The 72,089-nt window shown below is 46.8% G+C and overlaps 2 protein-coding genes across 2 annotated transcripts in view; one reads left to right on the top strand and one right to left on the bottom strand.

Annotated features, from left to right (window-relative positions):
* TMPRSS2 (transmembrane serine protease 2) overlaps nt 1–22,396 on the top strand; it is a 28,058-nt gene extending 5,662 nt beyond the window's left edge. The window contains exons 4-13 of the mRNA XM_075261562.1: nt 450–557; nt 1,980–2,106; nt 5,562–5,669; nt 5,808–5,851; nt 5,983–6,154; nt 6,696–6,862; nt 7,141–7,239; nt 14,487–14,629; nt 16,510–16,662; nt 22,310–22,396. Of these exons, the coding sequence (XP_075117663.1) occupies nt 450–557; nt 1,980–2,106; nt 5,562–5,669; nt 5,808–5,851; nt 5,983–6,154; nt 6,696–6,862; nt 7,141–7,239; nt 14,487–14,629; nt 16,510–16,662; nt 22,310–22,321 (1,133 nt within the window). The 3' untranslated portion in view covers nt 22,322–22,396. The remainder of the gene's footprint in view (nt 1–449; nt 558–1,979; nt 2,107–5,561; nt 5,670–5,807; nt 5,852–5,982; nt 6,155–6,695; nt 6,863–7,140; nt 7,240–14,486; nt 14,630–16,509; nt 16,663–22,309) is intronic.
* An 8,276-nt stretch (nt 22,397–30,672) lies between these two features.
* Nucleotides 30,673–70,976, bottom strand: LOC142187361 (interferon-induced GTP-binding protein Mx2-like). The gene is made up of 13 exons (XM_075261563.1): nt 70,968–70,976; nt 70,463–70,658; nt 61,488–61,625; nt 61,117–61,271; nt 60,170–60,308; nt 58,367–58,565; nt 44,641–44,719; nt 44,392–44,514; nt 44,155–44,296; nt 43,277–43,435; nt 43,069–43,145; nt 31,611–31,844; nt 30,673–30,903 (listed from the first exon to the last, which is right to left on the bottom strand). Exons 1-13 carry the CDS (start codon nt 70,974–70,976, stop codon nt 30,673–30,675), a joined length of 1,881 nt encoding a protein of 626 aa, XP_075117664.1.
* Between the last annotated feature and the right edge of the window lie 1,113 nt (nt 70,977–72,089).

The following is a 72,089-nucleotide window of genomic DNA, read 5'->3' as shown; positions in this document are numbered from 1 at the left end:
TATACAGACAGGTGCAGCAGTCTATACAGACAGGTGCAGCAGTCTATACAGACAGGTGCAGCAGTCTATACAGGCACGTGTAGCGGTCTATACAGACATGTGCATATATATACATACCCAGAATAGAATAGTGTAAGTGTTATGTATCTCACAGCTTTGACCGTCCCCTGCGTTGCGTTTTGCTCTCCGGTTTTCTCATACCTGCTCTAAGTCTTAGCGTTACATAATGATATTCTCAGTACCTGCGGTCACCACTAGAGGGAGCTGAAGAGCCTACAGCCGTATACACCACCTTCTGTGGGCTCCCCCTAGTGGCGGCTGCAGGAAATCTCCATTTTTACTTTTTGATCTTAACAAATATATTTTATGAAATTAAATCAGCGACATTTTGAAATGAGAAGAAAACGTAATACCGTAATAATCATCATCTTATTGTTTGATTAACATAGTGCTAAGGTGTGAAAGGAAATGCGGCACCTCCTCCACTTGTGTCCAAGCCTCTCAGTGGTGTGACGGTACAGCGCAGTGCCCCAATGGAGAAGACGAGGCGTATTGTGGTATGTGACGTGTATACTGCCATCATATACCCATAAATACTACACATATACTGTAGAGTGATGGGGCTGATCCAGATACAGTGAGGCACCTGACTGGCACCTTGTTTACATAAGGAGGGGGTAATAGATAAAACCAAAAACCTGCTCGTCTTCAGTAGCTGATCCCTTATGTAATGGCTGACTAATAATGATGGCAGGTTACGTTTCCAGGCTCTTGGCTTCTTCCTCAGGTGATCTCTGTCGTCATTATGAAAAAGGGATCAACTACTGAAGACTCGCAAGGTTTTATATTTCCTACGCACTGGCTAACACGGAACAAAAACGGACATATTCCTTATACTGAGGAGGAGGTGACACTGTCATATAGGGGACCATTGTGTGTGTTTCTGGGGGGAGGGGCGGGGTCTGTTGCTATATTTCCTCCCACCACTAGAGGGAGTCCTGTACACAAATGTATTATTGAGCGCTATGAAAGCTGTAAAGACCCCTATACAAGGAGCTCCCCCTAGTGGCAGCTGCCGGACGATATTGGGGTGGGGGGGACGGGGGAGAACAGTAACTATACTGACAGGCAGCAGAGGGGGCGAGCGGTCTATTACAATGTATCGTGTGATATTATATTATTATTACAATGTATCGTGTGATATTATTCTATTATTACAATGTATCGTGTGATATTATATTATTATTACAATGTATCGTGTGATATTATATTATTATTACAATGTATCGTGTGATATTATTCTATTATTACAATGTATCGTGTGATATTATATTATTATTACAATGTATCGTGTGATATTATATTATTATTACAATGTATCGTGTGATATATTATTATTACAATGTATCGTGTGATATTATATTATTACAATGTATCGTGTGATATTATATTATTATTACAATGTATCGTGTGATATTATATTATTATTACAATGTATCGTGTGATATTATATTATTATTACAATGTATCGTGTGATATATTATTATTACAATGTATCGTGTGATATTATTCTATTATTACAATGTATCGTGTGATATATTATTATTACAATGTATCGTGTGATATTATTCTATTATTACAATGTATCGTGTGATATTATATTATTACAATGTATCGTGTGATATTATATTATTATTACAATGTATCGTGTGATATTATATTATTATTACAATGTATCGTGTGATATTATATTATTATTACAATGTATCGTGTGATATTATATTATTATTACAATGTATCGTGTGATATTATATTATTATTACAATGTATCGTGTGATATTATATTATTATTACAATGTATCGTGTGATATTATATTATTATTACAATGTATCGTGTGATATTATATTATTATTACAATGTATCGTGTGATATTATATTATTATTACAATGTATCGTGTGATATTTTCTATTATTACAGTGCGGTTGTACGGACAGAACTTTATACTACAATCTTATTACCCCCCAAAGTCGGCCTGGCTCAGCGTTTGCTTTGATGACTGGAACTCGGTCTATGGACCCAAAGTCTGCCAGGCTATGGGATACAAGTAAGTGGAACACACAGCGCCCCCGTAAGGATGGCAACCACAGCTCCCCTGTAACGATGGCAACCACAGCTCCCCTGTAACGATGGCAACCACAGCGCCCAGTAACAATGGCAACCACAGCGCCCCCGTAAGGATGGCAACCACAGCTCCCCTGTAACGATGGCAACCACAGCTCCCAGTAACGATGGCAACCACAGCTCTCATCAGTAACCCCATCCTCTGCCATTACGGTGCCGGCCACAATGGATCAAACTAGTGATTACCACAGGCTCAAAAACTTGTGTTCCCCTTATCAGTACCAATCAGTGACATAAAGCCCCCAATAACTAGCCGGCCCACCTCCCCAGCTCTACTAGCCGCAGTGCCCCCAATAACTAGCCGGCCCACCTCCCCAGCTCTACTAGCCGCAGTGCCCCCAATAACTAGCCGGCCCACCTCCCCAGCTCTACTAGCCGCAGTGCCCCCAATAACTAGCCGGCCCACCTCCCCAGCTCTACCAGCCGCAGTGCCCCCAATAACTAGCCGGCCCACCTCCCCAGCTCTACTAGCCGCAGTGCCCCCAATAACTAGCCGGCCCACCTCCCCAGCTCTACTAGCCGCAGTGCCCCCAATAACTAGCCGGCCCACCTCCCCAGCTCTACCAGCCGCAGTGCCCCCAATAACTAGCCGGCCCACCTCCCCAGCTCTACTAGCCGCAGTGCCCCCAATAACTAGCCGGCCCACCTCCCCAGCTCTACTAGCCGCAGTGCCCCCAATAACTAGCCGGCCCACCTCCCCAGCTCTACCAGCCGCAGTGCCCCCAATAACTAGCCGGCCCACCTCCCCAGCTCTACCAGCCGCAGTGCCCCCAATAACTAGCCGGCCCACCTCCCCAGCTCTACCAGCCGCAGTGCCCCCAATAACTAGCCGGCCCACCTCCCCAGCTCTACCAGCCGCAGTGCCCCCAATAACTAGCCGGCCCACCTCCCCAGCTCTACCAGCCGCAGTGCCCCCAATAACTAGCCGGCCCACCTCCCCAGCTCTACTAGCCGCAGTGCCCCCAATAACTAGCCGGCCCACCTCCCCAGCTCTACTAGCCGCAGTGCCCCCAATAACTAGCCGGCCCACCTCCCCAGCTCTACTAGCCGCAGTGCCCCCAATAACTAGCCGGCCCACCTCCCCAGCTCTACTAGCCGCAGTGCCCCCAATAACTAGCCGGCCCACCTCCCCAGCTCTACTAGCCGCAGTGCCCCCAATAACTAGCCGGCCCCCCTCCCCAGCTCTACTAGCCGCAGTGCCCCCAATAACTAGCCGGCCCACCTCCCCAGCTCTACTAGCCGCAGTGCCCCCAATAACTAGCCGGCCCAGCTCTACTAGCCGCAGTGCCCCCAATAACTAGCCGGCCCACCTCCCCAGCTCTACTAGCCGCAGTGCCCCCAATAACTAGCCGGCCCACCTCCCCAGCTCTACTAGCCGCAGTGCCCCCAATAACTAGCCGGCCCAGCTCTACTAGCCGCAGTGCCCCCAATAACTAGCCGGCCCACCTCCCCAGCTCTACTAGCCGCAGTGCCCCCAATAACTAGCCGGCCCACCTCCCCAGCTCTACTAGCCGCAGTGCCCCCAATAACTAGCCGGCCCACCTCCCCAGCTCTACTAGCCGCAGTGCCCCCAATAACTAGCCGGCCCAGCTCTACTAGCCGCAGTGCCCCCAATAACTAGCCGGCCCAGCTCTACTAGCCGCAGTGCCCCCAATAACTAGCCGGCCCACCTCCCCAGCTCTACTAGCCGCAGTGCCCCCAATAACTAGCCGGCCCACCTCCCCAGCTCTACTAGCCGCAGTGCCCCCAATAACTAGCCGGCCCACCTCCCCAGCTCTACTAGCCGCAGTGCCCCCAATAACTAGCCGGCCCACCTCCCCAGCTCTACTAGCCGCAGTGCCCCCAATAACTAGCCGGCCCACCTCCCCAGCTCTACTAGCCGCAGTGCCCCCAATAACTAGCCGGCCCACCTCCCCAGCTCTACTAGCCGCAGTGCCCCCAATAACTAGCCGGCCCAGCTCTACTAGCCGCAGTGCCCCCAATAACTAGCCGGCCCACCTCTACTAGCCGCAGTGCCCCCAATAACTAGCCGGCCCACCTCCCCAGCTCTACTAGCCGCAGTGCCCCCAATAACTAGCCGGCCCACCTCCCCAGCTCTACTAGCCGCAGTGCCCCCAATAACTAGCCGGCCCACCTCCCCAGCTCTACTAGCCGCAGTGCCCCCAATAACTAGCCGGCCCACTTCCCCAGCTCTACTAGCCGCAGTGCCCCCAATAACTAGCCGGCCCACCTCCCCAGCTCTACTAGCCGCAGTGCCCCCAATAACTAGCCGGCCCAGCTCTACTAGCCGCAGTGCCCCCAATAACTAGCCGGCCCAGCTCTACTAGCCGCAGTGCCCCCAATAACTAGCCGGCCCACCTCCCCAGCTCTACTAGCCGCAGTGCCCCCAATAACTAGCCGGCCCACCTCCCCAGCTCTACTAGCCGCAGTGCCCCCAATAACTAGCCGGCCCACCTCCCCAGCTCTACTAGCCGCAGTGCCCCCAATAACTAGCCGGCCCACCTCCCCAGCTCTACTAGCCGCAGTGCCCCCAATAACTAGCCGGCCCACCTCCCCAGCTCTACTAGCCGCAGTGCCCCCAATAACTAGCCGGCCCACCTCCCCAGCTCTACTAGCCGCAGTGCCCCCAATAACTAGCCGGCCCACCTCCCCAGCTCTACTAGCCGCAGTGCCCCCAATAACTAGCCGGCCCACCTCCCCAGCTCTACTAGCCGCAGTGCCCCCAATAACTAGCCGGCCCACCTCCCCAGCTCTACTAGCCGCAGTGCCCCCAATAACTAGCCGGCCCAGCTCTACTAGCCGCAGTGCCCCCAATAACTAGCCGGCCCACCTCTACTAGCCGCAGTGCCCCCAATAACTAGCCGGCCCACCTCCCCAGCTCTACTAGCCGCAGTGCCCCCAATAACTAGCCGGCCCACCTCCCCAGCTCTACTAGCCGCAGTGCCCCCAATAACTAGCCGGCCCACCTCCCCAGCTCTACTAGCCGCAGTGCCCCCAATAACTAGCCGGCCCACCTCCCCAGCTCTACTAGCCGCAGTGCCCCCAATAACTAGCCGGCCCAGCTCTACTAGCCGCAGTGCCCCCAATAACTAGCCGGCCCAGCTCTACTAGCCGCAGTGCCCCCAATAACTAGCCGGCCCACCTCCCCAGCTCTACTAGCCGCAGTGCCCCCAATAACTAGCCGGCCCAGCTCTACTAGCCGCAGTGCCCCCAATAACTAGCCGGCCCAGCTCTACTAGCCGCAGTGCCCCCAATAACTAGCCGGCCCAGCTCTACTAGCCGCAGTGCCCCCAATAACTAGCCGGCCCACCTCCCCAGCTCTACTAGCCGCAGTGCCCCCATCATACTGCCCCGGCTGAGTTCCTCTTTTTCTTCCAGGTCCACTTATTCTGGTTACTTTTTGGAAGCGGTTGCAGATTTCCAAGGCTTTGTCAGTGTGAACAGCAGCGTGCCCTTTGTCAGGCTTTACACCAGTATTAGGCCCAGGTAAGACCTCGCCGAGCGGTGCGTCTCCATGGTTACCGACGGCCCAGTCCTGTTGCAGAGCTTCTACTTTGCATTGTTTGCGGCCTGTTCACACTTAGTGCTCGGAGAGGTTTTTCCTGACATTTTCTTTTCTTTCAGGGATTCCTGTCCGTCCGGGAAGGTGATCTCCCTCCGGTGCATTGGTACGTTCTGCTATGTATTGGTATCACCAGTCTCCGCCCCATTGACTCCTCGCTCCGCCTCTCCCTCTTGCCGCTTTGGTCGGACACATCGGACTCCGCTATAAATTCATTTCTTGTTTCTGTACTTGCAGATTGCGGTTATTCGTCCAAGCAGGCGCCATCGAGCAGAATAGTTGGTGGAACGGTGGCCAGGACAGGAGATTGGCCGTGGCAAGTGAGTCTGCAGATCAGGCAATCGCATGTGTGTGGCGGGTCCATCATCACCCCGGAGTGGATAGTCACCGCCGCGCATTGTGTGGAGGGGTAAGTCCTTGTATAATGGCGGGGTATTGATATACAGGCTAGTGGACGCTGTATACAGATTGGCGCCCCCACTGCACTATATGGAAGCGCCTGCTACGTCCTGGGCCCCAGTGCTAAGTCTGCGCCGGCCCTCCGACTACCAAGGCCCAATGGCTTCACTTCTGTCTTCTGTGGGAGGGAAGTTTTTGAGCCCTTGTGGCCCGTGATGCCCGGACGCGCCGTCCTCTCTACCCCTGGACTCCCTCTCTGCTTTCTGGGTCCCTGTTTTGCGCATATTTGAGGGCTCATCTTCCTGTTCAGAGCCTGGCGTCCATCTTGAATTGTTGTACAATAGACCTATGAATGGGGGAGAGCTTGTGCTGCAGCCGGCGCCTGACAGGGAGACGATAAGGATGGCAGCTCTCCTGGGACACGGACTGAGATCCCTCAGCAGCACTTGGCTTATGAGATGACATATTTGGCAGTAACAACCGCCCCGATGCCGCCGAGATGTCTCGTACATGTAGCGGTCACTGTAAGACCTTTCCTTCTTCCCTTCCAGATCTAACGCCATGGCCTCGGCGTGGACGGTCTACGCTGGATCCATCCAAAGATCCTCCGGGCAGGTCTTCTTTGTGGACAAAATAATTTCACACCCAAATTACGATACGGAAACAAAGGATTATGACATCGCCCTCATGAAGCTGAAGAGCAGCGTGTCATTTAGTGGTAAGGGGGGGGGCAATTACTTAATACAAGTCTCCATATGGTCGTGACCCTGCTGGGAATAGCCCCGAGGATTATACCCCTATATAACGCCCACAGCAAAGGCGCCTGAGATCAGAATCTCTGTATTATCTTACTAGTCCTATCAATACAGTAAGAAAGTATCTGCCCCCCTGTAGAAGGTTTGTACAAGGAAACCATAATACCCCAAATACCCCAACTCTAGAATATCCCAAATACCCCAAACCTAGAATACCCCAACCCTAATCATTGTCTTACAGGAAATAACATCAAGCCGGTGTGTCTGCCCAATGAGGGGATGTCCTGGACGGAGAGTCAGAGCTGCTGGATATCAGGATGGGGATACACGTACCAGGGAGGTGAGACCGCACAGTAATGTCATGTATGTACACAGCGACCAGCAGAATAGTGAGCGCAGCTCTGGAATATAATACAGGATAAGTAATGTAATGTATGTACACAGTGACTGCACCAGCAGAATAGTGAGCGCAGCTCTGGAGTATAATACAGGATAAGTAATGTAATGTATGTACACAGCGACTGCACCAGCAGAATAGTGAGCGCAGCTCTGGAGTATAATACAGGATAAGTAATGTAATGTATGTACACAGTGACTGTACCAGCAGAATAGTGAGCGCAGCTCTGGAGTATAATACAGGATAAGTAATGTAATGTATGTACACAGTGACTGTACCAGCAGAATAGTGAGCGCAGCTCTGGAGTATAATACAGGATAAGTAATGTAATGTATGTACACAGTCACTGTACCAGCAGAATAGTGAGCGCAGCTCTGGAGTATAATACAGGATAAGTAATGTAATGTATGTACACAGTGACTGCACCAGCAGAATAGTGAGCGCAGCTCTGGAGTATAATACAGGATAAGTAATGTAATGTATGTACACAGTGACTGTACCAGCAGAATAGTGAGCGCAGCTCTGGAGTATAATACAGGATAAGTAATGTAATGTATGTATACAGTGACTGCACCAGCAGAATAGTGAGCGCAGCTCTGGGGTATAATACAGGATAAGTAATGTAATGTATGTACACAGTGACTGTACCAGCAGAATAGTGAGCACAGCTCTGGAGTATAATACAGGATAAGTAATGTAATGTATGTACACAGCGACCAGCAGAATAGTGAGCGCAGCTCTGGAGTATAATACAGGATAAGTAATGTATGTACACAGTGACTGCACCAGCAGAATAGTGAGCGCAGCTCTGGAGTATAATACAGGATAAGTAATGTAATGTATGTACACAGTGACTGCACCAGCAGAATAGTGAGCGCAGCTCTGGAGTATAATACAGGATAAGTAATGTATTGTACACAGTGACTGCACCAGCAGAATAGTGAGCGCAGCTCTGGAGTATAATACAGGATAAGTAATGTATGTACACAGTGACCAGCAGAATAGTGAGCGCAGCTCTGGAGTATAATACAGGATAAGTAATGTCATGTATGTACACAGCGACCAGCAGAATAGTGAGCGCAGCTCTGGAGTATAATACAGGATAAGTAATGTAATGTATGTACACAGCGACCAGCAGAATAGTGAGCGCAGCTCTGGAGTATAATACAGGATAAGTAATGTATGTACACAGTGACCAGCAGAATAGTGAGCGCAGCTCTGGAGTATAATACAGGATAAGTAATGTCATGTATGTACACAGCGACCAGCAGAATAGTGAGCGCAGCTCTGGAGTATAATACAGGATAAGTAATGTAATGTATGTACACAGCGACCAGCAGAATAGTGAGCGCAGCTCTGGAGTATAATACAGGATAAGTAATGTAATGTATGTACACAGTGACTGTACCAGCAGAATAGTGAGCGCAGCTCTGGAGTATAATACAGGATAAGTAATGTAATGTATGTACACAGTGACTGTACCAGCAGAATAGTGAGCACAGCTCTGGAGTATAATACAGGATAAGTAATGTAATGTATGTACACAGTGACTGTACCAGCAGAATAGTGAGCGCAGCTCTGGAGTATAATACAGGATAAGTAATGTAATGTACACAGTGACTGTACCAGCAGAATAGTGAGCGCAGCTCTGGAGTATAATACAGGATAAGTAATGTAATGTATGTACACAGCGACCAGCAGAATAGTGAGCGCAGCTCTGGAGTATAATACAGGATAAGTAATGTAATGTATGTACACAGTGACTGTACCAGCAGAATAGTGAGCGCAGCTCTGGAGTATAATACAGGATAAGTAATGTAATGTATGTACACAGTGACTGTACCAGCAGAATAGTGAGCGCAGCTCTGGAGTATAATACAGGATAAGTAATGTAATGTATGTACACAGTGACTGTACCAGCAGAATAGTGAGCGCAGCTCTGGAGTATAATACAGGATAAGTAATGTAATGTACACAGTGACTGTACCAGCAGAATAGTGAGCGCAGCTCTGGAGTATAATACAGGATAAGTAATGTAATGTATGTACACAGCGACCAGCAGAATAGTGAGCGCAGCCCTGGAGTATAATACAGGATAAGTAATGTAATGTATGTACACAGTGACTGTACCAGCAGAATAGTGAGCGCAGCTCTGGAGTATAATACAGGATAAGTAATGTAATGTATGTACACAGCGACCAGCAGAATAGTGAGCGCAGCTCTGGAGTATAATACAGGATAAGTAATGTAATGTATGTACACAGTGACTGTACCAGCAGAATAGTGAGCGCAGCTCTGGAGTATAATACAGGATAAGTAATGTAATGTATGTACACAGTGACTGTACCAGCAGAATAGTGAGCGCAGCTCTGGAGTATAATACAGGATAAGTAATGTAATGTATGTACACAGTGACTGTACCAGCAGAATAGTGAGCGCAGCTCTGGAGTATAATACAGGATAAGTAATGTAATGTATGTACACAGTGACTGCACCAGCAGAATAGTGAGCGCAGCGCTGGAGTATAATACAGGATAAGTAATGTAATGTATGTACCTAGTGACTGTACCAGCAGAATAGTGAGTGCAGCTCTGGAGTATAATACAGGATAAGTAATGTAATGTATGTACACAGTGACTGTACCAGCAGAATAGTGAGCGCAGCTCTGGAGTATAATACAGGATAAGTAATGTATGTACACAGTGACTGCACCAGCAGAATAGTGAGCGCAGCTCTGGAGTATAATACAGGATAAGTAATGTAATGTATGTACACAGTGACAGCACCAGCAGAATAGTGAGCACAGCTCTGGGGTATAATACAGGATAAGTAATGTAATGTATGTACACAGTGACTGTACCAGCAGAATAGTGAGCGCAGCTCTGGAGTATAATACAGGATAAGTAATGTAATGTATGTACACAGTGACTGTACCAGCAGAATAGTGAGCGCAGCTCTGGAGTATAATACAGGATAAGTAATGTAATGTATGTACACAGTGACTGTACCAGCAGAATAGTGAGCACAGCTCTGGAGTATAATACAGGATAAGTAATGTAATGTATGTACACAGTGACTGCACCAGCAGAATAGTGAGCACAGCTCTGGGGTATAATACAGGATAAGTAATGTAATGTATGTACACAGTGACTGTACCAGCAGAATAGTGAGCGCAGCTCTGGAGTATAATACAGGATAAGTAATGTAATGTATGTACACAGTGACTGTACCAGCAGAATAGTGAGCGCAGCTCTGGAGTATAATACAGGATAAGTAATGTAATGTATGTACACAGTGACTGTACCAGCAGAATAGTGAGCACAGCTCTGGAGTATAATACAGGATAAGTAATGTAATGTATGTACACAGTGACTGCACCAGCAGAATAGTGAGTGCAGCTCTGGAGTATAATACAGGATAAGTAATGTAATGTATGTACACAGTGACTGTACCAGCAGAATAGTGAGCGCAGCTCTGGAGTATAATACAGGATAAGTAATGTAATGTATGTACACAGTGACTGTACCAGCAGAATAGTGAGCGCAGCTCTGGAGTATAATACAGGATAAGTAATGTAATGTATGTACACAGTGACCAGCAGAATAGTGAGCGCAGCTCTGGGGTATAATACAGGATAAGTAATGTATGTACACAGTGACTGCACCAGCAGAATAGTGAGCGCAGCTCTGGAGTATAATACAGGATAAGTAATGTAATGTATGTACACAGTCATTGTACCAGCAGAATAGTGAGCACAGCTCTGGAGTATAATACAGGATAAGTAATGTAATGTATGTACACAGTGACTGTACCAGCAGAATAGTGAGCGCAGCTCTGGAGTATAATACAGGATAAGTAATGTAATATATGTACACAGTGACTGTACCAGCAGAATAGTGAGCGCAGCTCTGGAGTATAATACAGGATAAGTAATGTAATATATATACACAGTGACCAGCAGAATAGTGAGCGCAGCTCTGGGGTAGAATACAGGATAAGTAATGTAATGTATGTACACAGTGACTGCACCAGCAGAATAGTGAGCGCAGCTCTGGAGTATAATACAGGATAAGTAATGTAATGTATGTACACAGTGACCAGCAGAATAGTGAGCGCAGCTCTGGAGTATAATACAGGATAAGTAATGTAATGTATATACACAGTGACCAGCAGAATAGTGAGCGCAGCTCTGGAGTATAATACAGGATAAGTAATGTAATGTATGTACACAGCGACCAGCAGAATAGTGAGCGCAGCTCTGGAGTATAATACAGGATAAGTAATGTAATATATGTACACAGTGACTGTACCAGCAGAATAGTGAGCGCAGCTCTGGAGTATAATACAGGATAAGTAATGTAATATATGTACACAGTGACTGTACCAGCAGAATAGTGAGCGCAGCTCTGGAGTATAATACAGGATAAGTAATGTAATGTATGTACACAGTGACTGTACCAGCAGAATAGTGAGCGCAGCACTGGGGTATAATACAGGATAAGTAATGTAATATATGTACACAGTGACTGTACCAGCAGAATAGTGAGCGCAGCTCTGGAGTATAATACAGGATAAGTAATGTAATATATATACACAGTGACCAGCAGAATAGTGAGCGCAGCTCTGGAGTATAATACAGGATAAGTAATGTAATGTATATACACAGTGACTGTACCAGCAGAATAGTGAGCGCAGCTCTGGAGTATAATACAGGATAAGTAATGTAATATATATACACAGTGACCAGCAGAATAGTGAGCGCAGCTCTGGGGTAGAATACAGGATAAGTAATGTAATGTATGTACACAGTGACTGCACCAGCAGAATAGTGAGCGCAGCTCTGGAGTATAATACAGGATAAGTAATGTAATGTATATACACAGTGACTGTACCAGCAGAATAGTGAGCGCAGCTCTGGAGTATAATACAGGATAAGTAATGTAATGTATGTACACAGTGACCAGCAGAATAGTGAGCGCAGCTCTGCAGTATAATACAGGATAAGTAATGTAATGTATGTACACAGCGACTGTACCAGCAGAATAGTGAGCGCAGCTCTGGAGTATAATACAGGATAAGTAATGTAATGTATGTACACAGTGACTGCACCAGCAGAATAGTGAGCGCAGCTCTGGAGTATAATACAGGAGAAGTAATGTAATGTATGTACACAGTGACTGTACCAGCAGAATAGTGAGCGCAGCTCTGGAGTATAATACAGGATAAGTAATGTAATGTATGTACACAGTGACTGCACCAGCAGAATAGTGAGCGCAGCTCTGGAGTATAATACAGGATAAGTAATGTATGTACACAGTGTCTGTACCAGCAGAATAGTGAGCGCAGCTCTGGAGTATAATACAGGATAAGTAATGTAATGTATGTACACAGTGACTGTACCAGCAGAATAGTGAGCGCAGCTCTGGAGTATAATACAGGATAAGTAATGTAATGTATGTACACAGTGACTGTACCAGCAGAATAGTGAGCGCAGCTCTGGAGTATAATACAGGATAAGTAATGTAATGTATGTACACAGTGACTGTACCAGCAGAATAGTGAGCGCAGCTCTGGAGTATAATACAGGATAAGTAATGTAATGTATGTACACAGTGACTGTACCAGCAGAATAGTGAGCGCAGCTCTGGAGTATAATACAGGATAAGTAATGTAATGTATGTACACAGTGACTGTACCAGCAGAATAGTGAGCGCAGCTCTGGAGTATAACACAGGATAAGTAATGTAATGTATGTACACAGTGACTGTACCAGCAGAATAGTGAGCGCAGCTCTGGAGTATAATACAGGATAAGTAATGTAATGTATGTACACAGTGACTGCACCAGCAGAATAGTGAGCGCAGCTCTGGAGTATAATACAGGATAAGTAATGTATGTACACAGTGTCTGTACCAGCAGAATAGTGAGCGCAGCTCTGGAGTATAATACAGGATAAGTAATGTAATGTATGTACACAGTGACTGTACCAGCAGAATAGTGAGCACAGCTCTGGAGTATAATACAGGATAAGTAATGTAATGTATGTACACAGTGACTGTACCAGCAGAATAGTGAGCGCAGCTCTGGAGTATAATACAGGATAAGTAATGTAATGTATGTACACAGTGACTGCACCAGCAGAATAGTGAGCGCAGCTCTGGAGTATAATACAGGACAAGTAATGTAATGTATGTACACAGTGACTGTACCAGCAGAATAGTGAGCGCAGCTCTGGAGTATAATACAGGATAAGTAATGTAATGTATGTACACAGTGACTGCACCAGCAGAATATGTACACAGTGACTGTACCAGCAGAATAGTGAGCGCAGCTCTGGAGTATAATACAGGATAAGTAATGTAATGTATGTACACAGTGACTGTACCAGCAGAATAGTGAGCGCAGCTCTGGAGTATAATACAGGATAAGTAATGTAATGTATGTACACAGTGACTGTACCAGCAGAATAGTGAGCGCAGCTCTGGAGTATAATACAGGATAAGTAATGTATGTACACAGTGACTGTACCAGCAGAATAGTGAGCGCAGCTCTGGAGTATAATACAGGATAAGTAATGTAATGTATGTACACAGTGACTGTACCAGCAGAATAGTGAGCGCAGCTCTGGAGTATAATACCGGATAAGTAATGTAATGTATGTACACAGTGACTGCACCAGCAGAATAGTGAGCGCAGCTCTGGAGTATAATACAGGATAAGTAATGTAATGTATGTACACAGTGACTGCACCAGCAGAATAGTGAGCGCAGCTCTGGGGTATAATACAGGATAAGTAATGTAATGTATGTACACAGTGACTGTACCAGCAGAATAGTGAGCGCAGCTCTGGGGTATAATACAGGATAAGTAATGTAATGTATGTACACAGTGACTGCACCAGCAGAATAGTGAGCGCAGCTCTGGAGTATAATACAGGATAAGTAATGTATGTACACAGTGACTGTACCAGCAGAATAGTGAGCGCAGCTCTGGAGTATAATACAGGATAAGTAATGTAATGTATGTACACAGTGACTGCACCAGCAGAATAATGAGCGCAGCTCTGGAGTATAATACAGGATATATAATATATCTACACAGTGCCTTAGTCTTCACCATTTTCCCTTACTGTAATGACACTACTGATTATTGTACTGACATGAAGCCGCCATGTTGTATTTCCCCCCCAGGCTCCACCTCCAGTTTTCTGATGGCCGCTAACATCCCTTTAATCAGCTCCACAGTCTGCAATTCCCCTTCTGTTTACAATGGTATCATCACGTCCTCCATGATTTGTGCCGGTTACCTCTCGGGGGGTGTTGATACTTGTCAGGTAAGATTTCATTGCAGATCAGGGGTTGGGGTTCCTCTATATTGTCTTCTCGCCATCTCTGAGCCATTCCTTAATTGTAACCCTTGCTAGTAGATTAGTCCTTGCAGGGCGTGTATACTTCCACAATCTATTGTTTCTATGGTCTCCGGACACTTCCTGTACGGACCTGTTGTCTCCATGCTTACAGACTACAATCCCTTTGTGTAGTCGGATCCTGCCTGGCCTCTTCTTTGATGTCTATGGTGATATGACGACAGACTACACCGGGTTTGTTGGTAGTCTGTAACCATGGAGACACGCAGGTTTTCACAGGACTAGAGATAATAGACAATAGAATGATTGCAGATACAACGTCACAGTCTTCTGCAGAGGAGCTGCGTACACAAAATAAGAGACTTACACCAACACTCATTAGGTTTTTTTATTATTATACACTAGCTTCTGCCCACGACTTTGTCTGTACGCTGTTGGCATCGATGATCCGTCTTCTTAGGTGTTTCGGCAGCTCTCGGGCTGTCCAACCGCTGAACTTGTTCCTCGCACCGTCCCTGTGATTGTTCTCAGCAGCTCGCTGGGACGCCATGTAATGAGCGTGTTGTTGGCATCAATGATCTGCTTGCTCTGGCGTTTCGGCTGCTCTAAGAGCCACTTGATGCCTTACTTGCTCCTTCCCCCTGAGCTCCGCTTGAGGAGAACTCTGTGACTTCTGGCTCCTTCATCGCTCTCTGTGTTTGTGACAAATTAGATTTTCTTTTTCCCGCCATGTTTAATATCAGCAAACTGCCAATGTGGAGTAAAGGTGTTTTCCCCTCCAGTGTGTCAGCACTGCCTGGAGCAGATCAGATAATATGCAGATGCTTGTACACAATGGACTGAGGGTTAGCTGAGTGTTACATAGAGAGATAACAGACCGGGGACCTGAGATAAGCGGCTGCAGGAGCAGTGTAATATAGTATGTGACCATAAATCCAGAACAGTAGTGAAGCCATGTCATTTACCGGGATACAAAGTAGCGGATGTGTTACTCCAGGTTACAGAGTATCTATGGGACATGTAATATAGTATGTGACCATAAATCCAGAACAGTAGTGAAGCCATGTCATTTACCGGGATACAAAGTAGCTGATGTGTTACTCCAGGTTACAGAGTATCTATGGGACATGTAATATAGTATGTGACCATAAATCCAGAACAGTAGTGAAGCCATGTCATTTACCGGGATACAAAGTAGCTGATGTGTTACTCCAGGTTACAGAGTATCTATGGGACATGTAATATAGTATGTGACCATCAATCCAGAACAGTAGTGAAGCCATGTCATTTACCGGGATACAAAGTAGCGGATGTGTTACTCCAGGTTATAGAGTATCTATGGGACATGTAATATAGTATGTGACCATAAATCCAGAACAGTAGTGAAGCCATGTCATTTACCAGGATACAAAGTAGCCGATGTGTTACTCCAGGTTATAGAGTATCTATGGGACAATTCTCATCCAAATCCGCTCAGTGGTTTCTGTGATTGAGGAGCAAACATCCAAACTGTCACATGTATAATATTAGTAGGACTTATTGCTTGTATACAGGCTTTTGTAGGTGTATGCAGATCCCATTAGTCTGATGCCGTCCGTACAGTCGCGTAGTGAGCGCCTCCTAGTGGCGGCTCTGAGTTTCAGAAAAAATAAAATATAATAAATTAATCAGAACAGAACTTGGTATTTAATGGCGGCCGTAACGGTGTAAAGATGTCACATTTATTGGAGCTTTCGTTAGTGTTGGGGTCCCCTCTATGTTTGGCTTGGGTCCTATGACAACTTTGTAGACCTCTGCTGCTGATCATTGCCATTGGATTGTCTGTCATTTCTTTTGTGTCTCCACAGGGTGACAGCGGGGGTCCTCTAGTCACCAAGACAAACAATTTGTGGTGGCTTGTGGGGGACACGAGCTGGGGGAGCGGCTGCGCCCAACGTAATAAGCCTGGAGTCTACGGGAATGTAACGGTGTTCCTGGAGTGGATCTACAATCAGATGCAGGTGGAGTAGCATTTAGTGTCCTGTTTCACTGCAGAGTGGGTTACAGTTCACTCCTGGGGATGAGGGTTTGGTGGGGGCTGTCAGGGGTTGGAGGATGTCAGGGGGGTGGGGGCTGTCAGGGGGGTGGGGGCTGTCAGGGGGGTGGGGGCTGTCAGGGGGGTGGGGGCTGTCAGGGGTTGGAGGATGTCAGGGGTGGGGGCTGTCAGGGGGGTGGGGGCTGTCAGGGGTGGGCTACAAATATTCTGGTATCAGATCCCCATTCCATACCGTACCAGCGCAGGCTCGACGGGAAGTAATGCAGCTCAGGTGACCACTGCGACCAATGATGGTATCTGTGCCCAACGTGTGACCGCTGAGACCAGGCATGAAATGATGGGGTGGGGGCCCGAAGCCCCAAACAGATGTCCAGGATGCCCAGAAAACCCTGTTAAAAGGGGCCACACGGTGGCTCAGTGGTTAGCACTGCAGCCTTGCAGCGCTGGAGTCCTGGTGTTCAAATCCCACCAAGGGCATAAAACCATCTGCAAGGTCGTGATGGACTTAATGTCAAGCGGTACGGCTGCAATGTTAGAACATGGAGGCTTGCTGCTATCATCCCAATCCAGCAGGGGGAGCCAGTTCTCAGCTAGAGACAATAGAGTGACCTGGGAAAGTAGAAGCTGGGGGCACAGGAAGTCTAGGACACACAGGGTTTCCAGGGGAAGAAGACTGCAGTGCTGCAGAGCAGAAGCCGTGTCTGCCAATAGAAAGCAAGAGTGCTGTCATATAGTGACCAGAGCCAAGCAGAACAGCCCAGTGACGCACAGACGAGCTGAAGCAAGCACTGAAGAAGGAGAGCAACACAGAGCAGTGCAAGTAACTGAAGTGCAGAGCACATGTGATAGAAGTGCAGCAAGGACACAGAAGAGCTGAAGCAAGCACTGAAGAAGGAGAGGAACACAGGGCAGTGCAAGTAACTGAAGTGCAGAGCACATGTGATAGAAGTGCAGCAAGGACACAGAAGAGCTGAAGCAAGCACTGAAGAAGGAGAGCAACACAGGGCAGTGCAAGTAACTGAAGTGCAGAGCACATGTGATAGAAGTGCAGCAAGGACACAGGAGTGCTGAAGCAAGCACTGAAGAAGGAGAACAACACAGGGCAGTGCAAGTAACTGAAGTGCAGAGCACATGTGATAGAAGTGCAGCAAGGACACAGGAGTGCTGAAGCAAACACTGAAGAAGGAGAGCAACACAGGGCAGTGCAAGTAACTGAAGTGCAGAGCACATGTGATAGAAGTGCAGCAAGGACACAGGAGTGCTGAAGCAAACACTGAAGAAGGAGAGCAACACAGGGCAGTGCAAGTAACTGAAGTGCAGAGCACATGTGATAGAAGTGCAGCAAGGACACAGGAGTACTGAAGCAAACACTGAAGAAGGAGAGCAACACAGAGCAGTGCAAGTACCTGAAGTGCAGAGCACATGTGATAGAAGTGCAGCAAGGACACAGAAGAGCTGAAGCAAGCACTGAAGAAGGAGAGCAACACAGGGCAGTGCAAGTAACTGCAGTGCAGAGCACATGTGATAGAAGTGCAGCAAGGACACAGGAGTACTGAAGCAAACACTGAAGAAGGAGAGCAACACAGAGCAGTGCAAGTAACTGAAGTGCAGAGCACATGTGATAGAAGTGCAGCAAGGACACAGGAGTGCTGAAGCAAACACTGAAGAAGGAGAGCAACACAGAGCAGTGCAAGTACCTGAAGTGCAGAGCACATGTGATAGAAGTGCAGCAAGGACACAGAAGTACTGAAACAAACACTGAAGAAGGAGAGCAACACAGAGCAGTGCAAGTACCTGAAGTGCAGAGCACATGTGATAGAAGTGCAGCAAGGACACAGGAGTGCTGAAGCAAACACTGAAGAAGGAGAGCAACACAGAGCAGTGCAAGTAACTGAAGTGCAGAGCACATGTGATAGAAGTGCAGCAAGGACACAGAAGTACTGAAACAAACACTGAAGAAGGAGAGCAACACAGGGCAGTGCAAGTAACTGCAGTGCAGAGCACATGTGATAGAAGTGCAGCAAGGACACAGGAGTACTGAAGCAAACACTGAAGAAGGAGAGCAACACAGAGCAGTGCAAGTAACTGAAGTGCAGAGCACATGTGATAGAAGTGCAGCAAGGACACAGGAGTGCTGAAGCAAACACTGAAGAAGGAGAGCAACACAGAGCAGTGCAAGTACCTGAAGTGCAGAGCACATGTGATAGAAGTGCAGCAAGGACACAGAAGTACTGAAACAAACACTGAAGAAGGAGAGCAACACAGAGCAGTGCAAGTAACTGAAGTGCAGAGCACATGTGATAGAAGTGCAGCAAGGACACAGAAGTACTGAAACAAACACTGAAGAAGGAGAGCAACACAGAGCAGTGCAAGTAACTACAGTGCAGAGCACATGTGATGGAAGTGCAGCAAGGACACAGAAGAGCTGAAGCAAGCACTGAAGAAGGAGAGCAACACAGGGCAGTGCAAGTAACTGAAGTGCAGAGCACATGTGATAGAAGTGCAGCAAGGACACAGGAGTGCTGAAGCAAGCACTGAAGAAGGAGAGCAACACAGGGCAGTGCAAGTAACTGAAGTGCAGAGCACATGTGATAGAAGTGCAGCAAGGACACAGGAGTGCTGAAGCAAACACTGAAGAAGGAGAGCAACACAGGGCAGTGCAAGTAACTGAAGTGCAGAGCACATGTGATAGAAGTGCAGCAAGGACACAGGAGTGCTGAAGCAAACACTGAAGAAGGAGAGCAACACAGAGCAGTGCAAGTACCTGAAGTGCAGAGCACATGTGATAGAAGTGCAGCAAGGACACAGGAGTGCTGAAGCAAACACTGAAGAAGGAGAGCAACACAGAGCAGTGCAAGTACCTGAAGTGCAGAGCACATGTGATAGAAGTGCAGCAAGGACACAGGAGTGCTGAAGCAAACACTGAAGAAGGAGAGCAACACAGAGCAGTGCAAGTACCTGAAGTGCAGAGCACATGTGATAGAAGTGCAGCAAGGACACAGAAGTACTGAAACAAACACTGAAGAAGGAGAGCAACACAGAGCAGTGCAAGTACCTGAAGTGCAGAGCACATGTGATAGAAGTGCAGCAAGGACACAGGAGTGCTGAAGCAAACACTGAAGAAGGAGAGCAACACAGAGCAGTGCAAGTAACTGAAGTGCAGAGCACATGTGATAGAAGTGCAGCAAGGACACAGAAGTACTGAAACAAACACTGAAGAAGGAGAGCAACACAGAGCAGTGCAAGTAACTACAGTGCAGAGCACGTGATAGAAGTGCAGCAAGGACACAGGAGTACTGAAACAAACACTGAAGAAGGAGAGCAACACAGGGCTGTGCAAGTAACTGTAGTGCAGAGCACATGTGATAGAAGTGCAGCAAGGACACAGGAGTGTGCAGCCAGCTATCCCACTGCAAACAAGAGGAAGAGACAGAGCATGAGCCCCAGAGGAATCCAGTGCCCTCCAGCAGGATCAGTAAGCAAAGCCCATTAAGAGACTGTAACCAGCCACACAGTGCCACTAAAGCTGTCGCTATACCCCTCCTTTATGCACCCCAGTTCTTATAGAGACTGTCCCTCCTGTATATGATTTACCTGCTGCAATAGTTCAAGAGCCTGTTGCTGTGTTCAAGAATCATAACAAGTAAAGCCGTTCCTGTTTTACTCCGTTGTCTGAATGAGTTTGTTGCCAGTCACCTGCACCTCTTACAGTTGCACCATCCGCCATTATAGGAAGCAGTATTGGCATTGGTCACATTGGCATTGGTCACATTGGCATTGGTCACATGTAAGATGCCACGAGGTGCAGTGTTGTCCAATTTCGAGAAAGGGCTAATTGTGGGGACCACAGAAATGGTTGATCCTTAAGAGACATAGCACGTGAACTGAGTTACCCAAAATGGACAGTGGCCTATGTGATTACCAAGTGGAAGGTGAATAGTGATTGTGGGAATGTGCCCCGATTCAGCAGACCCCCGAAACTGAGAGATAGAGACCGACGAGTGCTGGCCAGAGAAACCGCACCCGACCGATGGCCGACATACACCAGGAGAGTCACCGGGTATCGGAAGTATTGTGCCGATCTATCCCATCCATAAGGAGCGTCTGCTGGGGGCTACTGACTATTGGATAGGAAGACATGGGGTCTTATATTCTACCGCAGGGGTCCGAGTACTTCTTGGTAGTCAGAGGACCTTGTACAACCTGAGAATCGGCTGAGCACGGTTTTTGAGGAAAGCCGCCATGTTTTTCTAATCCTGGAATCCCTTTTAACCCCTTAGACTTTTGTATGGCTCTGCTCAGGGCACAATGAGCCGGACACGTCCAGGGACACCCCGGTGGTCTCTGAGCTGCCGCACTCCATATACTTAGTGGTGACTGTGTTGGGTATTATAGCTATAGTGGGGGGAGAAGAGGGGGATGCAGCTGCAGCTTATAGCTCATGAGAGGAAATGGATTATGTATTTAGTTTAATAAGGGGTGTTTGGATTGGATGCAGGGGTGCACTGTGGAGGAGGGGTCCTATAACCTCTGACCTTAGCCTATACCGGGGGGCGCAGTGCGGAGGAGAGGTCCTATAACCTCTGACTTTAGCCTATGTCAGGGTTGCACTGTGGAGGAGGGGGTCCTATAACCTCTGACCTTAGTCTATGCCGGGGGGGCACACTGTGGGGGAGGGGTCCTATAACCTCTGACCTTAGCCTATGCCGGGGGTTGCACTGTGGAGGAGGGGTCCTATAACCTCTGACCTTAGCCTATGTCAGGGTTGCACTGTGGGGGAGGGGTCCTATAACCTCTGACCTTAGCCTATGCCGGGGGTTGCACTGTGGGGGAGGGGTCCTATAACCTCTGACCTTAGCCTATGCCGGGGGTTGCACTGTGGAGGAGGGGTCCTATAACCTCTGACCTTAGCCTATGTCAGGGTTGCACTGTGGGGGAGGGGTCCTATAACCTCTGACCTTAGCCTATGCTGGGGTTGCACTGTGGGGGAGGGGTCCTATAACCTCTGACCTTAGCCTATGCCGGGGGGCGCACTGTGGAGGAGGGGTCCTATAACCTCTGACCTTAGCCTATGCCGGGGGGCGCACTGTGGAGGAGGGGTCCTATAACCTCTGACCTTAGCCTATGTCAGGGTTGCACTGTGGGGGAGGGGTCCTATAACCTCTGACCTTAGCCTATGCCGGGGGTTGCACTGTGGGGGAGGGGTCCTATAACCTCTGACCTTAGCCTATGCCGGGGGTTGCACTGTGGAGGAGGGGTCCTATAACCTCTGACCTTAGCCTATGGCGGGGGTTGCACTGTGGAGGAGGGGTCCTATAACCTCTGACCTTAGCCTATGCCGGGGGTTGCACTGTGGAGGAGGGGTCCTATAACCTCTGACCTTAGCCTATGCTGGGGTTGCACTGTGGGGGAGGGGTCCTATAACCTCTGACCTTAGCCTATGCTGGGGTTGCACTGTGGGGGAGGGGTCCTATAACCTCTGACCTTAGCCTATGCTGGGGTTGCACTGTGGGGGAGGGGTCCTATAACCTCTGACCTTAGCCTATGCTGGGGTTGCACTGTGGGGGAGGGGTCCTATAACCTCTGACCTATGTCTTCTCTTCTCCTTGCAGGTGTACACATGACGGCGCCGCTATCTCCTACTATGTTGCTGCAGTGTGAGGGGCGCCAGGACTTAGGGGTATTAAGTGTTCTGTGCACAGTGGGATGGCGGAGTGCTGCGCACCCTCTCAGCGCCATCTAGTGGTCAATGTATATATTTCTTTGTTCTGTAACCCCAATGATTTTCCTCGGAGTGCCACTTGTGAGTGACTGTGAATGTGTCGGGAATTCTGACTTGTGTAATATTTGTTATTAAATTGTGATACGGAAGGGTCATGGGTCATAGGTCATATGTGATTGTGGAGTCACAGAGATCGACGCCATCCGTGGGCCGCATCAAATCCTGGTAATGTGGATAGAAATGCCATGACCCCTCCCCCCCCCTCCCTCCCTATTTGTTCCTATTGGTTACAACCTTATTTCTCTTAAAGAGGTGTCACAATAATTTCCAAAAAAAAAACTCCTTAGGTTGTGTTCACATGGTACAGTTGGGAAAAAACGATAATTTTGATGCAGTTTTTAAGTGCAAAGGTGAAAGGCAATGTAAAATAAAAAAAAACGGCATCAAAACTGCTTGTAGAGTTCTCTCCCGCTATTCTGTGCTGGACAATGGGCGGGTTCATGTCATGCCTATACACATCAGTCTCGGGGTCATATACATTGTGCTGTCACATATGGAGCCTCCTCCCTATAGTCACATTGTATACCGGCCGCTCCCTGGACTGGTCCTGTATTATCCTCCAGAGCAGCATTCACATTTCAGCAGTTTGCTATCGAAACAATCAGCAATCCTTCCTGTATATCCAATCTAGAAGATCAGCCCATGGGGGCACCAGAAGTCTCAGCCACTCTACAGGCTTAAGTGCCACGGCCTCTTCATACAGCTGATCGGCAGGGGGCTGGGTGTCCGACCCTTGGTAACCTTTCATTCTAAGGACATGACCTGGAATAACCCTCTGAATGGGATTGTCTTACATTAAAAAAAAGGAGACAGCGCCCTGCCTGGCTATGGGTTGTAGTTGGTATTGCAGCTCATCCTTATTCTAGTTCATACTTGGAATACCAAATAAAGGCCACGGACAAGGGGGGCGCTGTTACTGCAAAAGAACAAAATAGAAAGCAGAACCTCACATTTCTGCAAAGACTGTTTACATGACCATAGATAAAGAGAAGACGTTCCGTCTGTCTGTCCTCTGTTGTTCCTCCGGGAAATAACCCACAAAATCATCTCCAACCATCTATTTATTTGTGTAGTGTGTGAGTGTGTGACGCCTGTCTGCCGCGACACAAATACATTCTATCTGCAATACCATGTCTGACCACACGGTGCGCTGTTACATAGAGCTCTATCACTAATGCTGTTGTGCGCCCCCTACTGGGAGCCACAATCTAGCTATAAAGCAGTATTTGCACCCACACATTCTGCTGACACTACACTTTTTTTTTTAGAATGTTGTATGTTATGTATATGTGTATATTGTATGTTGTGTATGTTGTATATGTGTATGTTGTGTATATGTATATGTTGTGTATGTTGTATATGTGTATATTGTATGTTATGTATATGGTGTATGTTGTGTATGTTTATATTGTATGTTATGTATATGTATATGTTGTGTATATGTTGTATGTTGTGTATGTTGTATATGTATATGTTGTGTATGTCGTATATGTGTATATTGTATGTTATGTATATGTGTATGTTGTATGTTGTATATGTGTATATTGTATGTTGTATATGTGTATGGTGTTTGTTGTGTATGTTGTATGTTGTATATGTGTATATTGTATGTTATGTATATGTGTATGGTGTTTGTTGTGTATGTTGTATATGTGTATGGTGTTTGTTGTGTATGTTGTATGTTGTATATGTGTATGGTGTTTGTTGTGTATGTTGTATGTTGTATATGTGTATATTGTATGTTATGTATATGTGTATGTTGTGTATGTTGTATGTTGTATATGTGTATATTGTATGTTATGTATATGTGTACGTTGTGTATGTTGTATGTTGTATATGTGTATATTGTATGTTATGTATATGTGTATGGTGTTTGTTGTGTATGTTGTGTATGTTGTATATGTGTATATTGTATGTTATGTATATGTGTATGTTGTGTATGTTGTATGTTGTATATGTGTATATTGTATGTTGTATATGTGTATATTGTATGTTATGTATATGTGTATGGTGTTTGTTGTGTATGTTGTATGTTGTATATGTGTATATTGTATGTTATGTATATGTGTATGGTGTTTGTTGTGTATGTTGTATATGTGTATGGTGTTTGTTGTGTATGTTGTATGTTGTATATGTGTATGGTGTTTGTTGTGTATGTTGTATGTTGTATATGTGTATATTGTATGTTATGTATATGTGTATGTTGTGTATGTTGTATGTTGTATATGTGTATATTGTATGTTATGTATATGTGTATGTTGTATGTTGTATATGTGTATATTGTATGTTATGTATATGTGTATGGTGTTTGTTGTGTATGTTGTGTATGTTGTATATGTGTATATTGTATGTTATGTATATGTGTATGTTGTGTATGTTGTATATGTGTATATTGTATGTTGTATATGTGTATATTGTATGTTATGTATATGTGTATGGTGTTTGTTGTGTATGTTGTATGTTGTATATGTGTATATTGTATGTTATGTATATGTGTATGGTGTTTGTTGTGTATGTTGTATATGTGTATGGTGTTTGTTGTGTATGTTGTATGTTGTATATGTGTATGGTGTTTGTTGTGTATGTTGTATGTTGTATATGTGTATATTGTATGTTATGTATATGTGTATGTTGTGTATGTTGTATGTTGTATATGTGTATATTGTATGTTATGTATATGTGTATGTTGTATGTTGTATATGTGTATATTGTATGTTATGTATATGTGTATGGTGTTTGTTGTGTATGTTGTGTATGTTGTATATGTGTATATTGTATGTTATGTATATGTGTATGTTGTGTATGTTGTATATGTGTATATTGTATGTTGTATATGTGTATATTGTATGTTATGTATATGTGTATGTTGTGTATGTTGTATGTTGTATATGTGTATATTGTATGTTGTATATGTGTATATTGTATGTTATGTATATGTGTATGGTGTTTGTTGTGTATGTTGTATGTTGTATATGTGTATGGTGTTTGTTGTGTATGTTGTATGTTGTATATGTGTATATTGTATGTTATGTATATGTGTATGGTGTTTGTTGTGTATGTTGTATGTTGTATATGTGTATATTGTATGTTGTATATGTGTATATTGTATGTTATGTATATGTGTATGGTGTTTGTTGTGTATGTTGTATATGTGTATATTGTATGTTATGTGTATGGTGTTTGTTGTGTATATTGTATGTTGTATATGTGTATGGTGTTTGTTGTGTATGTTGTATATGTGTATATTGTATGTTATGTATATGTGTATGTTGTGTATGTTGTATATGTGTATATTGTATGTTATGTATATGTGTATGGTGTTTGTTGTGTATGTTGTATGTTGTATATGTGTATATTGTATGTTGTATATGTGTATATTGTATGTTATGTATATGTGTATGGTGTTTGTTGTGTATGTTGTATATGTGTATATTGTATGTTATGTATATGTGTATGTTGTGTATGTTGTATATGTGTATATTGTATGTTATGTATATGTGTATGGTGTTTGTTGTGTATGTTGTATGTTGTATATGCTGCGGATAGTTTTTCAGCCTTTGCTCCAATGCATATATATAAATAAATAAATAAATAAATAAATAAAAAAACACAAAATTTAGCAAAAACCTGTAACGCGTTCCTATAGTGATGTACAGTCTGTGTTTCCGTGGTTACAGAGCGAAGTGTGCAGGGTCACAAAGGGTTATTGGTAGTCTGTAACCATGGAGACACATTGTACACAATAGTATCCCGGGTGTGAGGGAACGTTCCGGCTGTAGCTCAATCTTCAGGGGACATTGTATTGTGTGCAGCCAACGGGGGGCAGAACACCGTACTGGGGCATTAGAGGGGCAGAACACCGTACTGGGGCATGGGGGGGGGGGGCAGAACACTGTACTGGGGCATTAGAGGGGCAGAACACTGTACTGGGGCATGGGGGGGGGGGGCAGAACACTGTACAGGGGCATTAGAGGGGCAGAACACCGTACAGGGGCATGGGGGGGGGGGGGGGCAGAACACCGTACTGGGGCATTAGGGAGGCAGAACACTGTACTGGGGCATTAGAGGGGCAGAACACTGTACAGGGGCATGGGGGGGGGCAGAACAGTGTACTGGGGCATTAGGGAGGCAGAACACTGTACTGGGGCATTAGAGGGGCAGAACACTGTACAGGGGCATGGGGGGGGGCAGAACAGTGTACTGGGGCATTAGGGAGGCAGAACACTGTACTGGGGCATGGGGGGGGGGGGCAGAACACTGTACTGGGGCATTAGGGAGGCAGAACACTGTACTGGGGCATTAGAGGGGCAGAACACTACAGAGGCATGGGGGGGGCAGAACACTGTACTGGGGTATTAGGGAGGCAGAACACTGTACTGGGGCATTAGGGAGGCAGAACACTGTACTGGGGCATTAGGGAGGCAGAACACTACAGAGGCATGGGGGGGGGGGGCAGAACACTGTACTGGGGCATTAGGGAGGCAGAACACTGTACTGGGGCATTAGGGGCAGAACACTACAGAGGCATGGGGGGGGGCAGAACACTGTACTGGGGTATTAGGGAGGCAGAACACTGTACTGGGGCATTAGGGAGGCAGAACACTGTACTGGGGCATTAGGGAGGCAGAACACTGTACTGGGGCATTAGGGAGGCAGAACACCGTACAGGGGCATTAGAGGGGCAGAACACTGTACTGGGGCATTAGGGAGGCAGAACACTGTACTGGGGCATTAGGGAGGCAGAACACTACAGAGGCATTAGGGGGGCAGAACACTACAGAGGCATGGGGGGGTAGAACACTGTACTGGGGTATTAGGGAGGCAGAACAGTGTACTGGGGCATTAGAGGGGCAGAACACTGTACTGGGGCATTAGGGAGGCAGAACACTGTACTGGGGTATTAGGGGGGGGCAGAACATCCTACAGGGGCATTAATGGGGCAGAACACCGTACTGGGGCATTGGGGGGCAGAACACTACAGAGGCATTAGGGGGGCAGAACACTACAGAGGCATTAGGGGGGCAGAACACTACAGAGGCATTAGGGGGGCAGAACACTACAGAGGCATTAGGGGGGCAGAACATCCTACAGGGGCATTAGGGGGGCAGAACACTACAGAGGCATTAGGGGGGCAGAACATCCTACAGGGGCATTAGGGGGGCAGAACACCGTACATTTACATCGTACATAAGGGCATGACACCACACAAGAGATGCAGTAGATTTTATGTAACAAATTATTGTCTTGTGGTGATACAAATAGTTGCAGAAGTCTCCCCCCCTCCCCCTCCCCTCCCCTCCCCCCTATAATATGAGCGCATGTCGGTGTGTTATGAAGTATTGGTTCCCGCGTGCGTTGTGATTATGTAAATACGTTTCTACCAGATTTATCTTTTTTATTTCTGCGTTTTGTAAATATCAATAAAAAGCTGAAAATGTAATTTTTTTTTAAATGGAAATAAAAAGAAATCGTTTAAATGCTGAAATTGTGTTTTTATTTGGCGGCTTCACTGGAGAATCTAATCTGTGTCCTAGTTATCGGATGGTCAAAAATTGGGAATACAAGGGGGCGGGACAAAGTTCTATGTGGGCGGAGTTAGCAAGTAGAAAATGATAGTATTATCCTACCTCCCGGGTCGGGTCCCGCAGTCCTGGTCAGCAGGAGGTATGTCCAGTCCGGAGAGGACGCAGATGAGTTGAATACAATGGGGAATCTGGAGGGGAGCGGCCCCCACCTCACCACTGTGCCCCCGCCTGCTTGGTGGGTTTAGATGAGCTGCAGCGGGTACATATGATGTCACGGGAATGGGTGGGGCCTCCCCGAGCAGGGCGGGGTCTCTTCCATAAGAGATCTGGAAGAATAGAAAGCAGTGAGGTGTCTTGTAGGACTGCAGGATGGAAGGGGAGAGAGAGCCTGGGACTGTATAATGGAGGGGGGAGGGGGGGGCAGCGTCAGCGCACGGCATAGTCGGGCAAGTGCCGGGGCCCACAGAGCCTCTGGGGGCCCCCAGCACAGAACGCAGGTGCAGCGTTCTGTGCTGATGCCTGGCTGCCGTGCTCACCCACCCCACTCGCGTACTCACTCTACCCGCAAACTCACTTGGAGTAGGTGAAGCTGCCGCGTAGGTGACGCCGCGCTCCTGTGTGACGTCACGTGCGTCATCCAGCCGCAGCGGCGCGCAGTGTCCTGACTCCAGTCCCGCCTCCTGCAAGCAAGCAAGAAGGACAGGACCGGGCTCCAGGCCGCTGGTGAGTATTCTTCAGGGGGGAGAGGGGGGTATGGAATTTCCAGCTGTTTGTATTAGGGGGTCTCAGTACAGGCTGGGGAGAGCAAGAGCCTGAGACGCCTTAATAGTGTCAGCAAGTGAAAGGGTCTTTATTTCAACCTATAAAGTACAATAAATTAAATAAATAAAGAAGACCGGACGACTTCAGGGAGAAGATTGTGGCTTTTTTTATATAATAAAAGGATTAACGGCTTCAATAAACATTTTTTTAAAGTTGTGTTTTTTTGTTAATACTTATTGTTGGCTTAGTAGTGGAAGCTGTCTAATAGACTAACCCTATCTCTAACACTAACCCCCCACTTATTACCCCGGTACCCACCGCCACCAGGGGTACTGGGAAGAGCCAGATACCGTCAGAAACTGACGATGCAGGACTGGGTGGCAGCAGGCTGGTATCATTAGGCCAAAATAAATGTCCCTTGCCACCCTGATAGTGTCCATAACCAGCCAGATACAAAACCAAGCAGCAGCAGCCTGACACTATCAGGGTGGCAAGGGCCATTTATTTTGGCCTAATGATACCAGCCTGCTGCCACCCAGTCCTGCATGATCAGTTTCTGACAGTCCAGGCCTGACGGTATCTGGCTCTTCCCAGTACCCCTGGTGGCGGTGGGTACCGGGGTAATAAGTGGGGGGTTAGTGTTAGCCATTCTACTGGCTAAGGGGGTGTTCACACTACCGTCAGTGTCGGACAGGTAGTGTCCGCTGTTAATGTCCGTTCAAAATCTTGTGCAGACATTAGCAGTGGACACTTCCTGTGTCCCGGACATTCTGCACTGATATAAATGGACGTCTTTTTACAGTCTTTTACAGTCCATGTCTGCCCATAAAAACCTGGAGCCGGCCCTGGGGGGGTAGTGATGTATTTACATGGGACTGCATGTTGGAGGAGGCTGTGGGGATTGGACTGATGTTTAGGGTGAGAGTCCCTGGGGTACTGTTGACATTGAGGGAGACGGGGTCTTTGTGGTGCTGCTGGCATCTGAAGGAGGGCAGGGGTCCTTAAACTGGGGGCAGCTGGAGGGGGATGTTAATATCCTCCTCCATTTGCCCCAATTTAATGTCCCCCATCAGCTAACCCCACAGTTTAATGTCCCCCTCTATTTGCCCCAGCTGTAGACTGTGGGGTCCATTTGAGGGGAACATTATAATGTGGGGGTGTAATATTCGGGTTATTGTCTGGGATATAACGAGAAATGGCTCGGAGTGGGAGGAGTCCAATTAGAAGTGGGTGGGGCTACATTTGCCAGGTCGCGCTGTGCACGCCACATATTGTGTCCCCCTTTCTATATTATACATGAGCAAACCCGGCTCCTCCCAATGATCAGGTAACATTGGGTTAATTTAACTAACTTTATTAATAAGACTGCACAAATGACAAACCTTCTGTTCCTTTTCTCTTAAACAAACTTTATTGACAGTGATTTCGGGCAGTGCACTTCTGGCCCGGGGAATTTGCCACCCGTCTGGGTCAGTTCTCCATTTGGGAGCCTTCTAGACATTCGGGGAGTGTTGGTAAGTATATGGGATCCTCAGGGAATTAAATGCCTGTGTACAACATAAGACACCCCAATAATAGACAACAAGTGGGGGCCATTACAGATTTAGCATTGGGGCACTGGAGAATTGGCAAGAATGAGCAACCATTGGATTTCTCCCAATGTTCTTCCTGACACCTCTCCCTGCCCCCATGCTTTACACTGCAGCTCTACTTGCTGAATTGATTGTCCACAGAGATGTCCTACGGGGTGAGAACAGATTTATTACAAAATACTCGACTACAAGACTAAACAGCCCCTAGTAATAAATACATCAGCATCCAATGGTCACCAGCGGGTCCTAGAGCGGGTCTCACTGATGGCGCTGCAGGCTAGCCGCACACAAGTAACTTTTAGGGGAAGTGATAACTAGCATGGGAATTTGGCTAATCTCTCTTGGGCCGCCCCCAGACGCTTGATCTGCTCCTGGAGATTCTTGCGCTCTCTGGCCAGGTCGTCCTTCTCACTTAGTAAGATGTTGATGTTCTCTCTGTCCTGGAGCAGGAGCAGCATTTGGGCCTGGAGCCGGTCAGCAAACTCCTGGAGCATGTAGTGCAGAATGATCAGCGGGATCTGGTTGGACAAACGGGCAGTCGCGTTCTAGAGTAAAAAGATACGGAAGGGAGAAGTGATGTCATCAATCCGAGAAACCCTCCTAACCTCTGACCTATAGCTGTTTACGGACGTCCCTTATAGGCTTGTATTCCTTTACGTCCTACAGCAGCGCAATGAGGGGTATTGTGCCCCGGAATCCAGAGAGACCCCGACCCACCCCCTTGTAGTTCTTCTGTCCTAAGTGGAGGTGGAGGGGAGGTCTCTCTGACCTCACTTGTGGTATCTCTTACCTAAGTGGGTTTCCTTTGTTCCCCTATGTGGTTAGGGGGCTCAGGTGTGGCGGGGGAGGGGGGGATAGGTTGACATAGGAGTAGAGATGAGTAAGTGGTATTCGATCAAATACCTCGCTGCCATAGGAATGCGTGGAAGCGGCCGGACACCAAGGGGTTAAGCGCATATCCGATTTACTATTCACCACAATAGACTCTCTAATCCACCCGGACAAGGAGGGTTCAGGGGTTTAGAATTTGTCCCAAAGAAAACAATCTCATATAAGGAGATGGAAAAGTTAAAAAAGATTTGGCTTTTGGAAGATGAACAAATGTAAAAATTTGCTGTGTCCCATAAGGGGTTAATCTTACTGGATGGGGGCGGGGACCTCTCTTACATTTCGCTCTCTTACAGGTTTCGTCAGGTCGCCCGGATTGCGTTCCTGGGGCCGCGCTGAGCACCAGATGGTTCTTTCCACTTACCTTGAAGTAGGCCTGGATGTGATGTGACATCTCCTCCATAGACAGCTGTATCTGCGATGGTGTGGAAGCTTTTCCCAGTATAACAGCAGGGGTGGCAGCCTCTCCCCGGACGTCCTTCAGAGTTGCCCCATAAAGCGAGTCCTGGCAGTAGATGATCTGCTCCATCCTGAACTGTGCCCGGATCACTTCCTCGGCCTTCTTGTGTTGCTCGCTGCAAATATTTTCTAGCTTTCCCTTTGAAAACATGAGAAAAGTCCAGTAAAGCCGTCGCCCCCTAGAGGTCGGGTAACAAGCAGTGGGTTCATAATAATAATCTGCCACTCCTTGCAGCTTCTCTCCGGGTCGCCAGAAATGGTCGTGAATCTCTCACCCAGACACCATTTTTTTTTCTTTAAATGTAGATTGTGAGCCCCTCCCCCCCCCACATAGAGCTCACAATGTACATGTTTCCCTATCAGTATGTCGTTGGAATATGGGATGGAAATCCATGCAGACACGGGGAGAACATACAAACTCCTTGCAGATGGTTTTATGCCCTTGGTGGGATTTGAACACCAGGACCCAGCGCTGCAAGGCTGCAGTGATAACCACTGAGCCACCGTGTGACCTCTCACCCAGACACAATTTTTACACGTTTTTATGTTAAACTTTTTTTTTAAGATTTTGCCTTTTTTATTTTTAATGTGTGATATCATTATTCTGCAGTTTTCACTCTGGCCACAAAGCCTAATAGTATCCTGACATTTGCCACTTCTATCATGATTTTCTTTGCAGCAGTCACCTCATTTACATCACAGGCAGAATTACAATAGAAGATAACACTTGACCCCTCATTACATCACTACTGACAATAGATGATGTCACAGCTTCGCTCCTCCCCTTCCCTGCACTGAGCATGTCTAGAAAACTCTCTCATAGACTTCAATGAGTCGGCTCCAGACTATTACTGTCTATGGCCATGACTGTGCTGTAAAGCAGATCAGTAAGTGTGCTGTTACTAGATCAGAGGAGGAGCTCACTCAAGATGGAGACAAGATGGAAATAAGATGAGGACAAGATGGAGATAAGATGGAGTCAAGATGGAGATAAGATGGAGATAAGATGGAGTCAAGATGGAGATAAGATGGAGTCAAGATGGAGATAAGATGGGGACAAGATGGAGGCAAGATGGAAACAAGATGGAGATAAGATGGGGAAAGATGGAGATAAGATGGAGACAAGATGGAGGCAAGATGGAGACAAGATGGAGATAAGATAAGGACAAGATGGAGGCAAGATGGAGATAAGATGGAGACAAGATGGAGATAAGATGGAGACAAGATGGAGACAAGATGAAGATAAGATGGAGACAAGATGGAGGCAAGATGGAAACAAGATGGAGACAATATGGAAACAAGATGGAGACAATATGGAAACAAGATGAAGATAAGATGGGGACAAGATAGAGGCAAGATGGAGACAAGATGGAGGCAAGATGGAGATAAGATGGAGGTAAGATGGAGGTAAGATGGAGGCAAGATGGGGACAAGATGGAGGCAAGATGGAGATAAGATGGAGGCAAGATGGAGGTAAGATGGAGGTAAGATGGAGGTAAGATGGAGGTAAGATGGAGGCAAGATGGGGACAAGATGGAGGCAAGATGGGGACAAGATGGAGGCAAGATGGAGGCAAGATGGAGATAAGATGGAGGTAAGATGGAGGCAAGATGGGGACAAGATGGAGGCAAGATGGGGACAAGATGGAGGCAAGATGGAGATAAGATGGAGGCAAGATGGAGATAAGATGGAAACAAGATGGAGACAAGATGGAGATAAGATGGGGACAAGATGGAGGCAAGATGGGGACAAGATGGAGGCAAGATGGGGACAAGATGGAGGCAAGATGGGGACAAGATGGAGGCAAGATGGAGGCAAGATGGAGATAAGATGGAGGTAAGATGGAGGCAAGATGGGGACAAGATGGAGGCAAGATGGAGATAAGATGGAGGCAAGATGGAGATAAGATGGAAACAAGATGGAGACAAGATGGAGACAAGATGGGGACAAGATGGAGGCAAGATGGGGACAAGATGGAGACAAGATGGAGATAAGATGGGGACAAGATGGAGGCAAGATGGAGATAAGATGGAGGCAAGATGGAGACAAGATGGAGATAAGATGGGGACAAGATGGAGGCAAGATGGGGACAAGATGGAGGTAAGATGGAGGCAAGATGGAGATAAGATGGAAACAAGATGGAGACAAGATGGAGATAAGATGGGGACAAGATGGAGGCAAGATGGGGACAAGATGGAGGTAAGATGGAGATAAGATGGAGACAAGATGGAGATAAGATGGGGAAAGATGGAGGCAAGATGGCGATAAGATGGAGGCAAGATAGAGACAAGAAGGAGGTAAGATGGAGATAAGATGGAGATAAGATGGAGACAAGATGGAGGCAAGATGGCGATAAGATGGAGGCAAGATAGAGACAAGAAGGAGGTAAGATGGAGATAAGATGGAGGCAAGATGGGACAAGATGGAGGTAAGATGGAGACAAGATGGAGGCAAGATGGCGATAAGATGGAGGCAAGATAGAGACAAGAAGGAGGTAAGATGGAGATAAGATGGAGATAAGATGGAGATAAGATGGGGAAAGATGGAGGTAAGATGGATATAAGATGGAGGCAAGATGGAGATAAGATGGAGGCAAGATAGAGACAAGATGGAGGTAAGATGGAGACAAGATGGAGGCAAGATGGAGATAAGATGGGGACAAGATGGAGATAAGATGGAGATAAGATGGAGACAAGATGGAGGCAAGATGGAGATAAGATGGGGACAAGATGGAGATAAGATGGCTGCCCCCAGAATCATGGACAGAAAATAGGATAAAAAATCTACAATCAGAAAATAAAAACAGATTAGAAAAAAGTGATATTTCACCATCTGGATTACGTTATAGTCGGGCGAACCTTCCAAGGCTAATTTTGGGTTTAGGTGGCTCCGGTCCCTGATTCATTTCAGGCTGAACTAGAGATCATGACAATTGGTGCACCCATGTGATTGGGCCACAGTGGTGACCCCGTATGCATGACATCACCAGGAAGTCACGGATGGTAACGAAGGATGAGTATGAATGCTTCTTACACACACCCCCCTCGGCCTCCTCCTACACTATTATACTGCAACGCGTGTCCAAGCTGCCATTTTAGTGAGAGAAGAATCCAAATTTTGTTAAAACCTGAACGATCTGAGATATTTGGGTCGACCACGGCAGGTGAGGAAGTTGTTCGCCCATCTCTAGTTTTAATAAATAAAAAAATAAAAATGGCTCTACATAGATGAACATCAACCGGCCCTATCATGTGACCTTCTGAGAGCCAATGGTGGGGGAGGTAAGGCCTAAGGTGCCCCATGTGGATCCTTGGAGGCCAATCTGTTATAGCCAGCCCATAAGGCTGCATTCACACAGATATTTGTGGCGCTGTTTTTGCCACAATAACTCAAGTAAAGAATCAGCAGTGAAAAACAGACTCGCATTGACTTCAATGGGTTCCATTTTTCAGAGCTGATTCTTTTTTTTCTTTTAATGTAGATTGTGATCATTGTGAATGAAGCAGAAGAACCTCTTGAAGTACAAAGATGGAAGGTGGACCTGGAGGAAGCAGAGAGTCTCCGGAAGTACAAAGATCTAGAGATCCAACCGAGCAGGAGGTGGAACTAGAGGAAGCAGAGAGTTTCCAGAAGTACAAAGATCTAGAGATCCAACCGAGCAGGAGGTGGAACTGGAGGAAGCAGAGAGTTTCCAGAAGTGCAAAGATCTAGAGATCCACCTGAGCAGGAGGTGGACCTGGAGGAAGCAGAGAGTCTCCGGAAGTACAAAGATCTAGAGATCCAACCGAGCAGGAGGTGGAACTAGAGGAAGCAGAGAGTTTCCAGAAGTACAAAGATCTAGAGATCCAACCGAGCAGGAGGTGGAACTGGAGGAAGCAGAGAGTCTCCAGAAGTGCAAAGATCTAGAGATCCACAAGAGAAGGAGGTGGAACGGGAGGAAGCAGAGAGTCTCCGGAAGTACAAAGATCTAGAGATCCACCTGAGCAGGAGGTGGAACTGGAGGAAGCAAAGAGTCTCCAGAAGTGCAAACATCTAGAGATCCACTTGAGCAGGAGGTGGAACTGGAGGAAGCAAAGAGTCTCCAGAAGTGCAAAGATCTAGAGATCCACAAGAGAAGGAGGTGGAACTGGAGGAAGCAGAGAGTCTCCGGAAGTACAAAGATCTAGAGATCCACCTGAGCAGGAGGTGGAACTGGAGGAAGCAAAGAGTCTCCGGAAGTGCAAAGATCTAGAGATCCACCTGAGCAGGAGGTGGAACTGGAGGAAGCAGAGAGTCTCCGGAAGTACAAAGATCTAGAGATCCACCTGAGCAGGAGGTGGAACGGGAGGAAGCAGAGAGTCTCCGGAAGTACAAAGATCTAGAGATCCACCTGAGCAGGAGGTGGAACGGGAGGAAGCAGAGAGTCTCCGGAAGTACAAAGATCTAGAGATCCACCTGAGCAGGAGGTGGAACTAGAGGAAGCAGAGAGTCTCCGGAAGTGCAAAGATCTAGAGATCCACCTGAGCAGGAGGTGGAACTGGAGGAAGCAGAGAGTCTCCGGAAGTACAAAGATCTAGAGATCCAACCGAGCAGGAGGTGGAACTGGAGGAAGCAGAGAGTCTCCAGAAGTGCAAAGATCTAGAGATCCAACCGAGCAGGAGGTGGAACGGGAGGAAGCAGAGAGTCTCCAGAAGTGCAAAGATCTAGAGATCCACAAGAGAAGAAGGTGGAACGGGAGGAAGCAGAGAGTCTCCGGAAGTACAAAGATCTAGAGATCCACCTGAGCAGGAGGTGGAACTGGAGGAAGCAAAGAGTCTCCAGAAGTGCAAACATCTAGAGATCCACTTGAGCAGGAGGTGGAACTGGAGGAAGCAGAGAGTCTCCGGAAGTGCAAAGATCTAGAGATCCACCTGAGCAGGAGGTGGAACTGGAGGAAGCAGAGAGTCTCCGGAAGTACAAAGATCTAGAGATCCACCTGAGCAGGAGGTGGAACGGGAGGAAGCAGAGAGTCTCCGGAAGTACAAAGATCTAGAGATCCACCTGAGCAGGAGGTGGAACGGGAGGAAGCAGAGAGTCTCCGGAAGTACAAAGATCTAGAGATCCACCTGAGCAGGAGGTGGAACTAGAGGAAGCAGAGAGTCTCCGGAAGTGCAAAGATCTAGAGATCCACCTGAGCAGGAGGTGGAACTGGAGGAAGCAGAGAGTCTCCAGAAGTGCAAAGATCTAGAGATCCACCTGAGCAGGAGGTGGAACTGGAGGAAGCAGAGAGTCTCCGGAAGTGCAAAGATCTAGAGATCCACCTGAGCAGGAGGTAACACTGGAGGAAGCAGAGAGTCTCTGGAAGTACAAAGATCTAGAGATCCACCAGAGCAGGAGGTAACACTGGAGGAAGCAGAGAGTCTCTGGAAGTACAAAGATCTAGAGATCCAACCGAGCAGGAGGTGGAACTAGAGGAAGCAGAGAGTTTCCAGAAGTACAAAGATCTAGAGATCCAACCGAGCAGGAGGTGGAACTGGAGGAAGCAGAGAGTCTCCAGAAGTGCAAAGATCTAGAGATCCACAAGAGAAGGAGGTGGAACGGGAGGAAGCAGAGAGTCTCCGGAAGTACAAAGATCTAGAGATCCACCTGAGCAGGAGGTGGAACGGGAGGAAGCAGAGAGTTTCCGGAAGTACAAAGAACTAGAGATCCACCTGAGCAGGAGGTGGAACTGGAGGAAGCAAAGAGTCTCCAGAAGTGCAAACATGTAGAGATCCACTTGAGCAGGAGGTGGAACTGGAGGAAGCAAAGAGTCTCCAGAAGTGCAAAGATCTAGAGATCCACAAGAGAAGGAGGTGGAACGGGAGGAAGCAGAGAGTCTCCGGAAGTACAAAGATCTAGAGATCCACCTGAGCAGGAGGTGGAACTGGAGGAAGCAAAGAGTCTCCGGAAGTGCAAAGATCTAGAGATCCACCTGAGCAGGAGGTGGAACTGGAGGAAGCAGAGAGTCTCCGGAAGTACAAAGATCTAGAGATCCACCTGAGCAGGAGGTGGAACGGGAGGAAGCAGAGAGTCTCCGGAAGTACAAAGATCTAGAGATCCACCTGAGCAGGAGGTGGAACGGGAGGAAGCAGAGAGTCTCCGGAAGTACAAAGATCTAGAGATCCACCTGAGCAGGAGGTGGAACTAGAGGAAGCAGAGAGTCTCCGGAAGTGCAAAGATCTAGAGATCCACCTGAGCAGGAGGTGGAACTGGAGGAAGCAGAGAGTCTCCAGAAGTACAAAGATCTAGAGATCCAACCGAGCAGGAGGTGGAACTGGAGGAAGCAGAGAGTCTCCAGAAGTGCAAAGATCTAGAGATCCAACCGAGCAGGAGGTGGAACGGGAGGAAGCAGAGAGTCTCCAGAAGTGCAAAGATCTAGAGATCCACAAGAGAAGAAGGTGGAACGGGAGGAAGCAGAGAGTCTCCGGAAGTACAAAGATCTAGAGATCCACCTGAGCAGGAGGTGGAACTGGAGGAAGCAAAGAGTCTCCAGAAGTGCAAACATCTAGAGATCCACTTGAGCAGGAGGTGGAACTGGAGGAAGCAAAGAGTCTCCAGAAGTGCAAAGATCTAGAGATCCAACCGAGCAGGAGGTGGAACTGGAGGAAGCAAAGAGTCTCCGGAAGTGCAAAGATCTAGAGATCCACCTGAGCAGGAGGTGGAACTGGAGGAAGCAGAGAGTCTCCGGAAGTACAAAGATCTAGAGATCCACCTGAGCAGGAGGTGGAACGGGAGGAAGCAGAGAGTCTCCGGAAGTACAAAGATCTAGAGATCCACCTGAGCAGGAGGTGGAACGGGAGGAAGCAGAGAGTCTCCGGAAGAACAAAGATCTAGAGATCCACCTGAGCAGGAGGTGGAACTAGAGGAAGCAGAGAGTCTCCGGAAGTGCAAAGATCTAGAGATCCACCTGAGCAGGAGGTGGAACTGGAGGAAGCAGAGAGTCTCCGGAAGTGCAAAGATCTAGAGATCCACCTGAGCAGGAGGTGGAACTGGAGGAAGCAGAGAGTCTCCGGAAGTGCAAAGATCTAGAGATCCACCTGAGCAGGAGGTGGAACTGGAGGAAGCAGAGAGTCTCCGGAAGTACAAAGATCTAGAGATCCACCTGAGCAGGAGGTGGAACTAGAGGAAGCAGAGAGTCTCCGGAAGTACAAAGATCTAGAGATCCACCTGAGCAGGAGGTGGAACGGGAGGAAGCAGAGAGTCTCTGGAAGTACAAAGATCTAGAGATCCACCTGAGCAGGAGGTGGAACTGGAGAAAGCAGAGAGTCTCCGGAAGTGCAAAGATCTAGAGATCCACCAGAGCAGGAGGTGACACTGGAGGAAGCAGAGAGTCTCCGGAAGTACAAAGATCTAGAGATCCACCTGAGCAGGAGGTGGAACGGGAGGAAGCAGAGAGTCTCCGGAAGTACAAAGATCTAGAGATCCACCTGAGCAGGAGGTGGAACGGGAGGAAGCAGAGAGTCTCCGGAAGTACAAAGATCTAGAGATCCACCTGAGCAGGAGGTGGAACTAGAGGAAGCAGAGAGTCTCCGGAAGTACAAAGATCTAGAGATCCACCTGAGCAGGAGGTGGAACGGGAGGAAGCAGAGAGTCTCCGGAAGTACAAAGATCTAGAGATCCACCTGAGCAGGAGGTGGAACGGGAGGAAGCAGAGAGTCTCCGGAAGTACAAAGATCTAGAGATCCACCTGAGCAGGAGTTGAAACTAGAGGAAGCAGAGAGTCTCCGGAAGTGCAAAGATCTAGAGATCCACCTGAGCAGGAGGTGGAACTGGAGGAAGCAGAGAGTCTCCGGAAGTGCAAAGATCTAGAGATCCACCTGAGCAGGAGGTGGAACTGGAGGAAGCAGAGAGTCTCCAGAAGTGCAAAGATCTAGAGATCCACCTGAGCAGGAGGTGGAACTAGAGGAAGCAGAGAGTCTCCGGAAGTACAAAGATCTAGAGATCCACCTGAGCAGGAGGTGGAACGGGAGGAAGCAGAGAGTCTCCGGATGTACAAAGATCTAGAGATCCACCTGAGCAGGAGGTGGAACTAGAGGAAGCAGAGAGTCTCAGGAAGTACAAAGATCTAGAGATCCACCTGAGCAGGAGGTGGAACGGGAGGAAGCAGAGAGTCTCCGGAAGTACAAAGATCTAGAGATCCACCTGAGCAGGAGGTGGAACGGGAGGAAGCAGAGAGTCTCCGGAAGTACAAAGATCTAGAGATCCACCTGAGCAGGAGGTGGAACTAGAGGAAGCAGAGAGTCTCCGGAAGTGCAAAGATCTAGAGATCCACCTGAGCAGGAGGTGGAACTGGAGGAAGCAGAGAGTCTCCGGAAGTGCAAAGATCTAGAGATCCACCTGAGCAGGAGGTGGAACTGGAGGAAGCAGAGAGTCTCCGGAAGTACAAAGATCTAGAGATCCACCTGAGCAGGAGGTGGAACTAGAGGAAGCAGAGAGTCTCCGGAAGTACAAAGATCTAGAGATCCACCTGAGCAGGAGGTGGAACGGGAGGAAGCAGAGAGTCTCTGGAAGTACAAAGATCTAGAGATCCACCTGAGCAGGAGGTGGAACTGGAGGAAGCAGAGAGTCTCCGGAAGTGCAAAGATCTAGAGATCCACCAGAGCAGGAGGTGACACTGGAGGAAGCAGAGAGTCTCTGGAAGTACAAAGATCTAGAGATCCACCTGAGCAGGAGGTGGAACGGGAGGAAGCAGAGAGTCTCCGGAAGTACAAAGATCTAGAGATCCACCTGAGCAGGAGGTGACACTGGAGGAAGCAGAGAGTCTCTGGAAGTACAAAGATCTAGAGATCCACCTGAGCAGGAGGTGGAACTGGAGGAAGCAGAGAGTCTCCGGAAGTACAAAGATCTAGAGATCCACCTGAGCAGGAGGTGGAACTGGAGGAAGCAGAGAGTCTCCGGAAGTACAAAGATCTAGAGATCCACCTGAGCAGGAGGTGGAACTGGAGGAAGCAGAGAGTCTCCGGAAGTGCAAAGATCTAGAGATCCACCTGAGCAGGAGGTGGAACTGGAGGAAGCAGAGAGTCTCCGGAAGTACAAAGATCTAGAGATCCACCTGAGCAGGAGGTGGAACTGGAGGAAGCAGAGAGTTTCCGGATGTACAAAGATCTAGAGATCCACCTGAGCAGGAGGTGGAACTGGAGGAAGCAGAGAGTCTCCGGAAGTACAAAGATCTAGAGATCCACCTGAGCAGGAGGTGGAACTGGAGGAAGCAGAGAGTCTCCGGAAGTACAAAGATCTAGAGATCCACCTGAGCAGGAGGTGACACTGGAGGAAGCAGAGAGTCTCCGGAAGTACAAAGATCTAGAGATCCACCTGAGCAGGAGGTGGAACTGGAGGAAACAGAGAGTTTCCGGAAGTACAAAGATCTAGAGATCCACCTGAGCAGGAGGTGACACTGGAGGAAGCAGAGAGTCTCTGGAAGTACAAAGATCTAGAGATCCACCTGAGCAGGAGGTGGAACTGGAGGAAGCAGAGAGTTTCCGGAAGTACAAAGAACTAGAGATCCACCTGAGCAGGAGGTGACACTGGAGGAAGCAGAGAGTCTCCGGAAGTACAAAGATCTAGAGATCCACCTGAGCAGGAGGTGGAACTGGAGGAAGCAGAGAGTTTCCGGATGTACAAAGATCTAGAGATCCACCTGAGCAGGAGGTGGAACTGGAGGAAGCAGAGAGTCTCTGGAAGTACAAAGATCTAGAGATCCACCTGAGCAGGAGGTGGAATGGGAGGAAGCAGAGAGTCTCCAGAAGTGCAAAGATCTAGAGATCCACCTGAGCAGGAGGTGGAACTGGAGGAAGCAGAGAGTCTCCAGAAGTGCAAAGATCTAGAGATCCACCTGAGCAGGAGGTGGAACTAGAGGAAGCAGAGAGTCTCCGGAAGTACAAAGATCTAGAGATCCACCTGAGCAGGAGGTGACACTGGAGGAAGCAGAGAGTCTCCGGAAGTACAAAGATCTAGAGATCCACCTGAGCAGGAGGTGGAACTGGAGGAAGCAGAGAGTTTCCGGAAGTACAAAGATCTAGAGATCCACCTGAGCAGGAGGTGACACTGGAGGAAGCAGAGAGTCTCCGGAAGTACAAAGATCTAGAGATCCACCTGAGTAGGAGGTGGAACTGGAGGAAGTAGAGAGTTTCCGGAAGTACAAAGATCTAGAGATCCACCTGAGCAGGAGGTGACACTGGAGGAAGCAGAGAGTCTCTGGAAGTACAAAGATCTAGAGATCCACCTGAGCAGGAGGTGGAACTGGAGGAAGCAGAGAGTTTCCGGAAGTACAAAGAACTAGAGATCCACCTGAGCAGGAGGTGACACTGGAGGAAGCAGAGAGTCTCCGGAAGTACAAAGATCTAGAGATCCACCTGAGCAGGAGGTGGAACTGGAGGAAGCAGAGAGTTTCCGGATGTACAAAGATCTAGAGATCCACCTGAGCAGGAGGTGACACTGGAGGAAGCAGAGAGTCTCTGGAAGTACAAAGATCTAGAGATCCACCTGAGCAGGAGGTGGAACTGGAGGAAGCAGAGAGTTTCCGGATGTACAAAGATCTAGAGATCCACCTGAGCAGGAGGTGAACTGGAGGAAGCAGAGAGTCTCTGGAAGTACAAAGATCTAGAGATCCACCTGAGCAGGAGGTGGAACGGGAGGAAGCAGAGAGTCTCCGGAAGTGCAAAGATCTAGAGATCCACCTGAGCAGGAGGTGGAACGGGAGGAAGCAGAGAGTCTCCGGAAGTGCAAAGATCTAGAGATCCACCTGAGCAGGAGGTGGAACTGGAGGAAGCAGAGAGTCTCCGGATGTACAAAGATCTAGAGATCCACCTGAGCAGGAGGTGGAACTGGAGGAAGCAGAGAGTCTCCGGAAGTACAAAGATCTAGAGATCCACCTGAGCAGGAGGTGGAACTGGAGGAAGCAGAGAGTTTCCGGAAGTGCAAAGATCTAGAGATCCACCTGAGCAGGAGGTGGAACTAGAGGAAGCAGAGAGTTTCCGGAAGTACAAAGATCTAGAGATCCACCTGAGCAGGAGGTGGAACTGGAGGAAGCAGAGAGTCTCCGGAAGTACAAAGATCTAGAGATCCACCTGAGCAGGAGGTGGAACTGGAGGAAGCAGAGAGTCTCCGGAAGTACAAAGATCTAGAGATCCACCTGAGCAGGAGGTGGAACGGGAGGAAGCAGAGAGTCTCCGGAAGTACAAAGATCTAGAGATCCACCTGAGCAGGAGGTGGAACTGGAGGAAGCAGAGAGTTTCCGGAAGTGCAAAGATCTAGAGATCCACCTGAGCAGGAGGTGGAGTGTTGGATTAAGGCCTCAGGTCCCTGGTGGGGTCACGTGCCACCTACATACCGCCATATTCTGAGAATGATAGACATGATGGTCTTACCTTTGCACTTCTGTACAGATTGGGGTAATGGGTAAAGTGTTTCCAGGCCAGATTATTGAAGGTTGACCTGATGACCTCTAAAAAATAAAAACAAATGGACTTTTAGCAGTTTGTACAATTACATGGGGATCACATGGTCACATTTGGTGGCTTTAGGACCACGGACCAGCAGTTATGTCCCTTGTCAGTGACTCGGAGACGTTCCTACCTGTAACTTCGTTCAGCTTGTCAATGGACGGCTGCTCAAAGGTCCGGATTTGATCCCTCGCAATATTTTCGAATGTTTTGTAGTTGACAAATCCCATAAGTTCCCGACCACGATGTTTGTTCTCATAAACGGAGACGTCGGCTTTTATATCTCGCGGGACTGTAACGTAAAGGATCGCTGATGAAATTGCTATGAAAGGAAGAACCAGCCTTTACATACAGTGTGTGCATTAGTTTTAGGCAGGTATGGAATGTTTTTGGAACTAGAAGGGTTAATGCTTTATTTTTGTCAATTAACAATATTAAGTGAATGAAGAAAAGAGAAATGTAAATCCCATCAATATTGGGTGTGACCTTTGCCCTTGGAGGAGGAGCCTGGGAGAGATGATCCGGCCCCCACAGATATCGCCCTGATCTCATCATCATTCAGTCTGTCTGGGATGCCATGAAGACACAGACGGACTGGAGCAAGCAACATCCACAGAAGATCTGGGCTTCGTCCTCCAAGATAGCGGCGGGAACAACCTACAAAAACTGTCTGCAAGGCAAAGGTCACCCCAAACATTGATGGGATTTACATTTACACCTGCCTAAAACATTTGCACGGTGCTGTATATTTGGCTGCTTGTTTCCCATTTTGGTTCACTGAAGCCAGAATAAAGAGTGATTGGCTCATCTGAATGGCCGCCATGCAGGGCTGGAATAAGATTGAGGCAAGTCAATGAGACCCCCCAACCCCCCAACCCAGCCCGACTGCACATGACTCCGGCCAAACTGCAAAGTGACAACTTGAGCGCCTTGAAAAAAAGTACGGTGACCAGCTGTCACATCTCTGACCCCAAGGAATTGGGGTGGGCCCATAGATATGTCTCCACCTACATTTATTAGCCCGACCCTTCAGGACCCATTCCCAGTTGCAGAGTTTGTTTCGGATGTCGGTGAAAAGTTTCTGGTGATTTTCCGGGACTTCTTCTTCTCCTTGTACGACTTCAGTGATTCCTTCTCCAAAATGTCTGACACACTGTCAAGACAATTGAAGACTATGAATGAGAGTGTATTGAGCCTTGGCGGCCATGTTACATTGCACTTTATAAGCCCTGCCCACACAACGCTTACATCTATGAGGAATAAGAGCTTCTCTGACTCCGCCTCCGGGACTCCAGTGCCGATTATCTTCAGTCTGTTCTCTGCCTCGCGAAGTTTGACTTTAATCTGGTTCTCCAGGGTTGGAATAGTCCTCTAAACATAAAGAATCCATAAATGTGATACAACCCCCCTCATATCCACCAGCCATATACTAGAGTAGCCTACCCAGCAGTACCAGGACTGGTAACACTAACCCTCCACCGCTCTTCTAGGACTTACTCTAATATGGTCCACAAGTTCATTAGTAAGCTTTTCGGCTAGTAAGGAGATAGTGGCCCGACCCTCCTGGAGAAGAACCCTGAAAAATATCACAACAGCAGAGAAAAGATAAAGGCTTGTCTATTTGTGTCGCACGAGATCGTTTGTTACTCTGACCCCTTTTTCTTTTTGAAGTGCTCTACAAAGGCATCTAACACTTACAGTGTAGGATCAGCTCCTGGGGTAGGCTATTCCACAGATCTATTGTCCTTACAGTGTAGGATCAGCTCCTGGGGTAGGCTATTCCACAGATCTATTGTCCTTACAGTGTAGGATCAGCTCCTGGGGAGGCTATTCCACAGATTTATAGTCCTTACAGTGTAGGATCAGCTCCTGGGGTAGGCTATTCCACAGATTTATAGTCCTTACAGTGTAGGATCAGCTCCTGGGGTAGGCTATTCCACAGATCTATTGTCCTTACAGTGTAGGATCAGCTCCTGGGGAGGCTATTCCACAGATTTATAGTCCTTACAGTGTAGGATCAGCTCCTGGGGTAGGCTATTCCACAGATTTATAGTCCTTACAGTGTAGGATCAGTTCCTGGAGAGGCTATTACACAGATCTATTGTCCTTACAGTGTAGGATCAGCTCCTGGGGAGGCTATTCCACAGATTTATAGTCCTTACAGTGTAGGATCAGCTCCTGGGGAGGCTATTCCACAGATTTATAGTCCTTACAGTGTAGGATCAGCTCCTGGGGAGGCTATTCCACAGATCTATTGTCCTTACAGTATAGGATCAGCTCCTGGGGTAGGCTATTCCACAGATTTATTGTTCTTACAGTGTAGGATCAGCTCCAGGGGAGGCTATTCCACAGATTTATAGTCCTTACAGTGTAGGATCAGCTCCTGGGGAGGCTATTCCACAGATTTATAGTCCTTACAGTGTAGGATCAGCTCCTGGGGAGGCTATTCCACAGAGTTATAGTCCTTACAGTGTAGGATCAGCTCCTGGGGAGGCTATTCCACAGATTTATAATCCTTACAGTATAGGATCAGCTCCTGGGGTAGGCTATTCCTCAGATTTATAGTCCTTACAGTATAGGATCAGCTCCTGGGGAGGCTATTCCACAGATCTATTGTCCTTACAGTATAGGATCAGCTCCTGGGGAGGCTATTCCACAGATCTATGGTCCTTAGGGGAAGCCCTAAAAAATTATTTTGCGGGCCCTTGGTCTGGAGCCCTAAAAAATTGAGTTGCAACCCCCTGGGGGGGGGGGGGATAATGGAAATATATATTTTTTAAAAAATTTAGAATTAGGGGCTGGGATTGTAGCAGGAGGAGGAGGAGGAAGAGTAAATTGGGTGCTGGCAGCTTCTCTCCAGTACCTGGGCTCTGGAGTGGATACCCAGCTGGTTATCCACGTCCTCGCCCACGTCCCCTGCTGCCGCTGGCAGCCCCTCTCCAGTACCTGGACTGTGGAGTGGATATACAGTTGGGTATCCACGTCCACGTCCTCGCCCACGTCCCCTGCTGCTACGCTGCTGTATGATGTATTGAGCTCTGATAAGATCTGTTATTTCCGGCCTAACCCAAGCTATGAAAGCCCTGACTGTATATAAATGCCCTGACTGTATATAAATGCCCTGACTGTATGTAAATGCCCTGACTGTATGTAAATGCCCTGACTGTATATAAATGCCCTGACTGTATATAAATGCCCTGACTGTATGTAAATGCCCTGACTGTATGTAAATGCCCTGACTGTATATAAATGCCCTGACTGTATGTAAATGCCCTGACTGTATATAAATGCCCTGACTGTATGTAAATGCCCTGACTGTATGTAAATGCCCTGACTGTATATAAATGCCCTGACTATATATAAATGCCCTGACTATATATAAATGCCCTGACTGTATATAAATGCCCTGACTATATATAAATGCCCTGACTGTATGTAAATGCCCTGACTGTATATAAATGCCCTGACTGTATATAAATGCCCTGACTATATATAAATGCCCTGACTGTATGTAAATGCCCTGACTGTATATAAATGCCCTGACTGTATATAAATGCCCTGACTATATGTAAATGCCCTGACTGTATGTAAATGCCCTGACTGTATATAAATGCCCTGACTGTATATAAATGCCCTGACTGTATGTAAATGCCCTGACTATATATAAATGCCCTGACTGTATGTAAATGCCCTGACTGTATATAAATGCCCTGACTGTATGTAAATGCCCTGACTGTATATAAATGCCCTGACTGTATGTAAATGCCCTGACTGTATGTAAATGCCCTGACTGTATATAAATGCCCTGACTATATATAAATGCCCTGACTGTATATAAATGCCCTGACTGTATGTAAATGCCCTGACTGTATATAAATGCCCTGACTATATATAAATGCCCTGACTGTATGTAAATGCCCTGACTGTATATAAATGCCCTGACTATATATAAATGCCCTGACTGTATGTAAATGCCCTGACTGTATATAAATGCCCTGACTATATATAAATGCCCTGACTGTATGTAAATGCCCTGACTATATATAAATGCCCTGACTGTATGTAAATGCCCTGACTGTATGTAAATGCCCTGACTATATATAAATGCCCTGACTGTATATAAATGCCCTGACTATATATAAATGCCCTGACTGTATATAAATGCCCTGACTGTATATAAATGCCCTGACTGTATATAAATGCCCTGACTATATATAAATGCCCTGACTGTATATAAATGCCCTGACTGTATGTAAATGCCCTGACTGTATATAAATGCCCTGACTGTATATAAATGCCATGACTGTATGTAAATGCCCTGACTGTATGTAAATGCCCTGACTATATATAAATGCCCTGACTATATATAAATGCCCTGACTGTATGTAAATGCCCTGACTGTATATAAATGCCCTGACTGTATGTAAATGCCCTGACTGTATATAAATGCCCTGACTGTATGTAAATGCCCTGACTATATATAAATGCCCTGACTGTATGTAAATGCCCTGACTGTATATAAATGCCCTGACTATATATAAATGCCCTGACTGTATATAAATGCCCTGACTATATGTAAATGCCCTGACTGTATGTAAATGCCCTGACTGTATATAAATGCCCTGACTGTATATAAATGCCCTGACTATATATAAATGCCCTGACTGTATGTAAATGCCCTGACTGTATATAAATGCCCTGACTATATATAAATGCCCTGACTGTATATAAATGCCCTGACTATATGTAAATGCCCTGACTGTATGTAAATGCCCTGACTATATATAAATGCCCTGACTGTATGTAAATGCCCTGACTGTATATAAATGCCCTGACTGTATATAAATGCCTTGACTGTATATAAATGCCCTGACTGTATATAAATGCCCTGACTGTATATAAATGCCCTGACTGTATGTAAATGCCCTGACTATATATAAATGCCCTGACTGTATGTAAATGCCCTGACTGTATATAAATGCCCTGACTGTATATAAATGCCCTGACTATATATAAATGCCCTGACTGTATATAAATGCCCTGACTGTATATAAATGCCCTGACTGTATGTAAATGCCCTGACTATATATAAATGCCCTGACTGTATGTAAATGCCCTGACTGTATATAAATGCCCTGACTATATATAAATGCCCTGACTGTATATAAATGCCCTGACTGTATGTAAATGCCCTGACTGTATATAAATGCCCTGACTATATATAAATGCCCTGACTGTATATAAATGCCCTGACTGTATATAAATGCCCTGACTATATATAAATGCCCTGACTGTATATAAATGCCCTGACTATATATAAATGCCCTGACTGTATGTAAATGCCCTGACTATATATAAATGCCCTGACTGTATATAAATGCCCTGACTGTATGTAAATGCCCTGACTGTATATAAATGCCCTGACTGTATATAAATGCCCTGACTGTATATAAATGCCCTGACTATATATAAATGCCCTGACTGTATATAAATGCCCTGACTGTATGTAAATGCCCTGACTGTATATAAATGCCCTGACTGTATATAAATGCCCTGACTGTATATAAATGCCCTGACTGTATATAAATGCCCTGACTGTATATAAATGCCCTGACTATATATAAATGCCCTGACTGTATATAAATGCCCTGACTATATATAAATGCCCTGACTATATGTAAATGCCCTGACTATATATAAATGCCCTGACTGTATGTAAATGCCCTGACTGTATATAAATGCCCTGACTATATATAAATGCCCTGACTGTATGTAAATGCCCTGACTATATATAAATGCCCTGACTGTATATAAATGCCCTGACTATATATAAATGCCCTGACTGTATGTAAATGCCCTGACTATATATAAATGCCCTGACTGTATATAAATGCCCTGACTGTATGTAAATGCCCTGACTGTATATAAATGCCCTGACTGTATATAAATGCCCTGACTGTATATAAATGCCCTGACTGTATATAAATGCCCTGACTGTATATAAATGCCCTGTATCGCCCTGAGAACAAGCTCTCCCTATCACTCCAACACTGAAATGACACCAATAGGGCGGCGCCGTTCTTATAAATGGGAGGTCACATGTTTTCGGCAGCCAATGGGTTTTTTCAATTTTTTTCACTGCCTCCGTTGTCGTAGTTCCTGTCCCACCTCCTCTGCGCAGTTATTGGTGCAAAAAAACGCGCCAGGGAAGGTGGGAGGGGACACAAATTTTTACTGCGTATGCGGCCTGGTATTCGATTGGGAATGAATACATCGAACGCCAGGATATTCGACCGAACGGCGTTTGCTCATCTCTAATTGTGACATATCTTTGTTGTATTCTGAGTTCACACACCGTCCTGTGAATATATTCGCCGCTCCGTATAACCTGGCGTTTGTAATATTGGCGCCTTCTTGTACATGGCAGAGGAGTCTTTGCACAGATGTAACTGCTGCTTCTGCTCTGCAGGGGCGGATCCAGGGCCGGGCGAGCCGGGCAACCTCAGCGGGGCCCCGCGGCGCGGCCCGGACCTAACAAAATGGTCCCGGTCGGCATGTCCCGATTTCCTGCTTTAACGCTGAGCTCCGGCATTTGTAGCCGCGATGTGATGACGTCACATCACTCCTACAATATGTGAATGAGGGAGAGAGCTGCGGGGAAGCGAGGGACCTGGCCTTGTCCACGATAGGAAGAAGTCATCTTGTTATAAATCAGTGTAGAGGTTTATTAATATCTTGAAGGAAAACACAGGAACAGGGAAAATGTCCAAATAACACAAATATCAGTCAATTGTCAATAGCTTACATCTTCAGAGAAGTTAAATCATCTGGATATCTTGTAGTTACAGCTTGGTTCATGCTTGTCATCTGGTTGGTGGACTTGGGCTGGTTACGACGTCCATGGATGTCCATCTGCCTGGACCACCCACCCTGGTGTTCCCAAAGACAGACCTCCTGGTCTTCCCCTGGTCTTCCCAAAGACAGACCCAGACATGTGTATTTCTTACTCATTTATATTCATGAGAGGGGGTGTTACCTTCCATCTTGTAGCTATGTGAGGAGATTTCTAAAATAGTGTACACTAACCGCACCCATGTTCCAAGAATATAAGACTATGATGTCAGTAGAGTGTTAACCCCATGTCTGCTAGAGAATATTGTAAATATATAATATTTAACATTTCCCCCTTTTGAGAGTGAAATATCTGTTTGAACTCTCAAGATATACCATACGACAATATTCATACAATTAGATTATATCTTCTTTCTTCTTTGCTGAATACTGGAACTTAATTTTCATTAATTGTCCATATAACAATAATTTCATCAATTTGCAATACATTTTGTCATTAATAAATGTTATGGTATATTATGGTAAACTGTGATCAAAGATGGAAACAATTTGATCCATTATCTAACCTACACCTGATGAAGGCTCTTCTTTCATCGTCTGGTCTTCTGGTCATCTCTTCTTCCATCATAATAGAAGGCTTATTACCACAAATGTAGTTCTTGACTTAAAGTCCTTCATAGATTTCCTCCGTGTTGTGCAGATATTATAACATTGTCCATTAAAGTTCATATTATGAAGATATTGATATAACAACAAAGTCCATATGTTATGTTTCACTTTACCAAGACATAGACTGTAGAGGAGTTTTTCCTTTTGTAATTCCCTTGACCACCTGTCACTGTACAATCATGTGACACTTCTGGAGCAATACTGCAAAAGCAAGGCAAGTGTGAATTCTGACATCATCCCTGCTGCTTGTCAGTAAGGTTCAGTCCTGGAATCTCAGTCTCTTGGATACACAATATCTGTGTTTGGGTTTTATCATTCACAACCCTTTTGCTCACCAAACACCTTGAAGTCTTGAAATAGAGAGGATTCCACCAAACATTGATGAGGACGTCTTTATATCTGTCCAATCATCAGCTGATCAAAGGTTCCAACCTCCAGTAATAATTTTTAAACACAGTCCTTGGCATAAGCTTAAGCATATAGCATCATACCTTCAGATTTTGTCTTTTCCCGCACATCTTCTCCTTGTAACTGTTAAAAGTCTTTTTATTAACATTTGATATCAAACTTTATCATAATCTTGGACTTGATTGAAGATAAGTTTTCTTTCCCTAATAACTAAGCCAAACTAGGCAATTAACTAAACTATAATATCACAGTGTACCATACCATTCATTTATATATCATACTTCTCTTTATATTGTATCAATATTTATATTTGACTTATAAAGATATTGATATTCAATACATTTATCAAACTATCAGATAATAGTACTTTGGATACAATTATCTATGTAAACATCATATATCAACATATATCTTTATATCTATATGTATGAATATATATGTGTACTTTACTTGTGATGACAAATTGCAACATGACTTTGACATATAATGTGATTATTAATTACCATTCTATAGACAATCACAATATTTATTCTTTAGTTAGAACTTTTCACCAATTATACTAAACATATGTTCCTATATGAATGTGTTATCATACTTAATCATACATTTTCCTAAAGTTTAGTCACTTTATTTACCTTTTTTAATAAGAAATAATTTTATTTTGAACATTACTTTATTAAATATCATTGTGTTCTTTATCTGAGACACAATATTAACCCTTTATTCATAAAACGTATGTGCCTAAAGTTTCCTCTTAACACCTCGTCTCTTCACAGACTCCTGTGACCTTTTTCACCTTTCAGATACCTCCAATACCAAGAATAGAGACAAGACTTAAGACACTTGACTCTGTCTTACACTTAACTGTATATATTCTTGTGTACTGGCTGTATGTGAATACCATATATATAAAATAAGTATATAAAACATAAACATTTCAAAATATGTCACATCCTATAATCAGAAGTTTAAAGAATAAACCAGAGACTATCTCTCTTGATATCCCATATCCTTTGATGATATTATACTTCTCCTTTCATGAAGATGATTAGCTTATCTTATTTGCATATAAGACACTTATGTTTTCCCAATGTTTGTTTTCCCAATGTTTGTAGATGTTGATGTGTGTAAGTGTATGCAAGTGTGTGCATACATGTAAGAATACATAATGAATAATAATACAATAAATCAATACTGGCTATAGCTAACTAGATTTTCCACCATAACTAATATATTTATTATCCCATGATCCAATTACCCCAATAAACCTTTATTATTTGTCAGGTTTGAACAAATATATTGAAGATTATCTGTATCTTTTCAAAAGCTACTTTTTCCTACAGAATGTTCACCTAAAATAACCTTGCTTTGTAGTGCAGCTGTCACCTTTTCTCTCAGCTCATGTGACTTAAACACTCGGTTTTCCTGTAGGTATAAACATATGAGGTTCCTTTTGATGGATTTCAAATATATTTGCTAATTTCCCGATTTAATATAGAGGATCACATAAGATAAAAAATAGAAAAAATAAACAATAGAAAAAGAAAATAGAAATAGACGTCTTTTTGTTGGATAGATGTTTCTTTTTCCTTGTTGGATGCATCCTGATTTTCTTAGGCCTATTTGTGATGTCACAGATCTGTAGTATACACCAGTCGACACATAACACTTAGCACTTATACTGACCAGCCCATCAGGGTCACAGGTCACAATGTGTTGCTGTCAATCAACTGACCACATGAACGAACACTTAATTCACAGTAAGAGCTCCATGCCTAGTTGCATGCCTTCATACATAATGGATTATAACTTGAAAATCCTAAAAACATGGACTTTACATGAAACTATTGAAAAACATGCTTAAGGTAAGTTATAACTTCTATCACTTATCATGCATTGTTATTAGTCACACCATGTTAATCTCTTTACTCATTAATAGTTAGACACTCCATGCATTCTTTTAGCTAGAAGAAAGAATGATGAATGGACATCACTGATTGAACTGCTGCATTTTTCCATATATCTATATCTGAAGAGAAAAATAGATAAACTTTAGCAAAAACCAAATTAATACAATAATGATTTTAACCAATGGACAGTTTAATAACTTTATGGATTCCTAATACTATTTGATCATATTCATATATTGTACATATATTCATATACATGTCATATATTCATATATTGTACATAACATGTTCCTCCTCTCTCTGCATCTAGAAAGTGGACTATGACGAAAATCTGTCACCACACATGAGACTCTCCTCCTGTGTATATATATATATTATGATTATGATCCATAGTATTATTCACAATAGCATAATTAGGATTATTTATGAACATCATCACATAATCATGTGGATTATACCTGATCATTGGACTTCTCCTCATATAAAAGGGATTTTTTTTTATATAGCCAAATAGTACGTAAGTAAAACTCAGTAGACAGTCATTCCTTCAGAGATACTTTTAAATTCAACCCCTGACCTCCTTTCAGATATATATTTTTAAGTTAAACCCATGAACTTCCTGTCAACACGTCCATCCATAATAGCCTCGCCAGGTCATGAGAGAATGCCAAGCTTGCCCTTTTCCTAAGAATATAAGACAGGTCAGATGCCATTGGGTTACTGAAAAGATCTGACATTTTGGAGACAACTGGTACATTCCCAGATACAATCTTTTGACTATCAATAGATTTGGTTGGCTGCAATTCTTTAATTTCAGTTAATACTGGAATTTCAATTTGTGGACTTTCCTGCATGGCATATGGTTTATATGCAACATGTAATTTCCTACGTTTCTCATAGATTTTGTCACTTTGGCCAATACCTTTCCTCCTACAAATAGGGGACACTATAACCGGATTTGACAGATGCCTTTTAATAGGCTTTGCTTTTTGCTTTGGACATACTCGGTTTGCTTTTGCCATTTGTTTCTGATGTCTTCTGGCCATGTCCAATAAACTAGCAGCTTCAAATAAAGTCTTCTTATCTGAGGCACTGGCAAGGGTGACTGCATCCAAAAATTTGAACTTTTTAACAAAACTTTTCACCATAGATGAAGAGTTCACCTTTTGAATGACAGTTTTGTATGTCCTTTCAAATTTAGACATGAATGCATATGTACATTCTTTTCTGCCAATCTTTATCTCATTCAGTATGTCAGATGTTGGCATGCTGTCACCTCTAGTGCACCAGATTAGTTTCCTTAATCTCTCCACATCACTGTCTTTTAACCATTCATCTGACTCATTATCATAAGACATTTTTGCAGACAAACGTTCTGTAAAATCAATAGGAAGCCATAATTTAAACAGTTTATTTCTCTGTTCAATATTTAGATCAAATTTCTCTGCATGGCTTTCAAAAATTTCTGAGTTTCTACACACATGGATCTTTACATCATATGTGGGAATGGCTTTACTCAGATTGATCAAATATTCCTGAGATTTTAATTTCAATTCAGTTTCTTGTATCATTTGTTCCTCACCATCTATGGCCATTACTGCCACGTGGTGCTCTTTGTCAACATGTTGAGATTTCTCATTATCTGTCTGAACAGATTTATGCATACTATTACGTAATTTCTTCTCTGTTACCACATCATTAAAAATCTTTACCAAAGAAGCTATATTCCTAAATACCTGCTTCTCTTTTGTAGAACAAATTCTATTTTCAATCTTAGAATTTGCCTGCTCACATTGTGTATACAAATCTTGCCATATACTCGCTAAATTGTCACTAGACACAATTTTAAACTCAACGTTACACTTTTTAGACAATGACTCTAATTTTTCCATACTTTAAAAGTAAAATCTTTACTCACCACTGTAGAAAGCTTCACCTTTAGCTTGTCCTTGGAACAGTTGGTCCCTGTCATCAGAACGTCTCAGTACGTCTGGCACTTGTGGTCCTTCTGTGTCTCCTCACACAGGCTTTCCTCACACAGGCTTCCGTATCATATAACACGTACAACAGTCATCTGTATCTCACCAATATAAGTTCTTTTTCGAAGTCTTCCTGAATCTTGCAATTCATACAACTTGCAAAATACTCCTCTCTTCCCCCTTAATTGCAAGTGAACGGAACAAGAAAAACAGGAAAAAAAAACGACCGTGCTGGCTCGCCACTGTTAAATATCTTGTAATTGCCGGTGAGACTTGTGTCCACTGTTAAATATCCGGACCTGGCTTTGAAATTGTGGGATAGACTTGTGTCACGTGTTGTAGGCCTTGTCCACTATAGGAAGAAGTCAGCTTGTTATAAATCAGTGTAGAGGTTTATTCTTGAAGGAAAACACAGGAACAGGGAAAATGTCCAAATAACACAAATATCAGTCAATTGTCAATAGCTTACATCTTCAGAGAAGTTACATCATCTGGATATCTTGTAGTTACAGCTTGGTTCATGCTTGTCATCTGGTTGGTGGACTTGGGCTGGTTACGACGTCCATGGATGTCCATCTGCCTGGACCACCCACCCTGGTGTTCCCAAAGACAGACCTCCTGGTCTTCCCCTGGTCTTCCCAAAGACAGACCCAGACATGTGTATTTCTTACTCATTTATATTCATGAGAGTGGGTGTTACCTTCCATCTTGTAGCTATGTGAGGAGATTTCTAAAATAGTGTACACTAACCGCACCCATGTTCCAAGAATATAAGACTATGATGGCAGTAGAGTGTTAACCCCATGTCTGCTAGAGAATATTGTAAATATATAATATTTAACAGTGTGTTAAACATTTAGGTGGAAAATAATGTGAAAATGGGGGCAGATGAGGGAGGGGGGGGGGGGAACGGCATGACACTGGGGCAGATGGAGGGGGGGGAGAACAGCATGACACTGGGGCAGATGGAGGGGGGGAGAACAGCATGACACTGGGGAAGATAAAGGGGGGGAGAACGGCATGACACTGGGGCAGATGAAGGGGGGGAGAATGGCATGACACTGGGGCAGATGAAGGGGGGGATAATGGCATGACACTGGGGCAAATGAAGGGGGGGGAGAACGGCATGACACTGGGGCAGATGAAGGGGGGGAGAACAGCATGACACTGGGGCAGATGGAGGGGGGAGAACAGCATGACACTGGGGCAGATGGAGGGGGGGAGAACAGCATGACACTGGGGCAGATGAAGGGGGGGAGAACAGCATGACACTGGGGCAGATGAAGGGGAGAGAACAGCATGACACTGGGGAAGATAAAGGGGGGGAGAACGGCATGACACTGGGGCAGATGAAGGGGGGGAGAATGGCATGACACTGGGGCAGATGGAGGGGGGGAGAACAGCATGACACTGGGGCAGATGGAGGGGGGGAGAACAGCATGACACTGGGGCAGATGGAGGGGGGGAGAACAGCATGACACTGGGGCAGATGAAGGGGGGGAGAACAGCATGGCACTGGGGAAGATAAAGGGGGGGAGAACGGCATGACACTGGGGCAGATGAGGGAGGGGGGGGGGGACGGCATGACACTGGGGCAGATGGAGGGGGGGAGAACGGCATGACACTGGGGCAGATGAAGGGGGGGAGAACGGCATGACACTGGGGCAGATGGAGGGGGGGAGAACAGCATGACACTGGGGAAGATAAAGGGGGGGAGAACGGCATGACACTGGGGCAGATGAAGGGGGGGAGAATGGCATGACACTGGGGCAGATGAAGGGGGAGAGAACAGCATGACACTGGGGCAAATGAAGGGGGGGAGAACGGCATGACACTGGGGCAGATGAAGGGGGGGAGAACAGCATGACACTGGGGCAGATGGAGGGGGGGAGAACAGCATGACACTGGGGAAGATAAAGGGGGGGAGAACGGCATGACACTGGGGCAGATGAAGGGGGAGAGAACAGCATGACACTGGGGCAAATGAAGGGGGGGGACGGCATGACACTGGGGCAAATGAAGGGGGAGAGAACAGCATGACACTGGGGAAAATGAAGGGGGAGAGAACAGCATGACACTAGGGAAAATGAAGGGGGAGAGAACAGCATGACACTGGGGCAGATGAAGGGGGAGAACGGCATGGCACTGGGGAAGATAAAGGGGGGAGAACGGAATGACACTGGGGCAAATGAAGGGGGGGAGAACGGAATGACACTGGGGCAAATGAAGGGAGGGAGAACAGCATGACACTGGGGCAGATGAAGGGGGGGATAATGGCATGACGCTGAGGCAGATAAAGGGGGGAGAATGGCATGACACTGGGGCAGATGAAGGGGGGGATAATGGCATGACACTGGGGCAGATAAAGGGGGGGAGAACGGCATGACACTGGGGCAGATGGAGGGGGGGAGAACAGCATGACACTGGGGAAGATAAAGGGGGGAGAACGGCATGACACTGGGGCAGATGAAGGGGGGGAGAATGGCATGACACTGGGGCAGATGGAGGGGGGAGAACGGCATGACACTGGGGCAGATGAAGGGGGAGAGAACAGCATGACACTGGGGCAAATGAAGGGGGGGGGACGGCATGACACTGGGGCAAATGAAGGGGGAGAGAACAGCATGACACTGGGGCAAATGAAGGGGGGGAGAACAGCATGACACTGGGGCAGATGGAGGGGGAGAACGGCATGGCACTGGGGAAGATAAAGGGGGGAGAACGGAATGACACTGGGGCAAATGAAGGGGGGGAGAACGGAATGACACTGGGGCAAATGAAGGGGGGAGAACAGCATGACACTGGGGCAGATGAAGGGGGGGATAATGGCATGACACTGAGGCAGATGAAGGGGGGAGAACGGCATGATACTGGGGCAGATGAAGGGGGGGAGAATGGCATGACACTGGGGCAGATGAAGGGGGGAGAACGGCATGACAGTGGGGCAGATGAAGGGGGGAGAACGGCATGACACTGGGGCAGAGACGGGGGGGACACATGAAACTAGGGGTAGATGAAGGGTGTGTATGAAAGAGAGAGAGAGATGGAGGGGGGACATATAATTTATGGGTGACTGTAGGAGGATTATACTGTGTGGAATCACATGAAAAATGAATGAGAATGGGTGGAGTCAACATACAAGTGGGCAGAGCCTAATTTGCCGCAGCACGCTGCGCACGCCACACGTTTTATTCCCTCTTTCTAGTCTTCAACAGTTGGGAGGTACAGGGTAGAAGTGCGAGACCCCCTCGGTAAGTAGGGCCCCGCCAAAGTCAATTGCCCAGGGCCCCGCAAACCCTGGATCCGCCACTGCTGCTCCGTCCATTGTTACACCTTGTAAGGGCCCCTAAGAAAGCCAGGGCCCCTGAGCTTCCTCATAGTAAAGATATTATCATTGTATCTTACCGGAAATGTTTGTGGTTCTGGAAGAAGTTCTTCTCGTTGTCTAAGGCCTTCTCCAGGGAGATCTTGTTCTGGATCTCACTCTGCCCGCGACACTTGACTATCATGTAGCCTTTCTTCAGGGTGTACACCAGATTCCTGACAACACCGATCACATCCAGCTCCGATCCTTTATCCACTAGATCTGGCTTAGTCAGGATCCCTGCGAGAGAAATCGGATATTGAGAAGGAAGTTTCCGTGTTCAGGTCCTTTCATTGTTTTCTAGGATTTTCTTCTCAGCTTTAAGCCCTTTAAGGGGAATTTGGTCAGGAAACTGACTCGTCCTAAAAACACCTCACCATAGGACTGTCTATAGGACTGTATATAGGACCATATATAGGACTGTCTATAGGACCTTATATAGGACTGTATATAGGACTGTCTATAGGACTGTATATAGGACCTTATATAGGACTGTCTATAGGACTGTCTATAGGACTGTATGGTGAGGCGTTGTTTGGAGGAGGAATTTGAGTCAGTTTACTGACCAAATAGACTCGGTGTGAACACAGCCTAAGGGTCCTGTCTTTGGACTCCTTGAAGGAATATTCTAGATCCCATCCACATCCTGTGTTAGGCGGAGTGCAGGGGCGTGGTGACTGACACAGGGGCTCAAGAAGCAGCCAGGAACACAGTAGGGGGCGGTGGGCTCGCCAAATTGGGTTCCTGATTTTATGAATCTGAGCAAGAACATCTACAAGGAATTTGTGTGAATGTCTTCTCTCCGTTACCCTAAAAATCTAGTGCTCAGGTAATGGGCCCCTATGGAGGCCTGAAATGTGACCCGATGTGCGCCCCCCTGAGGACGATCTCTAGAGACAGATGTTATGGTCACAAGCTGCCCCTTAAAAGGATCCTATCATTAAAAACCCTTTTACAATAAATCCACGTAGGAATCGTCTTAAGAAGGTCTGTTCTTCTCCTACCTTCATTATTCTGAAGCGCACCGCCATTCCTGAGAGGGGGGGGCAGGGGGAGGGGTCAAGGTCGGCTCATCTTGAAGGGAAGGTGTACAAGTAAGCATGATAAATAATAAGAAAGTTCCTTCAGCACCACAATGCATCTTGCTATTCTTGGCCCAAACTTCAACATTTCTCCCCAAGAATCTTATCTTGTGAGTTGTTCAGCCAGTGCAGTGTAACGTCTCCGCCTGTTGGGGTCTCTGCGCCGTCCTCCACTTCCACACTGCGGCGCGGCGCTCACTTATTATTCCTTGCTTTAGGTTCTTCTGCTTTGTCTGAACTCTGTCCTACTGCCTCACCTCTGTAATAGATTTCCCACCTCACCCGTCTCCTTGGTTTCCCTCTGTTCTTCTAATAGTTAATCTTGGCCTTACCTGTACGATTGACGGCCGATCTACCAATCAAGTCTGGGGCAGGTGGCTATAACAGGTCATCGGCCCGCACAGGTTTTCTGGGTATTGTGACTTTGTCCTTGGACTTATTGTATTGCACTCACTGACCTCTGACCTTTGGCTTTTCTTGTGACTACTCTTCTGGATTGTGATTTGGTACTGCTTTGTCTCTCTGGTTTGACCCTTGGCTTGCTGACTCCTCTTCTGTGTTGGTTTGTCTTGTCCTGTTCTGTGTCACTTATTCAGAGAAGGGACTGTCGCCCAGTTGTCCCTGTTGTGGGTGTGGACAGGGGCTTGGGTGAGTTTAGGACTCGCTGTCTCTGTCTTCCCCTTCCCCAGTTTTAGCAGCAACCCTGGGGATTTGCTCAACTGGCAATTCCCTAACATTCAGCTTATAACAGTCTTTTGTTACCTAGTGTCCTCTCTCCATTAGGATCCACCTCTCGAGCCATTTCTAGAGCTTCAGTGGTGGCAATATCCACGTTACTGGGAACCACGGCCAGATTGATGGTCTCCTGCCTTTGTATGTATTTCTTGATCATGTTCTTGATCTATGAAAATGTGAAATGTCCAAGTTATTGGCTCATTGTGATCACAGACGTTGCTATTCTGCCCTTTTACCGTTCTGTTCACGATGTTCATTAGAGATGAGCGAACAGTAAAACATTTGATGTTCATTATTCGTTCCGAGTAGCATCTCCATATTGGACTATTGGAAGGAATCTGGAACCCCATTATAGTCTATGGGAGACAATGCTTCACTACAGGGGATCCCACCATTCACCTCAGGAGAGTCACCAAGTCCACTATGACTCCCCAGGAAATGATGCCAACACCTCTGTAACTGGGACAGCAGGGGGCGCATGTCTGGGGGCATCTAACAAGCCCAAGTCACTGGATTATGTCGGGATCCCTGGCAGCTTGTGATACGCGAGAGATGACTTTTTCCCATAGGAATGCATTGACCAGCGTTGATTGGCCGAATACCATATAGAGTACAGCATTCGGCCAATCAACACTGGTTCCGCAGGAGGCTTGTCTGTGAGGAGGCGGAGTCTAAGATCGGTCCACAGCAGTCTCCATTGTGGTCCGATCTCAGATGTAGCAGTGTTCAGCACACAGTCAGCACTGCTGCATCTGAGATCGGACCACAATGGAAACTGCTGTGGACCGATCTTAGACTCCGCCTCCTCCGGCCTCATACGGCTCTGGGGGCAGAGAAATAAAAAAGTTATGGGGTTTGGAAGGGGGAGAAGAGTCCAAACCAACAATGCCGTGGGCGGGAAGAGGTTAATGTAATAATATGGAAAGTGAGTAATATCTGAACATGTTCCTTAAGCTTCTAAACATTCATCATACCTGCTGTCCTATATCTTTAGGTTGGTTGGGTAAAGCAACTCGCGTTATTCCCGGAAGATCGAGCAGTGTCAGGTCTGGGACATTCGGGGACTCTATTTCGAGGCTGATGAGCTCTTCGCTGACTCCATTCCCAGTCCCGGCCATATAGTCTTGGGCTAGAAGAGACATTGTAAGAGGTAAAGGATAGATACCGATGGATGAGGGGTAAATACCAACACCGGCAGCCATAACCGTGTCCATTGAAATAAGGAATGGTGATGTGACCGAGACGTCTGTAACCTATCTCCAGCATCAAGAACATGTTGTGATCCTATGAAAGTGTCTCAGATGGAGATCTCCACACGTCATGGCTGACACTGGACTGTGGTTACCTTTCCGAACTTCCTTCTCCACTTCCTCTGGATCCTTTAGTTCCACTTTTTGTTCGCGATAGCTTATTTTGCCTTTCCATGGGGAATCCTTCTTGGATTTCTTCAGTTTGAGTACTAGAGGGCATCTTGTCACAATGCCTAGAAAAGTGAGATGGAAAATACATGAAATAAACCAAATTGGTTGTGAAAAACCTCACCAAGCACTGAAAGGTGTCTGCAACAAGAAGGTCCCCATAAAATAAGGAGAATTTAGATAATTCCCAAAGAGCCTTCTAGACCAGGCATGAGAGCAAAGACGTGAAGGCATCTCCCGACCCTCCGACTCACAAAGTGGAAATGGTCAATCCTTGTGCAAGACTTTCCTGAAAACCAAATTGTAGATGGCAAATCTTCAGAGGTGAAGAGTTCTAAGGCTATATTTATGGCACAATGTCTTATAGGCACCTTGAGGACACATAAATAGGAGAACATTGACTGGTTAATAGAAGGTGACCCAAGCCAAGACATCATTTGTGAAGAGGGAAGTGTCACAGTATAAAGACATATCAATGTAGATGCCTTCATCTTCCCGCACAACTCTTTGGACCTTTAAGCTGCTGGCCCTTGGCTTCCTTACCAATTCTCCTTGGTTTTGTTTAGTATCTCCAAATATTGAAGATAGTAGGGGATGGAGGACGCTTCTTGTATGGGTTAGAAATCAGTAGGAACGGACAGGAAAAATCCCACTAAAGCAGCTTGTTATGGATTGCGGGAAGTTCGAGACAAACACTGAGCAAAGAACTGAAGCTTATGGCTTGTTGTCTCACTGTAGGCCACGTCTTGTAACCACTCCTAAGGGTGTGCCGATAGACTTCCCTACAGGAGCAATCCTTCACCATGTGGGCTCACAGACCTATGTCTACGCTCAGTCCTCCTGGTTGGGTGGGCAAGGTTCAAGCAGAGAAGGGCAAAAGGATTTCCCAATCTAGTCCATAAAGATGTTGTCCTTAAAGGGAGTCACTCCGACCTCACAGATAGATGGGTTAGGGTCACCAGTGTTTTCACCTTGTGAATTGGTTCCTCAAATGCTGATGTTTTTGTCAATACACAAATTAACTCTTTGCAGTAAAGAGGACGTTGCTGTTGCTCCAAAGAAGGAAGCAGCCACGGCCGCCATTGCTCCAAAGAGCTCCTTTACACATGGACAAAAACCGCAATAACTGGGCAATGGAGATTTAGAAGAAGAGAATATCCTTAGATTCTGGGGACCCATCTATCTGCGGGCCTGGCATCATAATGAAGGCACCCTGAAACCTGAGCCTAATCCCTAGCCATAACATTAAAACCTAGTCTAATATTGAGTAGGTCCACCTTGTGTCACTGATTCCCTACATCATGGGGATACGCAATCCTCCTGTGGACTCCGCTCGCGTTTCTGCCTCAGTAGGTCCACGGTTTAAGTCAATGGTGAAGTAAAAACCAACACTGGCAAAGACTTGTTCACCGATCGTCGTGTGCGAGTAAGTTTTCATCTGGACAACTAGAACAGCGGTCACCTGCCGAAACCAACACACCCCAAAGATTATAATGGGGTCCGATGGGTGTTAGACATTTTTATAGTGAAACGGGCAGAGAGAGAAGTTCTCCATACAGGACTTTACTCTCCACCGATCTCTGGTGGTTTCTGCAGCCAAGTCTACAATGGAGACTCCAGCAGTGATGTGAACCGAGCCTTAGAGAACACAGCAGGGGACCATGTGAAGGAGATGAGACAGGGGGCAAGGATGACCTTGAATGACCTTGACATTTGCAGCAGCAGGGTGTGTGCGCTTTATGGCTGCAATAAATGGGAGTGACAGAAGAGCTGTATACAAAGACTTGTGAGTATCAGCAAACACCGGAGTGATGTCACAGGGATGTCGCCTTCTTATACTCTATTCACACCCGGACAGTGGCGTAACTAGGAATGGCGGGGCCCCATGGCAAACTTTTGACATGGGGCCCCCCGACACTGAAGATCTCGACCGAGTCCCTCCTACGCATTCCTGCGCGCTCTATTATGTTCCATAGTGGCCCCTGCACACAGTATTATACCCAATAGTGGCCCCTGCACACAGTATTATACCCAATAGTGGCCCCTGCACACAGTATTATACCCAATAGTGGCCCCTGCACACAGTATTATGTCCCATAGTGGCCCCTGCACACAGTATTATGTCCCATAGTGGCCCCTGCACTCAGTATTATGTCCCATAGTGGCCCCTGCACACAGTATTATCCCCCATAGTGGCCCCTGCACACAGTATTATACCCAATAGTGGCCCCTGCACACAGTATTATACCCAATAGTGGCCCCTGCACACAGTATTATACCCAATAGTGGCCCCTGCACACAGTATTATACCCGATAGTGGCCCCTGCACACAGTATTATGTCCCATAGTGGCCCCTGCACACAGTATTATGTCCCATAGTGGCCCCTGCACTCAGTATTATGTCCCATAGTGGCCCCTGCACACAGTATTATCCCCCATAGTGGCCCCTGCACACAGTATTATGTCCCATAGTGGCCCCTGCACACAGTATTATCCCCCATAGTGGCCCCTGCACACAGTATTATGTCTCATAGTGGCCCCTGCACACAGTATTATGTCCCATAGTGGCTCCTGCACACAGTATTATCCCCCATAGTGGCCCCTGCACACAGTATTATCCCCCATAGTGGCCCCTGCACACAGTATTATGTCCCATAGTGGCCCCTGCACACAGTATTATCCCCCATAGTGGCCCCTGCACACAGTATTATACCCAATAGTGGCCCCTGCACACAGTATTATACCCAATAGTGGCCCCTGCACACAGTATTATACCCGATAGTGGCCCCTGCACACAGTATTATGTCCCATAGTGGCCCCTGCACACAGTATTATGTCCCATAGTGGCCCCTGCACTCAGTATTATGTCCCATAGTGGCCCCTGCACACAGTATTATCCCCCATAGTGGCCCCTGCACACAGTATTATGTCCCATAGTGGCCCCTGCACACAGTATTATCCCCCATAGTGGCCCCTGCACACAGTATTATGTCTCATAGTGGCCCCTGCACACAGTATTATGTCCCATAGTGGCTCCTGCACACAGTATTATCCCCCATAGTGGCCCCTGCACACAGTATTATCCCCCATAGTGGCCCCTGCACACAGTATTATGTCCCATAGTGGCCCCTGCACACAGTATTATCCCCCATAGTGGCCCCTGCACACAGTATTATCCCCCATAGTGGCCCCTGCACACAGTATTATGTCCCATAGTGACCCCTGCACACAGTATTATCCCCCATAGTGGCCCCCGCACACAGTATTATGTCCCATAGTGGCCCCTGCACACAGTATTATGTCTCATAGTGGCCCCTGCACACAGTATTATCCCCCATAGTGGCCCCTGCACACAGTATTATGTCCCATAGTGACCCCTGCACACAGTATTATGTCCCATAGCGGCCCCTGCACACAGTATTATGTCCCATAGTGGCCCCTGCACACAGTATTATGTCCCATAGTGGCCCCTGCCCACAGTATTACGTCCCATAGTGGCCCCTGCACACAGTATTATGTCCCATAGTGGCCCCTGCACACAGTATTATGTCCCATAGTGACCCCTGCACACAGTATTATGTCCCATAGTGACCCCTGCACACAGTATTATGTCCCATAGTGGCCCCTGCACACAGTATTATACCCAATAGTGGCCCCTGCACACAGTATTATACCCCATAGTGGCCCCTGCACACAGTATTATGTCCCATAGTGGCCCCTGCACTCAGTATTATGTCCCATAGTGGCCCCTGCACACAGTATTATACCCAATAGTGGCCCCTGCACACAGTATTATGTCCCATAGTGGCCCCTGCACACAGTATTATGCCCCATAGTGGCCCCTGCACACAGTATTATACCCCATAGTGGCCCCTGCACACAGTATTATGTCCCATAGTGGCCCCTGCACTCAGTATTATGTCCCATAGTGGCCCCTGCACACAGTATTATCCCCCATAGTGGCCCCCGCACACAGTATTATGTCCCATAGTGACCCCTGCACACAGTATTATGTCCCATAGTGGCCCCTGCACACAGTATTATGTCCCATAGTGGCCCCTGCACACAGTATTATGTCCCATAGTGGCCCCTGCACACAGTATTATGTCCCATAGTGACCCCTGCACACAGTATTATGTCCCATAGTGGCCCCTGCACACAGTATTATACCCAATAGTGGCCCCTGCACACAGTATTATACCCCATAGTGGCCCCTGCACACAGTATTATGTCCCATAGTGGCCCCTGCACTCAGTATTATGTCCCATAGTGGCCCCTGCACACAGTATTATACCCAATAGTGGCCCCTGCACACAGTATTATGTCCCATAGTGGCCCCTGCACACAGTATTATGTCCCATAGTGGCCCCTGCACACAGTATTATGTCCCATAGTGGCCCCTGCACACAGTATTATGCCCCATAGTGGCCCCTGCACACAGTATTATCCCCCATAGTGGCCCCTGCACACAGTATTATGTCCCATAGTGGCCCCTGCACACAGTATTATGTCCCATAGTGACCCCTGCACACAGTATTATGTCCCATAGTGGCTCCTGCACACAGTATTATGTCCCATAGTGGCCCCTGCACACAGTATTATGCCCCATAGTGGCCCCTGCACACAGTATTATGTCCCATAGTGGCCCCTGCACACAGTATTATGTCCCATAGTGGCCCCTGCACACAGTATTATGTCCCATAGTGGCCCCTGCACACAGTATTATGTCCCATAGTGACCCCTGCACACAGTATTATGTCCCATAGTGGCCCCTGCACACAGTATTATGTCCCATAGTGACCCCTGCACACAGTATTATCCCCCATAGTGGCCCCTGCACACAGTATTATGTCCCATAGTGGCCCCTGCACACAGTATTATGTCCCATAGTGGCCCCTGCACACAGTATTATGTCCCATAGTGGCCCCTGCACACAGTATTATACCCCATAGTGGCCCCTGCACACAGTATTATGTCCCATAGTGGCCCCTGCACACAGTATTATGTCCCATAGTGGCCCCCGCACACAGTATTATCCCCCATAGTGGCCCCCGCACACAGTATTATGTCCCATAGTGGCCCCTGCACACAGTATTATCCCCCATAGTGGCCCCTGCACACAGTATTATGTCCCATAGTGGCCCCTGCACACAGTATTATGCCCCATAGTGGCCCCCGCACACAGTATTATCCCCCATAGTGGCCCCCGCACACAGTATTATGTCCCATAGTGGCCCCTGCACACAGTATTATGTCTCATAGTGGCCCCTGCACACAGTATTATCCCCCATAGTGGCCCCTGCACACAGTATTATGTCCCATAGTGACCCCTGCACACAGTATTATGTCCCATAGCGGCCCCTGCACACAGTATTATGTCCCATAGTGGCCCCTGCACACAGTATTATGTCCCATAGTGGCCCCTGCCCACAGTATTATGTCCCATAGTGGCCCCTGCACACAGTATTATGTCCCATAGTGGCCCCTGCACACAGTATTATGTCCCATAGTGACCCCTGCACACAGTATTATGTCCCATAGTGGCCCCTGCACACAGTATTATACCCCATAGTGGCCCCTGCACACAGTATTATGTCCCATAGTGGCCCCTGCACTCAGTATTATGTCCCATAGTGGCCCCTGCACACAGTATTATACCCAATAGTGGCCCCTGCACACAGTATTATGTCCCATAGTGGCCCCTGCACACAGTATTATGTCCCATAGTGGCCCCTGCACACAGTATTATGTCCCATAGTGACCCCTGCACACAGTATTATGTCCCATAGTGGCTCCTGCACACAGTATTATGTCCCATAGTGGCCCCTGCACACAGTATTATGCCCCATAGTGGCCCCTGCACACAGTATTATACCCCATAGTGGCCCCTGCACACAGTATTATGTCCCATAGTGGCCCCTGCACTCAGTATTATGTCCCATAGTGGCCCCTGCACACAGTATTATACCCAATAGTGGCCCCTGCACACAGTATTATGTCCCATAGTGGCCCCTGCACACAGTATTATGTCCCATAGTGGCCCCTGCACACAGTATTATGTCCCATAGTGGCCCCTGCACACAGTATTATGTCCCATAGTGGCCCCTGCACACAGTATTATGTCCCATAGTGGCCCCTGCACACAGTATTATGTCCCATAGTGGCCCCTGCACACAGTATTATGTCCCATAGTGGCCCCTGCACACAGTATTATGTCCCATAGTGGCCCCTGCACACAGTATTATACCCCATAGTGGCCCCTGCACACAGTATTATGTCCCATAGTGGCCCCTGCACACAGTATTATGTCCCATAGTGGCCCCTGCACACAGTATTATGCCCCATAGTGGCCCCTGCACACAGTATTATACCCAATAGTGGCCCCTGCACACAGTATTATGTCCCATAGTGGCCCCTGCACACAGTATTATGTCCCATAGTGGCCCCTGCACACAGTATTATGTCCCATAGTGGCCCCTGCACACAGTATTATGTCCCATAGTGGCCCCTGCACACAGTATTATACCCAATAGTGGCCCCTGCACACAGTATTATGTCCCATAGTGGCCCCTGCACACAGTATTATGTCCCATAGTGGCCCCTGCACACAGTATTATGTCCCATAGTGGCCCCTGCACACAGTATTATGTCCCATAGTGGCCCCTGCACACAGTATTATCCCCATAGTGGCCCCTGCACACAGTATTATGTCCCATAGTGGCCCCTGCACACAGTATTATCCCCATAGTGGCCCCTGCACACAGTATTATGTCCCATAGTGGCCCCTGCACACAGTATTATGTCCCATAGTGGCCCCTGCACACAGTATTATGTCCCATAGTGACCCCTGCACACAGTATTATGTCTCATAGTGGCCCCTGCACACAGTATTATGTCCCATAGTGGCCCCTGCACACAGTATTATCCCCCATAGTGGCCCCTGCACACAGTATTATGTCCCATAGTGGCCCCTGCATACAGTATTATCCCCCATAGTGGCCCCTGCACACAGTATTATGTCCCATAGTGGCCCCTGCACACAGTATTATGTCCCATAGTGGCCCCTGCACACAGTATTATCCCCCATAGTGACCCCTGCACACAGTATTATGTCCCATAGTGGCCCCTGCACACAGTATTATCCCCCATAGTGGCCCCTGCACACAGTATTATGTCCCATAGTGGCCCCTGCACACAGTATTATGTCTCATAGTGGTCCCTGCACACAGTATTATCCCCCATAGTGACCCCTGCACACAGTATTATGTCCCATAGTGGCTCCTGCACACAGTATTATGTCCCATAGTGGCCCCTGCACACAGTATTATCCCCCATAGTGGCCCCTGCAAACAGTATTATGTCCCATAGTGGCCCCTGCACACAGTATTATACCCAATAGTGGCCCCTGCACACAATATTATACCCAATAGTGGCCCCTGCACACAGTATTATGTCCCATAGTGGCCCCTGCACACAGTATTATGTCCCATAGTGGCCCCTGCACACAGTATTATACCCAATAGTGGCCCCTGCACACAGTATTATATCCCTTAGTGGCCCCTACAGGACTAAATACTGTCACGTCACCCGCTGACCGCTATACCAGGACAAATTGTGGATAAAAAATCTGGTCATGTGCATTACAATTTAGTAACTCCATGTGCCTCATATTAATAGCAGTTAACCCCATCATCTCCCTCACATTAACCCCTGTATGCCTCACCATTAGAGTTACTGATATGTGAGAGACATGGAGGTAATAATAAAGTATCTTCATTACTATTACCCCCAAATGTCTCACATATCAGTAACTCTTATGGTGAGGCACACAGGGGTTAATGTGAGGGAGATGATGGGGTTAACTGCTATTACTATGAGGCACATGGAGTTACTAAAACACAAGTAATCCCCCCAAATGCCTGATAGTAATAAGTAACCCCAGTACGTACCTGTGTAGCTTCAGTTTCACTTTCCTGCAGCAGCTTCTTCCTCTTCTCTTCTGTGCAGGAGCTCGGCAGGGATAAGCCCCGCCTCCTCCTCTCATTGGTGGGCAGAGGACAGCAGAGAAAGGGAGGGGGGGGGAGAGGGGGAGGGAGCGTCCTGCAGCGCTGAGAGGAGACAGACCTGCAGCTCCTGTGTCTCAGCCGTTGCTGCAGCTTCGGGGCCCCCTGTTGGTGGAAAGTATTCCACCAACAGGGGGCCCCGATCATTATACTCGGGGGTCCGAAAAGACCTCCGAGAATAATGATAGCAGCGGTAGCAGCTGTCACTGGGCCCCTAATGTCCCGGGCCCCTAATGTCCCGGGCCCTGTGGCAGCTGCTACCGCTGCTATGGTGGTAGTTACGCCACTGCACCCGGAGTACAATAGATGGAGATGGAAAAATACACCGGGAAGGGGGGGGGGGGATGAAAAGATAAAACCCCTCCATATTCACCTTCTCTCACCTCTTTTCTCCGCAGCGCCCCGGGCTCGCTCTCGGCCTTCTCAGTGACATCATGCCTCTGGGGTTTCGCTGAGCAGGCCTCAATCGTGACCCCGGACAGGAGACGTCACCAAGGAGGCCCAAATCAGGTAAGAGAAGGGGAGTAGGAGGATTATTTTTTAATGTTTCCTTCCCTGGGCCTCCACCTATTACATTCTGGCCTAGAGTACAATGCGGCAGCCATTTTAGTTTGTCTGAGACGAATCTCCATTTGTTCAGTTTCGTAAAGACATTTGGAATATTTGGGTCACATCCGGTCTGTACGAGACGGTTCGCCAATCACTAATAATAGAGGACTTTGCTCACTAGTCTAGAAGGACCTCTTTGTCTAATACTGGTGTCCTTGATGTGGCACCAAGGCCCGGGCGTGCAACCCTTACAAGTGCGGGGACATTATATGGTAATACTATGACCTCACCGCTGCCTCTGGGTAGAGTCACTCCAGACAGGGCCTCCAGGACCGAGCTTTTACCAGAACTCTGATCCCCAATCACAGCGATCGCCGGTAAGCCCAGATCCTTCTCCACCCCCAGTGACCTCAGGGAGTCAATAAGGTCGATACATGGACGGATCTTGTACTCGTAGTGTTGTCCGAGGATGTTGTCTACTGGAGCCTTTTAGGAAACATAAATGGAATAATAATCTGAGAGAAATGGTTAACGTCACGGGAATTACATTCTTATTGGAGACGCCCCATAAGTCCTAGCCCCAATCTACAAAAGTCGGGGCAGCTGGAAGGATGCAAATCGGGTGACAGCCAAAGTACCACATGCAGCAATAGGGGGGTTACGATTTGTTCCGTCCTGATTCCATGGAGCAGGATAAGAGCTGCTCTATAATATAGGAATGGAGCAATGGAAGCCCCTCCGTCATGTGCATGGGGCCTGTGATTGGGAGATCAGTGCTGGGCCCCCTCTCCTCACAAGCCCCATAGCTGATGTGGTAGCTACACCTCGGCCGTAATATGAGCGGTATTATGTGTCTGAATACAGCCCTTGTTACTCAGAGATGCTGCCACTGCCGGCTGCACTGACTGCGCCTCGTCCACAGAGGAGATGTCATTAGTGCAGCTTTATGTGACCGTGGTGGAATGGAAGACATGATTCTGAATTAGAGACAATCTGAGGTAAGTATGAATTTGCCCCTATAAATATATATATATATATATATATATACTGTATAATGACAGCAGATGTCTACTTACTGACTGGCCTGGAAGAACAAAAACTTCAGAAGACTCTAGAAAAACATGTAAAATACATTAAAATGTGTAGCAAGAACAACAAAAACAATAAGAGGTTTCCTGGAAGACACCTACCTCCATTAGTGGTCAGCTGCAGTGGTTTTGTCTCGGGATCCTTTGGTAATGTCTCTGCTGTTTGAACAAATACTGGGGGTGCAATGATTTTTGTCTTTTGCTGTGAAGATTTTATTTGGGAAGCCGCCATAGCGCTGGGACTGTGAATCCAAATCCTGATAGATTATTAGCCAATGGTGCTCGAAAAAGGATGGAGAACCTGAAGAGGAAGCAAACCCAAAGCCAGATGGATTATTAGCCAATGGTGCTCCAAGGAACGAAGAGGAACCTGAAGAGGAACCAAACCCAAAGCCAGATGGATTATTAGCCAATGGTGCTCCAAGGAACAAAGAGGAACCTGAAGAGGAACCAAACCCAAAGCCAGATGGATTATTAGCCAATGGTGCTCCAAGGAACAAAGAGGAACCTGAAGAGGAACCAAACCCAAAGCCAGATGGATTATTAGCCAATGGTGCTCCAAGGAACAAAGAGGAACCTGAAAAGGAACCAAACCCAAAGCCTGAAGCTTGGCCATTCGTCTGCATTTTGAGGTCTCAAAAACATAAAAGCAGCAGCTGAGTATCTGATAATGGAGCGAGAAAGATTAAATCCTTCCAACCAAAAAAGACTTGGACTGCAAAAAGGTCCCAAGGAAATGGCGATCCCCTGGCCAAATTAGCAAGGTCCCACTTCTTGATGCAGCCATGACTTTGGATCGCAGAAAATATTTGTTGCCAGAATTAAGAAA

Source organism: Leptodactylus fuscus, unplaced genomic scaffold, assembly GCF_031893055.1.
Source record: "Leptodactylus fuscus isolate aLepFus1 unplaced genomic scaffold, aLepFus1.hap2 HAP2_SCAFFOLD_204, whole genome shotgun sequence".
Taxonomy (NCBI): Eukaryota; Metazoa; Chordata; class Amphibia; order Anura; family Leptodactylidae; genus Leptodactylus; species Leptodactylus fuscus.
This window is presented reverse-complemented; position numbering and strand designations above follow the sequence as displayed.

Bases quoted from the DNA above. Each gene is read 5' to 3' on its own strand.
- LOC142187361 (XM_075261563.1), bottom strand. The intron at 44,515-44,640 runs GTAAGTCCTAGA...CTTTATGTTTAG, and splicing joins AACTTGTGGACCATATTAGA to AGGACTATTCCAACCCTGGA. The intron at 31,845-43,068 runs GTAAGACCATCA...ATGTTTTCAAAG, and splicing joins ATCTGTACAGAAGTGCAAAG to GGAAAGCTAGAAAATATTTG.